Source organism: Nicotiana tabacum, chromosome 15 (genome assembly GCF_000715075.1).
Source record: "Nicotiana tabacum cultivar K326 chromosome 15, ASM71507v2, whole genome shotgun sequence".
Lineage (NCBI taxonomy): Eukaryota > Viridiplantae > Streptophyta > Magnoliopsida > Solanales > Solanaceae > Nicotiana > Nicotiana tabacum.
Genome location: NC_134094.1, coordinates 115,380,160 through 115,451,095, shown reverse-complemented (window position 1 = coordinate 115,451,095; position 70,936 = coordinate 115,380,160). Strand labels below are relative to the sequence as shown.

Here is a 70,936-nt window from a genome sequence, read left to right as displayed (position 1 = left end):
ACTTGCCACATAACATAGTGACTTATGAGTCACAACTCTTGAATTGGTTTGCTGCCACGTGATGATCTTATCCAATAATTAACCACCAATTATCTTAATTTATTGTTAATCTCCCATTAAAATCAATAATTATCTACTTATTCACATAATTAAGAATTATCTCAAATTACTTAAAATACTACTTACTTTTAACACACTTTATACACCTTACTATCACGGCCATGTGGTACCTTGTATGGTACTAGTCCATAAATACCGGGTATTTTAGCTCGGGCCGTATTTTACCTCAAAATGACAAACTTCAACGAAATTCATTTTCTTCAATTCGCTTACCCCCCTCACCTTCACGAATTAACTTATCACTTGTTTGAAATAGCGTAGTACTTATAATCCCAAAATAAATCTCATTCCCGAACTTACGTCGATTAACTTACGATGAAACTTCAACGTACGAAAATGCGGGATGTAACATCTCATTTCCGAGATTTCATTAATTTATTTATGGCGTACTTTCACGTACGAAAATATGGGGTGTAACATCATTTCCCCCGTTGGAACATTCGTCCTCAAATGTTGACTGATGTACTTATCATTCTCATAACGCATAGCTCTTGAGAATACTCTAGTACTCCTCTTGCCATCTAGGAGACTGTTCTGTGAATGAATCCCTAAGCCCAGGGCATTTCCCCTTTAAGCCTCTTTGTCACACCATGACTTGTGGTCGTAATTCTTCCAATCTCGTAACTCTTGCTACCTTCTGCCATGCCGCCTGTACGACTTTTTCCTTGTAAGTACGCCTATGCGACTCTTCTCTCCTTTTTCCTCCGGCTTTTAGCCAATCTCTAGACCTCACTTGTAAATATATACAGAGCTTGATAAGATGTCCCTCTGGGCATCTATGGGTATACTGAAGTCCTTCGCTTGGTACTTTGTTGAACTTACGAATATTTTTATACCTTATTTCATAGATCCGTTTATCCATCCGTATGAATTTACTGCCATAACTCTTACTTTGATTTATCGTTACTAAGGTCTGCTACCAAACTCTAGGTTACTCTCGTTGCTTATCCTATATGCATAAATCTAAGTCCTTTAATGCCTCTTCATTACTTTTCATATTAAGAATGATGGTCTAATCTCATCTCATACTTTGTAACTTTTATCCATCCATTATTGATTCACCTTAATACCGATAACTTGACTTCTTATGTAATACTGCCGCTAGGGCTTACGTCTCATTGGGGAACATCTTAAATTATTAGACTAATCCACCTGGGGGCGATACCATGCTTCCATGACCGTATTTCATAGCATCCCAATGTGATTCACATTACATGGGTATTTTAATCCTGTACAATTCATCAAATCATTACTCAATCGAAGGCCCAATCGTCTTCCTTTATCTATCACAATTATATCCTCATTGTACTATCAGGGCGGTATTCCATCTCTTCTAAATGTCATTAGTCTTAGACTTCTTTGAGTTCAGTCAGGCTATATTGCGCTTTCTATAACTTAGAAAAAAATCATCAACTCTCTTATTTTCATGGGCTTAATCCCGAGGACTTATCCATTCTCGTCACCTTCTCACTCGCCTTTTCTTATCCTTATTCCTGTCTTCCTAAAACCTTGTCGCTTTACCATACTTTAGCTTGCGATCTACATATATCTAGTTATACTACTCGCAACCTTCTTTTAACTTGCTTGCACCATAGATTTCCTTGTGTTATTTTGGAACATCAAGTGAGACATCACAAAGTCTCAAACTCTTCTTTATTCTCTTAACTAGGCCTCTTGGTACTTAGAAACCATAGGCTGGAAGATATATGCAACTGACGATGCCGCTATCATTCTTGGATACTGAATCCCAACGCTTCTAGCCCTCTTTCTGAAGTATAGATTATTCATAACCTTCTGCACCTGACTATCTAGAACGTTGTTCACCTTTACCTTACTTACCTTAAAATCTCGCATTACATCTTCTATCTCTTTCATGACCTCCTTTCCACATAGGTATAATTCACATCCACAACTTGAAGCTCTATTATAATACTTGCACCTCTGGTGCATACACAATCCGGTGGGAGCTTCATACTGACTTCTTATAAGGCTGGCACTTTTTTTTAACTTGCTTTATCGTAGAGCCGTTATAGAATATGGTTATTGTACCATCTCTCTTGTACCTCTGATATTAAGAGTGATTGTGCAATGTTCTCAATCATGATTTTTATAATTTTTCTGGGTCCAATAATCAGATTCCTGATTTACTTAGTTAATGTAACTCTTTAGTTTCCTCTTCCCTCTAAGCAACCTTTATGTAGGCTTAAGCTATCTTCTAATATGCGTCTCATGGTATTAGTTATTACTTTAGCCCTTCATGGACGTTATGGAATATCCACGATACAATCTTCTAACAATTCAATCCTTTGTCTATGATCTGGGCTCAATTCTTTCTTTTAACTTATACCGGGATCTTCTACGGTTGTATGATTGTCAACATATATGCTGCATGGATAATATTCCGAAATCTTGAGTGCATTCATAATGTAACTAACTCTGGATTATTAATCGGATAATTCCTTTTGTTCCTTCTCAACTTTCTTTAAACGTAGGAAATTTCTTTTTCTGGTCTTTCTGCCCCCTTGTTGCGTGCATACTTAGCTTACCTTAGTGCCCACACATATTGGAATTCCATACAACTCATATGATCTTATATATCACTCATGATTTTACTTCCCGTTCATTAGCCACGGTAGGTGCCATTTTCTTATGGAGTGCATACAATGTTGTTTGTGAGACTGTTGTTATAAGGCCATTCCCTCTTTTAGGTCACTGAGCTTAGGTTGAAGCCTTATTCCTTATTTCCTCAGCCAGTCTTTCATTGTAGTACTTTAGGGAGGATCCTCTGACTCTTGTAAAGCTGCAAGCTTATTACATCATATACCCGATAGAATTTTCGATGTTCTTCCTCGCCTATAACTATCCGCAATTACTTACCTCCAAGCCCTTGCGCTCGTAGGGTTGCTCCTGAATTGAAGTTTTGACAGTCTTCCCAATGGCACTCTCTTTTAATTCTGTAACACTCATACGACACCTTTAACTACCCCAACTTCTATCTGAATATTTCTCAAGTATTACAATGTCATATCTGCGAGACTGAATTTCCCATGTTGGGGTTCACTATGTTTATCTTGCACGATCTGTTGATTTGTTTGTATCCTCTTGTCTAGCCATAACTAGGCTCTTCCTGAATCAACTACTAACTATTCATTGGCTCATTCTCATATCAATAACATCTCAGGCAGGAACCCTTACCTCCTCTCCTTGACGTCGTGTTTGCATAATGTTCTGGAATCGTAGCATATCTGTAGGATTTGAATAAGTACAATCTTATCCCTTTCTCTCTTATCACATTCTTCCTTTATTAATCCATAGTTACTAGAACCACTTAATTCTGACTTAATGCCACATCACTCCATATTCTCCCCTTTAAGGGAGTACTAGGAGTTAGAGCCACGAGGATCTACCTATAGATATTTTACCTCTTCATCTTTGGCGTCTTTTCAAATCATCGATGACCCTTAATCGCCTTGCGGCAATCCTTCTGTATCAAGGATAATAAAATTCCTTATCCGCGAGGGTGACACTTAGTATAACTGGCACATACAGTCCCTTAAGCTTAACTTTGCTCACATTGCTTGCTTTAGGGAAGCGTATTCCTGAATGACCATTCTCTGAATTTCTCATGAATCTTCTTATGTTATCCACTCTATTATCGCCGGAACGAAATCTGAAATTCTCATGATGCTGACTATTACCCAATCACTCAGTCCCTTATTCATGTTTAGTTTATCTTGTTCACTAGTCCATACTGATTTCTATTATTCTGGGGTCTAACTTTTCCTTCCAGTAGTTGCGTTGGAGTCACAAACTTATTTCTCGAAATGAGAAAATGACTTTATGGCCTATACTCTTTTGTTGTCTCAAGGTCTGTCATCTCTTGTCTTTTCCTTCACTTGACTATAGACTCTGTAATACTATCATCTTTTGATCTACCGTTGTCATCCATGTATCATATCTTACTCATAATGCTCTATTAACTCTTTTCTTATTTTCCGCTAATATTTATGTCTATCACTTTATTCTGAAAATTCAAACAAGACATTCTTTCGCTTTTAGCTCCCCTTTGCTCCATCTAGTGGCTCTTCGGGTTGCTTAACTTTCTCGCTCTACTAGGGGACGCGAGCCTCACTAAGGTAATATTTATCCCTTCCAGGCTTTCAGTGCCTATCTTCTGAATTGTTTTGATCATGCTAGTATTCACATCTAATTGTAATATTCTAAAGTGCACCATCTGGGTGCCTCACACGGAGATCTATTAGTATATTTGTAATATCTTTCGGAAATGTCAACTAACACAAACAATTCATTCACCATTTTGGGTTACTCTAACCCCAGCCAGATCCTGATATTCCGTCCTTTTCTTAAACTACACTTGTTAGCCCCCAATAGGGTATAACTGAGATGGGTGTGGTCAATTATACATACCTCTGTTATTGTTGAAGGTAACCCAAAAGGCTTATATTCCTCTTCCTGGATTGTAAATACTGATAATCTTCATTAACTGGGCGCCTCCTACCCTTCTTCATCTTGCTTCTTTTACTTGTTGAAACTTGTATCTACCTTCTGAATCTCTCATTGCTTTTCACCATAGGGGTGGATAGATATCCTTGCCTTAAGACTCCTAATCAAGAGGCTTACACGTCTTAGTACACATATGATCTACTGAAGACCTTATATTTACTCATCATAAACATCATGAAAAATCGAGTCCCTCTGACTCAACTATTCCACAACCACATTTAATCTCTTACCAACTGTAGGTATCATCTTATCACGAATGAAATAGAAGCTAGGAGTTTGAATTCTTATAAGCGAGCTCTACCACACGATCTAGAGTAAGAAGAAAGAGTGACAGTCCTAAATGCCCTGTAGCATCCTGCTTATAAGTGTGGTGCACGACACACCCATAAACAAGACTCTACTAGACACGACCTGTAGACTCCCTATGACAGAACTGCTCTGATACCACTTTTGTCACGACCCAAATCGATGGGCCGCGACAGGCACCCGGTGCCTTACTCAACCGAGTACCAACGTAACTTATATTTCTTATTACATCATCATATACACGTGATATACGGGCCTAATAGGCCAACATGATCATTAATAAACTCAAAACATAGGCTGATAAGGCCGTACGATCTTTCATATACATGACACCTGTCTACAAGCCTCTAAGAATATATAATTGTCATAAAGGTCGGGACAGAGTCCCGCCATACCAAACAATACACATCTAAATCATACTGACCAAACAAGCAACTCTGGAGCAAATGGAGTGCACCGACATCTTCCCCTGAGTTGATCGCCTACTTGGAGGACTCTCGACTTGTCTATCGAGACCTGCGGACATGAAATGCAGCATCCCTAGGCAAAAAGGACGTTAGTACAAATAATGTACCGAGTATGTAAGGAATGAAAATAATATGCATGTCGGATAAACTTTATCAAATACGTATTTTTCTGATACCCGTGAACAGAAGATATAATAATAATTCACATGGGGAATCAATAATATAGACACCCTTAATACTTATATGAATAGAGTCATTTATGAAAATTGTGTGTTTACTCGTTTCGTTTGTATTGTATTAATCATGCCAAAAGAAAGAAGAGATAGCCTTAACATACCTGAACCGATTCTCTTGACAATCCTTCCAACACACGTCTTTTGCGATAACTCACGTAACGGCGGATCGAAGTAGGTAAAAATCCATATGATATTTTTGAGAAAGGTTGCACCGTACTCCCTTAGAAACGCGAAATCTCGTTGCTATAACATTACGTAGTCTTGTATGATTTTTGTAGAAAAATCACGTTGCCAATATTTTGAATAAGTTGCTGAATCTTTCCATTGAATTGCAAAACAAATACCACGCTGCCAAGATGAAATTTGTCTTTGAACTATTGTTGAAGATACTATTTTGCATATGTGACTTACTTTCGTGACTTATGTTTGTAACATACAAACACTTACGTTTGAATGAATACAAGAATGAATATTTGACTTCTGTTTCTTAAGGATGGATATGACTTCATGTCATATGTGTCTTTCCTTTATTAAAATGAAAATGACTCATATTGTTAAGACTTGCCACATAACATAGTGACTTATGAGTCACAACTCTTGGATTGGTTTGCTGCCACGTGATGATCTTATCCAATAATTAACCACCAATTATCTTAATTTATTGTTAATCTTCCACTAAAATCAATAATTAACAGATTACCCATATAATTAAGAATTATCTCAAATTACTTAAAATACTACTTACTTTTAATACACTTTATACACCTTACTATCATAGTCATATGGTACCTTGTATGACAATAGTCCATAAATACCGGTATTATAGCTCGGACCGTATTGTATCTCAAATTGACAACCTTTGACGAAACTCATTTTCTTCGATTCGCTTACCCTCTCACCTTCACGAATTAACTTATCACTTGTTTGAAATAGCATAGTACTTTTAATCCCAAAATAAATCTTATTCCCGAACTTACGTCGATTAACTTACGATGAAACTTCAACGTACGAAAATGCGGGATGTAACATCTCATTTCCGAGATTTCATTAATTTATTTATGGCGTACTTTCACGTACGAAAATATGGGGTGTAACAATAAAGAATATGCAGGATGGTATCTTGAGGATCCTTTGTTTCAAGACAAGATAAAAGAAGTTAAGGCAGGAAGAACTTCAGGATTCAACATCCAAGATGGGCTGCTATTCAAGGATGAAAGCTTGTGTGTTCCTAGAGCTGCAGAATGAATAAATTGGATGAGAGAAGCTAATACATCTAAAGTTACCGGACATTTTGGAGAAACAAAGCCGTTGTTGAATCTTAAATGTTATGTATATTGGTCGGGTATGCAGGAAGATGTAAGACGATTTATAAATGGATGTGGATTATGTAGTGTCTCAAAGCCTGCTAACAGAAAGTTGGGATTGTACACTCCACTACCAGTTCCTACTCGACCCTTGGGAAAGCATTTCTATGGACTTTTTGGGAGGTCTTCCAAAGACTCGACGTGGTAACGATTACCTATATGTAGTCTTTGACAGATTCTCTAAGATAGTGGTACTTATTCCATGCAAGAAGACTGTTACTGGAGTGGAGGCAGCAAAGTTGTTCTTTGAAAATGTGTAGAAGATTTTTGGGTTGCCTAATTCAATCATATCAGATTGCGATACTCGGTTCTTGAGCAAATTCTGGAGCACTGTATGGGAGTTAATGGATACTAAGTTAAAACGGAGCACCGCTTTCCATCCACAAACGGATGGTCAGACATAAGTGGTTAACCGGACGTTGGTTCATCTCTTACGCGGATACAACTTACGCCACCCAAAAACTTGGAAAGAGAGCATACCATTTTTATAGTTTGCCATCAACCACATAATTCATGGTTCAACAAACAAGGGCCCAGCAGAAGTTTGCCTTGGATTCTTACCACAAAGTCCATTTGATTTGGAGTTTACGGTTAAAGTATCTTCACAAGATGGCAAAGATGAGGCTGACATACTCAAGGCTCAACGATTCATTGATCATATCCGACGAGTGCATCAGGTAGTGGAATAACAACTTTTCAAGTCACAATAAAAATAAAAGGAGCGATAAGATAAGCATCGAATACAGGGAGATTTCCAGGAAGGTGACTTGGTTTGGCTTCACCTAGGGAAAGAAAGGTTGAAAGGTGAAGGCAAAAATCTCAAGCCTATCAGGTATGGTCCCTTTCGGATTTTAAGAAAAATTGGAGATAATATTGTCCAACTGGAATTGCCTGCTATATGCAAATGTATTCAGTTATGAATGTTGATAAATTAAAGTTGTTTGAACCATCGTTGCTTGATGATGAAACAACTGACATGCTTCCTAAAATTGAAGATTTGGGTATGGGTAAGGAATTTGCTCTTCCAGAGGAACTATATTGGAAAAGAAAATCATCTCTACCAAGCGTGGTATCCGAGAATTGTATCGCATCGGAGTAAAGGGTCAACACCCCAAGGCAGCTAAATTAGGGGTAGGCGTTCGGTACTTCGGTACGGTATTTAATAACTACGATTCAGCAGTTCGGTATTCGGTATATCAATTGTGCATACCAAATACCGTACCAAAGTAGTTCGGTATGGTTTAGTATTTTCTTATTTGGTTCGGTACGATTTTGGTACAGTTTCGGTTCATACCAAAGTCTTTCAAACCTCCCAAGATAATGCCTAACGTCTCTTCTTCTGATAATTCAACCTCTTTGTGCACATAAATATATTTTTTCTTCTGCTTTGACTCAAAGGCAAACTTAAAAAAAGATATACAAAAGGGGAAGAAAAACAAAATTGCCTATTGCCGTAAGTCTCTAAGCCTAAGGGAGGTCGTTGGGCGCTAAGGGGTTAGGTGGCTTGGGGTGTTGGGCTTAGGTTTATTGGGATGAAAAACAGAAATAGAGATAAAGGTAGACTTAGACTTAAAATTTTCGGAATTTCGGTATACCGAAATATCAAAAACTCAATACTGAATACCGTACCGAAATACCGTAATATCTATATCGAAGTATACCGAAATACCGAAAAAATCGATACCAAAATATCAAATTAATTCGGTTCAGATCGAAATTCGGTTCTTCGAATTTTATGCCCACCCCTAAGCTAAATGGTTCCCAAAAGAAACTGGATAAAAACAGTTTCCTCATCTTCAGTTATAAAGAACAAACAGGAGCTGGTTCTTCATAGTGAAAGGGAGTCATGATCAAGGATGATCTAGTGTCCATGTTCTATTTTTTTTAACTATTAGTTGCTGTATTTTTTTACTGTTAGTTGTTCAGATTTTGGTAGAAATAAATCTGGTGGTAGAACAGGTCTTCAGCAACCAAAAATCTAGGTAACATACATTTAAAAAGCTCCTGATTTTTAGGAACGGAATTAGACCCTAAGTAGTATATAAAAAGATCTGTGTAGCTGCTTGAAAAACACAAAGGGAGAGATGTATTTTGGTATGTAACTCCTCTCAATTTCTACTATAAAAGGTCTTTCAGTTTGAGTTTCATTATCTTTTCTCTTCTTCTTTCCCTGATGTTTTGATTAAACTATAGAACTATTGTGTTCATTGAACACTCCTCACATAAGCAGATCAGTAGTTGTACCCAGTGCAGCGTCATTGGAAGATGTCGTTAAGGAATTCCACGGGTGGGTGATCTCCTATGAGCATATTAGCAGTTGCGTGATTCTGATGAAGTTTCTGCGAACAGTTCTACTTACTACCCAGTAGAAGGTCAAATATGCGATTGTGGCGGATAATTCGGAATGTTCAGGAGAAGTTTGACCAAAGACTTCGAGGAATTTTGCGGGTTAACGGTGTGAGATCATGGTAATTTAGAAGGAGAAATCGTTGTGGGATCTACATTATGTGATGGTAGCTTAAAGCTAAGTAGGGGAGCCCATCGTCTACGATTGGATCACATGGTTGTCTGCTTGTGCGGTTTATGGTTATCGATACATTGGTAGGTTATTATGACTAAAACAAATGTGTGTTATACTTTGCCTTATTGATTGAGGTGCAGGTTTTGGGAAGACTCAAGGTTTATGCTTCTTATGTATGTGATGTACAAGGAAAAGAATTCATCTAGTTGCTTCTTTGGGAGTGTTCATGTGCCAGTAGAGTATTGGAGTTTGATTATACTCGGGACCAGGTCAGAGTGGGTGACTCCCAATAGTGGTTCTAATGGGTTCAAGGATGTAAGCGCGGTGTCTAAGGATTTTGGGTCCGTTATGTGGTTAAAGATCAAGTCTTTGTAGTGGGTATTGAGACAATGTGATATCGTGATATGGGTCACTCGGGATTAGTGCGATTTTGGTTCGTTACGTTTTTGAATGGAGCTATTATTATTATTATTTCTAAGGTAAGTCGAGAGTAAATTGAAAAAAGTTGGGTTGGTTAGTAATGGTTGAATCGACATGATTATGGCAATGATCAGTTCCTTCGGTGTGTGAAGTTATACATGTGGTTGTACGTACGGGCTTGGCAGCCACCATAACTTGATTGAATTAGGAGATATTTGATTCAAATGGACTTGTTGTGTAAATGGATTTCGGAAGAGTCATGACGGTTTAGACCACAACTTGAGGTATGTATTTTCTGCGGTTTGGGAATTCAATTGCGTATTGCAATGGTCCTTCCAAAGTAAGTTAAGCGAAAGGAATCTAACCAATAAAGTATTTATTCTACTAGTAGTTCAGGGGTTATGATGAATTCTTGCACTCTCGTGTAGCGGTGCAATAGATGTAGTGAGCGGCATGGGACTTGAAAGTTGAGGATCAAGGTTTCGGTTCAGTGTTGACAAGAATGTCATGAGCTCGGATGAGCAGGGAAGAATTCAGGTGTTTAGAGTAAGCTTGCATTTTCTTTAGTGTCACCTGAGAACGGTGTCCTGTGTAACAAGCTCTGTGTATTGAATTGCGGACTCTTGGTTGGCTTTACAAAACTAATACGGTTGATGGTGTGAAGGTTCATACTTTACTACTTGGTGCGAAAGGTCGTGGGAGCATAACACACGGAGAAATTGGTATAGGTGTGACATGATAGTCACTTGATTGTTAAGGATTGAAACCAATTATGGAGATTTTTGGTAATATCGCTAATGTGAGGGTTTATGCGTGAGAAGCGTTCTATTCCTTGGGTTGTAGACTGTGTGAGTTTGTTTCGAATTTGATAGTTATTCTTGTGTGTCATGGAAAATGTTATTGTGGATCCTTGAAAGGTTATTAGCCTAGTATGGTATCATCAAAATCGGTTTGAGGTCCGTGGATGGGTCTAATATGAATGTGTGCTCTACATCATGTCGGATGTGTTCATTCAGCATAGAGTTGCTTATGGAAGAGTCTTAGGACATTTAATGTTAGTCTCGTCGTCATTTATTCCATGTAATACTCTATTGTGTCATGTGGGTTGTGCAACGGCTTGACTATCTGCACATGTGTTGAGATCACATGTAGCTTGTGGTATTATATGAGCATGATGGCTCTCGAGGTGCAGGTAATTTATCGCACCTTAGTTATGCTTGGGTTTCGTAGCGTATGGCGCTATCCGTCTCCTCAGGATTTGTATTATGCACTTGGCGTGCTTGTGGCCGATAATGGGGTATTTCGTAAGTATAAGCATTACGGCTTGATGTGTGTTTTCTTCTTGATTGTTATGTGTGGATCGGGTGGTACGCCGCCACGGGTATATTATTTGGATCGGGCGGCATGCCGCCAGGGGCATGTTGTGTGAATCGGGTTGCACACCACAACCGTGTCATGTTGGATCGGGTTGCATGCCGCAACAGTGAGATGTCGAGCATAGTTCCTTACACTTATCTTGTGTGCCTTGTTTTTCATCTCTGAGAAAGGTTCATAGCGTCTCTTCGGTCATTTTATTCGTTACGCGGGCTTGGTAGTTCTTTTTTAGAGTTCATTCCTCTTTATGTGTCACATTCGAGTTTGTAGCTTGTTGGCGCGTTGATGGCGTCATATGAGATTTTTGGCAGTGTTTGAGATGGCTTATTACCTGAGCAACTTGTACTGGGTGAGAAGAGATTATTGGACCTGGGATCAGTGTGATCAGAGTTATGAAGGGTATATTAAAGAGCAAATATCGTTATTCGGTTCAGAACAAGGTAATGGTTCCTGTCAGGAGGATAGACTCCATGATTTATTGATTTGGTTAGAAGGTTGTGAGTTTCTACATATCTCTTCCGTCGTGGCGGTATCGCGAGAGTTGGAACATGCTTATATGTGTTACGAGGTATACTACGGGTTTCGGGTCAGTGAAATTTCAGCTGTTGTGCTTGGAGGAGGTTGCCTTGGGCAAATGATTTATGTGGCGCGTTGTGTGATGTCAGCATGGTTGCATGATCATGTGTGGATTCAGCATGTGGAGATTTATACGGTGTTCAAATGTTAGAATCAGGTCTTGTAAAGAAATTCGAAAGTTGGAATTTGGTTCTAAAGCTTGTTAGCTAAGGTTAGAGGGAGGATCTTAAGTCTAGCTCGAGAAAATGTGCTCAACTAGGTTGTGGTGTCACGGGCAGGTGCACGAGGTGTTAAACAGTAATTTTGGACAACTCCGGAGCAATTCGTAGCACGTTCGGGGACGAACGTATGTTTAAGTGGGGGAGAATGTAACGATCCGACCAGTCATTTTGAGCTCTAGCGTATCATTCAGACGTTTGAGGCCTTGAATACCTTCACTTCAGGTATTATGACTTGTACATATGGTCGGAGTTGAATTTTGGGAAGTTCGGAGTCGATTTGGAAAGAAAATTTTAATTTCGGAAGCTTTAAGTTGGAAGAATTGACTAAGGTTTAACTTTTGAGTAAACGACTTCGGAATCGGGATTTAAAGGTTCCTATAGGTTCGTATAATGATTTCGGACTTGAGCGTATATTTGTGTTAAGTATCGGGTGGCCCGAGAGCATTTCGGCACTTATTATGGAAAGTTAACATTTTGAAAGTTAAAGAATTCCTTAAGTTTGATTTGAAGTGGACTTTAGTGTTATCGATGTCTGTTTAAGGTTCCAAGCCTTGGAATAGGTTCGTATCGTGATTTGTGACTTGTAAGTAAAGTTTGGCGTCATTCCAGAATGTTTTGGTATGGTTCGGACGCGTTCGTCGAAGTTTGAAAGTTTGAAAGTTTAAAGAAGGATTTCGATCGTCGATTCATAGTTTCGATATTGTTTGGCGTGATTTGAGGCCTCTATTAAGTCCATGTCGTATTTTGAGATGTGTTGGTATGTTTGGACGGGGTCCCGGGGGCCCCGAGTGCAGATCGGATCGAAAACGGATCGAGTTTGGGCTTGGGAGAAGTGATGAGGCAGCTGGGATCTGGTGCAATCGCACCTGCGTGGAAAGGGTCGCAGGTGCGAGCCCGCAGAAGCAGCGTCATGGTCGCAGAAGCGGCATTTGGACTGAGTTGGGATGGCCGCAAAGGCGAGGATATTTCCACATTTACAGGCTCGCAGATGCGGCGAATGATCCGCAGAAGCGGAATGCGAGCTGGGCAGCTGGGGTCGCAGAAGCGGACGATCTCCGCATGTGCGGGAGCGCAGGAGCGTGAGGTGGACCGCAGAAGCGGTCACGCAGGAGCGTGATTATTTTCCACAGATGCGGATATACCTGGCCTTAGAGGGAACCGCACATGCGATGGATCACAGATGCGACATTTGGGCTGCAGGTGCAAAGGTCAGGCTGGGCAGTGTGATTTTTTTAAAGACGAGGGTTTGGCCCATTTTCACCTCATTTTTTCCATGGGAGCTGACTTTGGGGCGATTTTTGGAGTGCCATTTCCATCATCAATCCTGAGGTAAGTGATTTATACACATTGTGAGCTAAATACATGGATTATGTATGGATTGAAGCAAGAAAACTAATAGAAATTGTGGGGGTTTAGTAGAAAACCTAGAAATTTATATTTTTGGATTTTGACCACGAAATTGGACATGAAATTTAGAATAAAATTATATATTTGAGTTCGTGGTGTTATGGTAAAGTTTATCTTCAAAAATTTTCGAAATCCGGGCACATGGGCCCGAGGGTTGCCTTTATTGACTTTTAGAGTGAAATTGGGGATTGTTGTGAATTGATTAATTATAAGCATTAGAGTATATTTTGATTCAGTTGCACATTGTTTGACTAATTACGGATCGTTTGGCTTAGAATTGAGGTGTTAGAGAGGCGTTGGAGCCGGTTATGGAACTTCGGAGCGAGGTAAGTCTCTTGTCTAACTTTGTGAGGAAAAAACTACCCCTAGGTGATATTTAGCGTTATGTGCAACTAGTTGTGGGTGCGACGTATGCGCGAGGTGACGAGAGTTCGTACATAGCTAAAGCATATTTATGTCTGGGTAGATTTAGGACTTTATCATGTAATATTTGATATGGGTAGTGGCCAACCCATTTTCCTCTCACTTTTCCTTTTTCTCCACTTCCTAAAATAATTCTTAAAAAGGAGACAATCTCCGAACCAGGAGCGGCGACTGGCCATAGGGTTTGACCAGAATACTTCACTAGAAATACCCCTGGTGATGATCTTGCTCCTCTGCTTTCTCTTTTATTTTCTCTCACCTTCCCCGCTCCTTATCTCATCTTCCCCCACCTAAAATAACAAAGGAAACTCCAACAAAGACTACCAGGAATCACATAAAAATCCCTCATTTTCAAACATCATTGTTAAACACTATCTTGTTAGTTTAAACATGTGATTCAAAATGGAAGAAAGAGAGAAATTGCTGGAAGAGAAAATGGAAGAAAAAGAGAAATTGATGGAGGAGACGGGTGGATCCAGTTAATGGGTCGGATATGGGTAATGGTTCAAAATTAAACCTAGTTTGGTTTCTGGGACAAGAGTGCCACGTGGCCTAGTAAAAAGATGCCAACGTATTAATTTGAAGACTCACTTGGTCTGCCGTTAAACGTATAGGTATTTTTATTAATAAAAATAATATAGTATTAATTTTTGTACCGATAGATGGATGAAAGATAAATATAAACTATTTAGCAAATAATAGGGGTAGTTTAGGCCATTTTTTCGCTAAAAATATATATATTTTTTCAAATAAAGACCAAAATTTGACTATTACCACGCTTTATCAATAACTCCTGAAATTTTGTAAAAACTAAAAATATATAGATAAGGAAAGCCACAATAATACAATTTTTATTTGTAGCACATCCAAAAGACTCAAAAGTTATTGGCAATACAAAATTAAGGTAACAAGTTGAACTCATAAAACTAGTTATGACTGAGATTTTATTCTTCAATCCTCTCCCACAATTTTATCGTAATTCAAACTGATTTCACTCTACAATCACGTAGTAGTATCTCCACTCTTTAAAATACTACAAACTAGTTTATGGCAAAATGAGAATTAAGATAGAAAATAAGCAACATCTCTACTCTCCAACACAAGGCGAGATATGTAGAAGCTCAAGCTGCCAATGCTCTGATCTTGAGTTGTCTTCTTTTCGTCATCTGTCAAATAGCCATAAAGTAAGCTCACATGTGGCATAAACATTGTATTTCATTATATACATAACGGTAAAAATATAAATATAATAATTCTTAACTGGTAACAGTTTAGCCGATAAAAAAATTGACTAATCCGCCTCCGAATGATAAACCGTTAATTATAAATTTTTAATCCGTTTACCAACCGTTAATCCGATAATCTGATATCAATAAATCAATAACTCCATTTTGAACGCCACTAATTACTCGCCTACTTAAAAGCGGATTGAATTATTGTATGGGTCAATCCATATCAGTGTTCTAAAAAGCAAAGGCGTAAGGCGAGGCGTAAGCCTCGAGACATGGGACGCAAGCCCCACATATCTTTATCTTTTAAAATTTATATATTAATAATATAGCATATAACACAAAAATATAAAAAATACATTAAAAGATCAAGAAAACTAAAAAGAATTAAAGAAACTCATAGAAAATAAAATATCTAGTATGTTTATAAGTATAGCCAATGCCATACTATTAAAGCTACCCTGAAATATAAATCAACTATAACATCTTAACTTTCAAATAGTTAAAAATTATAATTTAATTTCTTAAAAAATATTATCAAACTGCATATTATACCTCCCTAAAAATAAATACTCAATAAATTTTATCAATACTATAATTTAAAATATCACTCCTTCATGAATAAATACAAAATTATTTTTAAATAGTAAAATAATAAATGTATGATAATTTTGAGACATATAACTAAGACATGAAGATCTAGCAAATAAAGATATAAATTTTTTCGGAGAAATATTCAAATGATATTCATTCTCATAATGTGCTCAATTAATAAATATGCAATACAATGGTTCGTTATTTGAGTTATTCAGAATTTTCATATTCCTATATATAAAAAGAACTTTAATTATTTATTTATTAAATAATTTTGGGAATCAACCGTGCTAATTAGTGAATCACATGATTTGCATAGTAATTATTGGGCGAGCTCGAGTGATAGATGCCTTGGGCGAGTTCAAGGCACATAGTCGAACGCTTTGACAGCGTAATCATTACACAACTAAGCCCCACACGCAGTAGGCGTTTGGACATAAGAATTGTAAAATTTAAAAAAATGATAAAATTTTTTTTGTGAAAATGGTATTTGAAATTTAGAGTTGTGTTTAGACATAAATTTTAGTTTGGGTTATTTTTAAAATTTTGTGAGTGATTTGAATGAAAATTTTGAAAAATACCTTTTTGTAATTTTTCAAATTTTCGAATGCAGCTTGAATTGAAAAAATTCGAAAATGTATTTGGAAAAATCTTCAAATTGTATGTCCAAAACGGGCCCATAGTCTCCGGACGAGCCGTACGGCGAGTACCAAAAAAGCGAAAAAAGCACGATAGTTCTTCAAAGCTCAACAACCCGTGACCCATCTCTTAGAAAGAAAGGACGACAGGACGAGCAAATCTCAAATTCCCAATCCTTCCTGAAACCCTCGGCTCAGACTGGTCGCCGCTATTCCGTCATCCAACACCGTCGGCAAATTCTCCGGTGAGTCCCTTTCTGCCGTCTCTTTTTCTCTCTCTCTTTTAACCTGTCTCTATGTGGGGTTTCGACTGTTGTAGTTTCTGGTGGTGTCATGGTGTTGTACGACTGTGTGGTACTGAGTTGCTTTAGTGGAGGTCAGGGAAGTCTTGAGAAGGTGGTTCGGGGTAGGATTAGAGTGTATATCTGTCGTGGTCCGTTTGTGTATATACTACTTAATCTTTATAACCGTAGTTGCATATTTCATCTCGATTTGCAGACTAACTTTCCTATTTCTGAGTGAGACTGATGATTTTTGCAACTGCTGCCATTAGTTTCTTGCCTTTTTTTTTTAATAATTATTTGGTTACTAGCGGATATATTTGTCCATCTTATACTGTGTTTCCAGTAGAATGTGTTGATTTGCAGAAACTTTGTATATGTGTCTGCATAAAAGTTATAATCTTTACCAGGTTATTTTTCTCAGCAGTAGTATTTTACATTGACATTGCTATCAAACTCGTTAAATCTAGTTTACCTTATAAAAAAAATTGTCACATCTAATTAACAAGAAGCACATGATGTTTACAGAGATTGCGAGATCAGGTCCTGATTCAGTAACTCCATAATATTCTCTAGAGAAACTACTTAAAATGATTACTTACAACCTGCAAAATAATTGACTTGTAGCAGATAGCATTTACATAGCTCTTTTCCATATAACTAGTGTCAAATACCAGTAGTGAATGCTCCTAGAAATTTTAATGGCCAAGATTGATCTCTTCTCCTCCACCCATGTAACATTCTTTTTCTTTCCCCAAACAAAGAATAGCCGCACAGAACCCCAACATAATGAAAAGCTTTCCCTGCTAAATTTTGCACTCCAAATTCGAAACAGATTCACTAGAAAATTCCAAATCTGTTATTCTTTCTTTGAACCCAACAGGTTTTTGGAATGGGTAGACCAAGCTTGTGGAAAATAAAATTGGATGAAAACTTTAAATATGAGTAGTGTAGCAGAGAAGAAAAGATCTTGTGTCCATCTTCCTGTAACTCTTTTCCTCTACAACATTTGCTTCATACTGTCATGAAATTGTTTTAAAGGAAATAAGGTGTAGGGAACTTGGAAACGAAAAGAAGCAAAAGGATTGGGTATGTTTCAACTAAATTGCTCTCTGGAAAAAGCATAATGAATTCTTATTTCAAGCTAGAGACCGAAATGGAACAACATACAGTTTGTTGTGAACAAGTGAGCATATGTTTGGTTTTCTGAGAAAGAGTGTTACATGGTTGGAGGAGAAGAGATGCAATCAGGCCATTAAAATTTTGTAGGGACACGTGGCTTCTATGAAGATGGGTATTGAGCATTACTGGAGCAGTCACTACCGGAGGGGATCCAGAACCGTCAAATACCACTTGGGTCGCTTTCTTAGTGAATGTTTACTCTGAAGGATTTGATTTACTGGACTTTGAATCCAAATTAGTTGAATAGCTTTTTCTTTTTCCCAGATATCATTAAATCCTTAGGATGGAAAAGAAGAAAGTCATGTAATCCCTTCTATCTACGCATGTACCCGTTCCAATCTTATTGTTTTGAAATCTCAACTTTTAGGGCCTGTTTGGTTACAGGGTTAGGGGGTTATCCTAGTATACAATTTGGAAATAAGTTTGTTTAGTATTTTTTGATACTGGTACCAATATATTAAGAAAAGAAAAGCACTAAGGCAGTGCAAAGCCATATGTACAAGGGGGAAAATCAAATCTGATCCACCAAACTTACAAAAAACCTAACATGTCAACCAGGGACTCTGTATTCTCCACATGCCTTTCTTTACACCAAAAACCTAAGTTTGTTTAGTATTTGGTTGTGGGAAATGGGAATTAGCTAAATCAGGATAAAAAATATATCAAAATCATGGGATTATCATATAAAAGGTGAGATTATCCATCCTGGTTACAATCCCACGAGTATAATCTTGGGATAACCTAATTTGAGCCAAATGACTCCTTAAATTTCTTCTCCTCTCCCCTTTCTCCCTTCATGTTATTTTCTTTGGTTTCATAGGATATTGCTTACTGAATTGAGAAAGTATATAGTGTTTGCACAATCATATTGTTGCTCACGGCAAACGTGCGAAGCTGGAGTAGATTGAGTACGTAACCGGTGTCCGATGCTAGAACAAGACAGAGTCATATCACGAGGAGTTAATAAAAGAATAAATAACTAACTGCAACTTATCCCGGTTGATCTCTTGTTTCAGAAATCCATTCATGACCGCTCTTATTCTTTGGACTAACATTATGGAGGTACATAATAAGTTTATCATAGCTTAGAAATAACTATTAAAGAAAATAATATATATTGAACTTAAAAACAATTGGTTTTCATGGCCTTAAACCCACCACCATTTATGAGCAAAAATTAATTGTCCCTTCTATAAAAGTTGTTCAGACCTTTTTATGGCAAACTTGGCCTTCTCATCTAAAGATATTTTGGGGCAAAAAGATGCCAATTGTTTATTTTATTTTGTTATTTTCATTCTTCTTTCTCGTAAGGTTCATTGTATTATTAGTTAGTACCTAGAGAGTATTGGTATACAAAATCGCAACAGTTAGTTACAAGCTTGCTCCCGTCCTGCTGCTTTCTGTCCGTACTTCCCTTGTTATTAAACCCATCTTCTCTTGTCCTGTTGTTGCTCATATAACTGTAAAAAGGTAATAAATGGAACAATACCTCTTAATGTGAAATGAGACATTTCTTTCAAACAAGTTTAAGTACTTTCCAACAAGTTTAAGCGGAGCATCAAAACTTTGGAGAAAATGACACTGCCTAGGAGTAGATTTACAAATTGTCCAATGATGTTAAAAGTGCCTTATATTTTTTACTCATTCTCTGGACATCAAGGGGTTCTTTTTTTACCCTAACTTCTCTGATGATATCGTTGCATTTTCAGTATGACTACTGAGCATTTGGTTCAAATTATAAATAAAGCTTGCTGGAGTCTAGCTAAAAGGAATTGCCTTGGTCTATGAAAGTGAAGAATGAAAGCGAGTCTTAAATGATCTTTGAGTTGTAAATCCAGTACTTGACTTGAAGCTATCTCATAAAAATGTGGCTTTTGTACTCTCTTTAGCTATCTGTTACAATTAGTAATAATTACCTTTAGAATAAGATACAAAATTTCATTTCTTGAAAAAGAGAAATACTCCCTGAATGTTGAGCTCTATCTGAGACCTTTTGATATTTCTGTTGACCTCCTTGTTGATACTCCGTTGATGTCTTTGTTTCCTTAAAAGCAGAAATGGTGATACCTCCGCCAATTAGACCAGACAGAGTGACGAAGTATCTCAAACCGTATGTGCTGAGGATGCACTTCACAAACAAGTATGTAAACGCTCAAGTAGTTCACACGCCAACTGCAACAGTAGCTACTTCTGCAAGCACACAAGAGAAAGGCTTAAGGGTTGCCATGGTAGAAGCAAAAGAAAATACTAGAGATGTTGCTGCAGCTGCAAAAATAGGCAAGTTATTGGGAGAGCGATTGCAGGCTAAAGGTATTCCTGCCATATCTATTTTCTTTAAGAGAGAGCAAAGATACCATGGAAAGGTCAAAGCAGTTATTGATTCGGTGAAAGAAGCAGGCATAGAATTGGTTTGATTTGGAAACACATAACAATTTTCTCTTTTCATGGCCTGCTGGATTTCCTCCCCAAGGCAAAGAATTTATTTGTCTATTGGCTTTGCAAATCCATTTTTTCCTAGTTAAGCGTTTTTTGGACAATTTCTCGTCTCGCTTCTTGCAACTGGAGCAATGTGTGGTTTGCTATGTATAAGATGTCACATTTGGCATTCCCTGTGTTCTGAATCTTATTCCAAGAGCAAGGTCAGCCTCTTTGCGCCCCCCCCCCCCCGGGCCAGTCACATGACTATTCACCAGTAACTATTTTCCTTGTCGAACCTGATAATTATAAATCATATTCATCATTTGCGTAAAGTTTAAGTTAAACTAGGAAGGAAAAGTTGTGGTTTCTGCTTCGGGTTGATAACCTGAACTTGAAAATCAAATTAAGAAACAAAGGGGAATTATGCAACATTATCACATGATACTTCAATTAACGTATAATAACTTATTAGGCTTTCAAATTTAAGGATAGTGATTGCCTGATTGGAAGATGTTTTAATTAAGCAATAGCATGAATGTTATCCCCCAAAATAAAAGAAAAAAAAGGTGCACTAATCAATCGCAGGGAATAGATGAGTCACTATAACTTTAAAATTTGTTGGTGAGTCGTGGAAGATTCGCCATTTACGATATTCTAGATAACTTTTTTCCCAATATTTTTTTAGTTTTGTGAATGGAGTCGCCTTGAGAGTGTTTTTCCCAACAGTAGGTTTGAGTTCTGTAAATGGAGTTGCTTTAAGAGCGTTTTACTCACAAAATGAGACTCCACTCCAGATAAGTCTGGTCCCAAAGCCAGTATCCACGAGACCAAAACAATGGCCTTTCTTTGATGATGAGAATCTAGTCAAATTGCAAGAAAAGATGAAAAAGAAAAATAAGAAGATCCATAAAGCTGGTGCCAGAGAGAGACATTGGGGTGACTCATTGCCGTTCTTAACGGTCTATTGGCTGTACAGTCAATTATTAAAGGATCAGTTGGTCACCCAAATAAAAGCAGGGAACGCACAAGCGAGAGCGCTTTTGTTTAACTTTTTTACTTTTTGAAATATAAATTTTTTAGCCTGAACATATATTATGTATGTTATATACAAAAATTATATAAGTTACACTTTTTCGGCTACCAAATATAAATAGTTTCTAACGTATGCTAAAAGTGATAATACCCCCGAGGAAAATACTCTTATTAAAAGCCTTTACTGCTCTTAATTTTTGAATGAACCTTGCCAGACGGGCAATGACTTTCATTTTTAGAGTTAAAAAAGATACAAAGTCAAATTTCTCTATAACAATCTCATTTGTTTCGATATTTATTTGGCTGCTATAGTGAAGTGTTGTTATAGAGGACATATATTATAATATAATACAAAAATTGGTTCGGAGAAAAACTTGACTTTTATAGTGAATGACTGTTATACAGTCAAACCTCTCTATAACAGCCTCATTTGTTCCGAATATTTTTGATGTTATAGCGAAGTGCTGTTATAGAGAACATATATTATAACATACCAAGAAAATTATTCCATAAATAACTTGGCTATAGTGAATGGTTATTATATAGCGATGTTGTTATAGAAAAGTCTGACGGTAAATTAAATCCACAACGACAGAAAGATTGAAGATTAATATTGGTACTTGTTACACAAAAAAGAAGAGAGAACAGACAAAAGAAATTGCAATTAAGAGAAAATAAGATTAAGTCCATTGCACATATTGTCCGCTTTGACCCAATAGACTTTACAGATTTGTCCCTTGGGCTACGCCATCATTGACCCGAAAAGCACGCGTACTATTCCGCTATGGGATTTGACTTGTGTCATGTCTTATAAAGCTTTTCACTCTCCTCTCTCATTCCGATGTGAGATTTGCCAAACGTGACATGTAAACTTCTTTTTAAAAAACTTGCCAACCTAGAAACTTACAGGTCCTAGGCGTCCTACCCGCCCTCCGTCATGGGGCGTCACAAGAAAACTACTTTTGGCACCATCAAATCGTTAGTATTCGAAAAGTTATAAAAAGCAATTAGTAAATAATTCCTTTAAGATATGTGATGATGTGTTACGCTACTGAATTATTTGAATGTAGGATCCACTGGAGTGGGGAAACATTAGAAAGTATCATACATATATTTATCAACTTTCACTTTCTAATATTTTAACTGCTCCCGCAGACTCCTTTTATCTCTTTTCCCCCAAATGACATATAATTTCAGTCGTTTTCGTTTTCCATCTTCAGAATATGGAGACACAGCTTACTTTATTCTATTACTCCTATTTCAAATGCTTTATTTTTGTGGTTTAGTGAAACAAATACTTTTGAGTTAATTTTTTTTTTTTTTTTTTTTTTTGGAACTTATTCGGACCAGATATGTATACCAAACCATACTAATATATATATATATATATATATATATATATATATATATATATATATATATATATATATATGGTTAGTGATAAATTGAGGTAAGAATATGTATTAATTAACTATGATTTAACTATAGACTTATATCATGTATCCTTTTCGGGTTGATGCAAAACACTAGGTGCAAATAAAGTTTTATGGGAGGGCAGTAGAGACATTAAGCTTTCTGAGCTAGATTGAGCTACAAGGTTTACTGTATGGATTCACTTCATCTTCTTACTTTTAGGTTACAATGCTGACTCAAAGATTGCAAAAGGAAAGTAGATTAAAGCTCGTGGATACATCATTTCATCATCTCTAAAGGGCAGTCACGTGTCACTGACGGGTCTAAGATTTTAAAATCATGGATGCTCGATAATAATTTCGAAAGAAGAGGAAAAAAAAGTTTAGTCATGGATGCTCACTCAATGGATGCCCCGGCCCACCCTCTAGGCAAGTTAGACGACGGCTTTAGGCCTCATATATTTGGGGGGCCATCTTATAAGTAATAGGATAGCGGATTTTTTCTTTAAATCAAAATTGATTATTTGGTCTCACATTAAACTTCACAAATAAGAGATATTTTATTTAAAATTAGTAGAAATTCATCAAAAACTAAAAGTGTTACTTCTATATTTGATGGCACAATGCCGTAATAAACGTGAACATATATAAAAAAAATAATTTGACCAGTATATTGACAATAAAATGACAAAATCTCAAAAAAAAAATTAAGTTGATTATGCCTACTTCTTATACATAATTATTTTTTCACTTCAAAATATATAACAAATTTAGAGAGTATGCAAAAAAAATATTTAATAATGAAAATTTAAGATCTAGATGATTAAAATCTAAAAAAAAAAAATAATGCCCCGTGAAAGTTTCTTAAAAGAAAATAGTCATTATGACGGTATTGGCTTAGACTTATTCAAATTAAAAGTATTAAGGAAAATAATTAAAGTAGATGATAATACTTTAATAGATATACTGAATCAAATAAAATGATTTGATTCTTTTTCAAATGCCTATATTATTTAGAATAATGTTAGTAGCTCCTGTGTCAACTATCTTTGCAATTTTTAAAAAAAAATAAAATTGATAAATCTTCAATAATGTGTCAAGTGAGATAAAATGGATTGATTATATTATAAATTTAAAAGGGAATTATTATTAAATTTGCATTTCAAATAATAAGAAAATAGAAACTATTAAAAAATATATAATAAAAAAATTAAAAGCTTCTCATTTAAATTTGGCTTTAGGCCACAAATAGTGTTAAGCGTAGGGCAGCCTGGTACACTAAGCTCTCGCTATGAACGGGGTCTGAAGAAGGGTCGGACACAAAGGATATATTGTATGCAGTCTTACCCTGTATTTCTACAAAAGGTTGTTTCCACAACTCGAACTCGTAACCTGGTGATAACATGAAAACAACTTCATTTCATCATCTTTCCTTTTCTAAAAGCATGCTTTTCCGGTATTTGTTAAATTTGTAAAAAAAAGATGTTTTAAGCTCTAGTCGTAAATTTGTGCATGTGGGGACAAGTATATACATGTACTAATGCATAAATGTGAAGATTAACCTTCTATTTTATATGTTTTTATAAAATTTAAACCAATAATGACTTGAGTGGTAAAAGGGTAAAAGTACTACAGCATTGCCTTCCGCAAAGTTAAATCTCACAGCAGTAAGACCGTTAGTATCGTTAGTGACAAAGTTTTACCTCATTTTTCAGAAATGGAGTCAGAACCAAACTGCTAAGCCAACGGCTATGCTGCCGCCCACTCCACTCTCTCGACATCTTTTAATTGAAACTTTTGAAAAATAAAATATTAATAAAAGCGGACGAAGAAACCGGGAACCATTTTTGAACCATTTCAGAAAAAAAATTATAGCCGATTTCGGATATAACAACAAAAAAATAAATAAAAAATGGATAACTAATTTTCCAAATCATCATCTTCTCAGCAGTGGTAATATATAAAATCATCTTTATCAACTCATTTCCCTTTGATTCTTTCCCACCGGTAAAGAATCCACGTACCCTCCTTTGCCAAAAACAAGAAAAACAAATTCCTATTTCTCAGTAAAGCAACCCCCCCACTCCCAAACCCAACATTCTCATTCACTCTTCACATTCTTCTCCCACTCTCCTCATACATTTTCCTTGTCAAATTTTTAAGGGGTGGTCTTGAATTTGAAGCATATCTTAATTAGTACTTGAATTTTCCTGAAGGAAAAAAAAGGAAAAAAAGAGAGGAAAAAGTATATATTTTTAGAAGAATTAATCGGAAGCTCTTGCCTTTTGAGCTTCTTGATCATCATGTTCTTGATCTTCACCTTTTTTTCATAGTTTTTTTTGGGTGTGTGTGTTTGCGTAGCTAGAGGTGTTTGATAATTAGAGCAATAGCATGTTCTGCTGCATTTTGCACAGATATTAATGCCCTGTTTGATATATTGAAGAAAAGGGGGTCCTAACATTCAAAAAATGTCAGCTGTTGATGTGGCTTTTAGTCCTATTCAGGCTAATAGACATATCAACAATGGCCCATTGGACCATTGCAGTAATGAATCAATTGTAATATACATTACTATCGCGGGTTCAGTGACTCCAATGCGTGTATTGGAATCCGATTCAATCGCGTCAGTGAAGCTTAGGATCCAAACAAATAAAGGGTTTGTAATGAAGAGACAGAAGCTAGTATTTGGAGGAAGACAGTTGTCAAGAAATGATTCTCTTGTTAAAGACTATGGTGTCACTGATGGGAATGTTTTGCATTTGGTTCTTAAGCTATCTGATTTGCTTGTTATCAATGTTAGGACCACTAGTGGGAAGGAATTTGAATTTCATGTTGGTAGGCATCAGAATGTTGGGTACTTAAAGCTTAGTATTTTGAAAAGAGGGAAAGATTTTGTTGGCGAGGAGCTTGAGGTTCAGGAGTTTTTCTGTGATGGAGAAAAGCTTGAGGATCAGAGGCTCATTCATGATATTACTAGTACTACTGATGCTGTGATTCATTTGGTGGTTCAGAAAAAAACTGCTAAAGTTCGGGCTAAGCATCTCGAGAGGGATGTTGAACTCTCCGTCGTTGCTGCTAATTGGAATGAAGGACGTGGAGGTGGAGGAGGGGGTGTTGTACATTGTGATGGAAATAGAAATAGTGCATCATCACCTGATAAAAGTAATTCTTTTGTCGAACCAATCATTCTCAATCCGAATAATATTGAACTGCCTTCATCCATTAGGGATATGATTACCTGTGCATTTAATGGTTTGGCAAATGGAAAAACTCCCATTAGATCGTCCGAAGGTTCAGGAGGGACTTACTTCATGCAAGATGTCTCGGGCGACAAGTATGTTGCTGTATTTAAGCCTATAGATGAGGAACCATTAGCTGTGAATAATCCTCAAGGATTACCATTATCATCCAATGGTGAAGGATTAAAGAGGGGAACTAAAGTGGGAGAAGGTGCACTCAGAGAGGTTGCAGCCTTCTTACTGGATCATCCAAAGGCCCCGGGGAGGAGTCGCTCGTTGTACAAAGGGGAGATCGGCTTTTCAGGTGTGGCCCCCACAGTTATGGTTCAGTGCTTGCACGAAGGGTTTCACCATCCGGATGGATTTGAGTGGTTGGCTAAGTACATTAAGGTTGGCTCACTGCAGTTATTTATGAAGAATGAAGGGAATTGTGAGGATATTGGTCCTAGGGATTTTCCTGTGGAAGAGGTCCATAAGATCACTGTCTTCGACATAAGAACCGCTAATGCAGATAGACATGCTGGGAACATACTAATCAGCAGGCATGGAGAAGAAGGGCGAATCGTGCTTACTCCAATAGACCACGGCTACTGCTTGCCTGAACATGTAAGGGCTTATTTTGTTTTTTTTAAAGGCTGTTTGAACGGCCTTTTGAGTGCTATCTTTCAACTTTCATGAAATTGATGATTGGTGATTTAGAAAGTGGTTAGAACTCAAAGAGAAAAATTTCAGAGTTCCAATTCTTTATCTGGTGAATTGATTGTTTAGGTATATATGGAAGTACTTAAAAGTTTCAAGTAGTTTGTTCTCTGCAGGAATGTTACATGCGATGAATTTGGAGGCTTACAAAAGTATGCTTACGCTGTATAAGAGCTAAATATTTACTCCGTATGATGTGCCTGAAATAGAAAATGGTTCAATTGGATGTTTCCTCACTTGTTATTAGATCTAAGTTTCACCACTCGAGTTACTTAGAGGTCTCTAAAGATAAGAATTGATGTTAATTTCTGAAGTATTAACTTGCACTTCATACCATCTATAATAGTGCTCTAGAGTGAAATTTCTTCTCTTAAGAGTCTTGACTTTTTCCTAGATTTCTATTATTACCTGGATGCTTGTTCTAGTTATTCTGTTATCTTGTTGGTATTACTGCATTTTTGACTTTTTCACTACTGCATTTCTCTCTCTATTCTGTTGTGATTGATTGTGCATGCTTCTGTTGAGCCGAGGGTCTATCATACACACTCCCGTCCCGAGACCCCACTTATGGGATTATACTGAGTGTGTTGTTGTTGTAAGAATCTTGACTTTGTACGAATAAATGTGTCTTGCAGTTTGAAGATTGCACATTGGATTGGCTTTATTGGCCACAAGCCCGGGTTCCTTACTCATTGGAAACTATTGATTACATAAAATCATTGGATGCTGAAGAAGACATTGCACTTCTTAAGTTATGTGGATGGGATTTGTCTGTTGAATGTGCTCGTACTCTTCGTATCTCGACCATGCTTCTGAAGAAAGGAGTAGAGAGAGTACTTACTCCTTTTACCATAGGAAGCATTATGTGCAGAGAAACATTGAACAAGGAATCTGTTATTGAGGAGATTGTTAATGAAGCTCAAGATTCCATACTTCCTGGCACGAGTGAAGCTGCATTTCTTGAAAGAGTCTCCAAACTTATCGATATCAGGCTTGAGAAGATAGAGAATTAACTCTTCTCTAGAATTGTAAGTATGTATTTGTTGTATATATACAGTGACCAGTCCATAATATGTAGATGGAACTGAAGGCAGTACCAAAAGGTGGATGACTGACTATGTCGTCTATCGGCAAGAAAACTTGTTTCCTTAAACTTCTGCTCGTTATCAGTTTGATGGTTTCTCTAATATGGGAGAGAAGTTATAATAACTAGTTAAATAAATGGAGTTACTTGATTTAAATGCTAGTTCTTTACTGTATGTTCTTTCTTCCGCTCTGATCCTTTCCTTCAAAGTAACAAGGACTTTTTGATGCAACTGCAGACACTATCTCTCTGCTTTAGTTTAAGAACCTAATAAGTCAAAACATGAATGAATATTCCACAAGGAATTATAGCAGTTTAGTGGTTTGACTCGTGGTAGCGACACTGTTCTGGTTCAGAATACTTAATGGATCAAAGAGATACAAAACTCCACAATAAATAAATGGTAATGTAGTGGTAGCAACTCCAGTTTGGGATACCGAATGGATTAAAATGCAGAATAGTTTACCACAAATTGTTGTGGTTAATGGATAACTTCACTCAACGAAGGTAACTTTATTCTAGAGATGGAGTCCGCACAAACAGGGATCAGGCTGAGCCTGGACTAGAGAAGGGCAAGAGGCTTGATCTGCTTCCAACAGCCCATCCCGGTGGGGCTATTATTTTGGGATTGTTTCACAAATAACCGGTGTTTAATTTTTCTATCAGGTATACATAGATTATACGTAGTTATACATATATTATACATGAATGATACATATATTACACATCCGCCGGCTATTTCTAATTTAAGATGTGAGTCTATTTGAGAGCCTTCTGAATCAACAAAGTGATTGAAATCATCCTTAAAACTCTTCATTTGTTCCTCGTATAAACAATGTGACCCATGGAATCTTAAGCCATGCAAGTGATACATTCAGCCAACAAATGACAGATATTCAAAGGAACTGGACTCCTTTTTTGTTTAGGGCCCCCTTTCAACATTCAATTATTTATTGGTCTAACGAGCTTTCCTAGCCGCATGATGAAAGCAAAATTCAGGTCAAATCCTCCCACATGTTCAATCTTTTTTTAGCGATTTCTCCAAAAGATTTTTAATCATGAATGCAACCTTTAGTTCGCCCATTCATGGACTTGTATTTAATAACTCCAAGAAAAATAATTATTAATCATTGGTCTAATGTGAATTGACTCGAATTACTTAGTGTTGCATAAAAAAGGAATAAAACAAAACTTAGTGTTGCACGCCTAAGAGGGCAGCACAACTCCTTTTCCTTTAGTTAAGTTGAATAAAACCAAACATTGGCATTGACATGATTATGAAATAGGTGGTCGAATGTGGTACTTACTGGTGACAAATAAACCACAACTGCACATGGGGTTACAAGATATTATAATGGATACTCTAAACCAGTCAGCTGCACAATCAACTGTGAGTTGTAGGCATGTTCATCCTTGAGCATAATAAACTTTCCAACTACTAAATAGAAGATATACTGCCAGCAAATTGCTTAACTTAACAGGCTTACACAGTGGACCAGTATAATAATTGAAGCAATAAATATAAATAGTTTCTTTAAACAAATATGATTGTAATGCTGCTAGTTACAAAAGAATAAAAGAACGAATAAATGCCACTATAGGTTTCAGCTAAACGAGCTACTCCATTATTCATCAACTATCCCTGTTTCTTCAGGGCGGAAAAAGTTCCACCACTAGCTTCGGAACTCCAGTTAGAAAAAATATAAATGTTCCGACCATTCTGTAATCCTAGTAATATACGTGGAATCCTTACCCCGAAAAAAGATTGATGGTCTACATGTTGGTGATTAGCAGTAAGGATAAACGAACCAACAGCTGGAATGATGCGATCATGAAAATAAATTGCAGTTAAAGGAGTATACTGCACTGTTAGTTTGATTCTTCAGATCCTTCATAGCCATAAGGGTTTTTACTGGCCCAGTTCCACTGATCGCGGCACATCTCATCAATGCCATACTTTGCCCTGAAAAATAAGCCGGACGTTTAGTACAAAACATATCAAAAGCGGATTAGTATATGTCACAGAGAAAGGGGAGGCAGGAAAGTTCTAGCTGAGGGGCATTATCAGGCTTTACCGCCTCAACAAGCAGTTAAGTAATTAGACGATTAAAGACCAGACATTTGGTGTATGTAGACAGGTAAACAGATTGTTCTCTAGCCGAGGGTCTTATCGGAAACAACCTCTCTGCTCTTCCAGGGGTAGGGGTAAGGTTGCGTACATCTTACCCTCCCCAGACCCTACTTGAAGGAAACTACTGGGTTTGTTGTTGTTGTTGTTGTAGTAGACAGGTAAACAGATTGATATATTAGTTATTATCACTTACCTCCAATTCAATTCTCGTTCTGCTTTCTCTGTTGCTGCATATACAATTTCAGCATCCCCAGGCCGTCGACCAGACATCACCAGTGGAATTTTCTAGAAAAGCAGAATAAGGAGGTATTTAGTGCACCAAGAACACTAATTACTGCTACAGTTACTACTAGAATGTTCCACAATGAGCAAAGCATTTCCGCACAACGTGGACGGTCAGTAACATAACTATCGGTCAGTGAGGATATAAAAAGAGCTAGAATTATGTGTGAACCAAATAAAGCTGTTCAATTATAAGAGAAGTGTGTCCAATTTCTTCCCAGATGAGAAGAACTAGAAGCAACTCTAGCACTCATCCAAATTTGCAGGCATACATCAGATCAGAAAAATTAAACAGGCACCCTACTAAAGAGGCTTAACTTTAATAACTTATCAATATGCATCCAGCCAATCTATTTCATTCTAATTCGATCTAAGAAGAAAAAAATCACGCTCACCATTATTATAATTAGCAATGAAATTTATAACGCCCTCTATTTACGTAAGTGAATAAGGCAAAGTCTCTTCCTCGAATGCGTGACTTATGTCTCTTTTTTCATTTATAAAAGTTTAACTCACTGAACTGGGTGTTCCTATAGAGATGATGCCCAAGGATTAACCGAACTGATTCCAAAAGTACACTACCTTTCCTGATGCCTTCTCAAATGCTGACACCACTTCCAAGACTGACGATCCTTTTCCAGTTCCCAGGTTGTAAACTTCACAGCCTGAAATGATTTAGCAAATCTTAGGTAGAATCCACACCAAGCAGAGAGAAATTTTCCACCTTGGCCTATTAGATAGGTTTACTACTGCTTCATCATACAACAAGAATAATGTCTCTGGAGATATCCAAATAACATTGCCCTAGAAAATGCAAAGACAAGCCAAACTAGAACATGATTTAGTTAAATAGAAGCAGCATGGCAGAATAATATGATCACACCGGATCAAAACTTGATGTTTCTCACATAATACTATCTGTCTAGGATATTAGTGACACTCTCATGTTTAACCATGCCACGGGGAACAAGAATCCAACAGAAGAATTGAAAAATATCTTTCAGGGCAAACAGTCTTCAGAAAAGAAAAGCAAGAGAGCTTTGTGGTCATGGACTCAGAAGCTGCTGGGAAAATTAGCACCAGATAACTTAGACAGAGAAGTAAAATAAGAGTCAAGAAATGGCAAGTACTCACCTGTCAAAGGATCAAACAGCTTCTGCAAAGCAGCAATATGGCCATCTGCTAAATCAACAACATGAATGTAATCACGCACCTGAAAATATTGCCACATGATCAGTCATATGTTCAGGCAAACGACAGCCACATTTTTTCCCATTATCATAACTACAAAACTCTCGGCGCACCTCAATTTTTTCCTACAAGCTAACTAACGATTGAATAAGAAAGAGAAGTGGCCATGCGTCCTTTTTCTAATTTTGTTCCGAGGTACATGGTAGAGAAAGAGCAAGAAAATAGTAAGATGCAAGAGAGTCCACATTCATTTGGACTCATAGTTTCATGCAGCTAGTCAAAGACTCCAATTTGTGCGAGCTAATTTCTCATAATCTAGAACACTTATTAAAAAAACTGATAATCTAGAAAAAAAATCGTTACATAATAGTAGTATCAGAAGTTAACACATTAATAATAATAACTAAGGATTGGCTAATGAAAATTGGGAAGTGGCCATGCGTCCTTTTTCTAATTTTGTTCCGAGGTACATGGTAGAGAAAGAGCAAGAAAATAGTAAGATGCAAGAGAGTCCACATTCATTTGGACTCATAGTTTCATGCAGCTAGTCAAAGACTCCAATTTGTGCGAGCTAATTTCTCATAATCTAGAACACTTATTAAAAAAAACTGATAATCTAGAAAAAATATCGTTACATAATAGTAGTATCAGAAGTTAACACATTAATAATAATAACTAAGGATTGGCTAATGAAAATTGGGACATACCGCTGTACCATCCTTTGTTGGATAATCAGTTCCATAAACTGTCAGTGCTGGTCTCCTGCCAACAGCAACTTGTTGAACAAAGGGCATAAGGTTGTTTGGAATTCCACGCGGATCATCACCAATATAGCCACTTGGATGTGCACCGATAGGATTGAAGTACCGCAACAATATGACTTTCCATTCATGGTCAGAATGGTAGACATCCCGGCAAATTTCTTCGGTGAAGAGCTGAAAATTAAGTCTACTTAGCTTTGAGTATAAACGCATGGCATACGCATAACCAGAATTCTGATATTCAGGAAAAGAAAGAGCACAGACTCCTCTCACACCCCTCTCTCCCTTAAAAGAAAAGGACAAGTGGTATAAAATTTGGCTGCTCAGAACCTCAATGGAGAGGCAGCCAATGAAATACGTTTGAATTTTAGAATCACAGATATTCACTCATAAAATAAGCTGAGCACTGAAATGACCAGATGAGACAACTCAAAAGATACCTTTGTCCTTCCATAAGGATTTGCAGCACTTATGGGAGATTCCTCAGTACACGGAACCTCTTTTGGCCAGCCATAGACAGTAGATGATGATGAGAACACAAGCTGAAGAGTTGACGACAGAAACCAGTAAATACAATAATTTGCAAGGGAGAAAAGATGCATAATTAATATAATCAAAAGAGTATAGAGAAATACATTTTTGCATCCACGCGTTGCCATGACTTCCAGCAGGGTAATTGTACCTGTAATATTATTGTTATAGTACATCAAAGGTTTCTGGCAACTTTCACCCACTGCTTTTAGTCCAGCAAAATGGATAACAGCATCGAACCTGCATTACATATGAAACTGATGTTGAACTAAAGAAATAACGTAAAGCAAGGGAAGCAATAGACAAATACAAACACTTCAGCCATCATGTTGGAAAGTGCTAGACAAGAGCATATTTTCCGGTCAACAGTATATAATTCATGAAAATGTTTATCAAGTTTTCGGCCTATTGTGCCGTAGATAAAAACAACATTGGCTAGAATAACAACGGAATGGTGATCAACAAAGAGGAAGATTGTACAAGAAAAATTCAGAATTAAAGTATCATTATCCTTGCAATTAACATGGTATAACTTACTTGTTAGACTCGAAAAGCTTTTCAACTGCAGGCTTGTCACGCAGATCTATCTGTAGTTTAAGACAAAGCTATAGAAATCAGGAACTTAAATGCAAGAAATGAAGAAACTATCAAGTGCCTGAGGCTTGAAAACATCCTATATTACTGTGTAACAGCTTTTGAAACAGAAAATGACACAAAGATTACAAACTTTTTTTTTTTTTTTATGACAGTGACGTTCGGGCCAGTTTGCACGCACATTGACTATTCCACCGGGTATCTGCTTTCCCACCAACACAGGTTATCGGGTAACTCTAATCACCAAGGCTTAGGAGATAAGAAGAACTCAACTAGTGCTTTTTTGCCTCTGCTGAGGGTTTGAGCCTGACACTTCATGGTTCTCTCCCCCCCCCCCCCACTTCATTGACCACAAAGACTACAAACTCAATACTTCCGAGCAGAGAATTTCCCCAAGTTCAATAGATTTCTGAATTTAATTTCCACTTTAAGCTTTTGCATTGTTAGCTATTTGTCTAATCCAAGTACACAAATGTACACATCTAACATTGGAAGAAGCAAAAAACATGATAAACCATAAATCATCACAGTTGATTAAGACACAGATGCAACATTAAATCAATTCAAAAAATTCAACCCAAACCAAATAAAAATCCAATCTTTTATAATAAGAATCCAATCTTTACACCCAGATATATGTGACTCGACATTTTCAAGAAAACCCACGATTATGGATGAGGAAAAGGGAACGTACATTGTAAAAGGAGAGGTTAGGACCAAATTGACCCGCAAGTTCCTGGACCCTTTTGATAGCAATTGCAGAAGAATTATCCAAATTATCAACCACCACTGTCTTGTAACCACCCAACAGTAATTGTAACACCGTGTGACTCCCAATGTACCCAGCTCCACCTGTCACTAATATATTCTTCGACATTGATCCAAATCAGAATTTCAAAAACAAAGCGAAATATATGGTTTCGATTTGGGTTTGGAGAAGAGAATCTGATGTTATGGTTTTTGAAAAAAGAATGAGACTTGGGAAGAGAGTCCAAAGTCCAATTTTTATAATGGTGATTTGTGAGAATGAAGAGGGAATTTGGTCACCTCTGGAGTGTCATTGGGTGGCAGAATATATGAAAAAGGAATAGCTTTAAGGAAAATAGAGCAAGGGTAGGGCCATGTGGAGAGGAGGTTTCATCACGTCGGTAGTATTCTGAGGAAAAAGATTTGTATCGGCGGCTGCTTTCACTCCACTTACTGTTGTAATTTCACATACGAATCACCAATATTACAGTGAGGTGTCTTCTTTCATTAATTGGGGGATCTGAAAAGTGGAGGGGTAAAGGAGTAATGGAAATGAATGCACATTTATTGTGTCACACAGAGCCCGTTTGCCCAAGCTGCTGCAACAAAACTATGCTTCAACAAAACTAATAGCTCAGGTTCACAATAAGTAAAAAAAGCAAATTGGTCAATTATTGTTGACAAGAGTGAGTACTTATTTTAAAAAGTACTTTTTGTTCATAAGTATTTTTCGTAAAAATACTTTTGAAAATTAGTCGTTTGTGTTTGACCAATTTATTTGAGAAGTACGTTTTGCAAAATTTAATAAGTAAATTATGTTTGGCCAATCTTTTCAAAATGTACTTTTGAGTGTTAAATTACTATAAAGGATGATAAAAGTTTGTTTACAATTAGCATTATTTAAAAAGAGAAATTTTTAATTTTTATTATAAAAGAATTTAACATTTTTTTTATTTTTATGTAATTAGAGTATAAAATATAAAGTAACATGTATTAAAGATTTTAATCAATATAAATATAAGTATATAAAAGCAATAATATTGGTAGTAACATATGTGCTTATAAGTGCATGTATGAAAAATACTACTAATTCTTAAGAAAATAACAAACTGAGTAGTATTGCATTATAATAATTATATTATATGCATGCACGCAAAAAAAAAAAAAAATCTACAATCTGGAGATCACACAATATTGGTATACTATAAAAGAAAAGAAATCATACCTTATGAAGAAAGTGTTTAAATCTAGTGATTAGCCTTGTTAATTCAAAAAGTAAAAGGAGATAAAGAAAAAGAAGAAATAGCGAAAGAGAAAAGAAGAGATCTATTTATATTAGAGAAATTATTCCAAATAGGAATAAGAGAAGAAGAATAAAATAAGGTAAAAATAAAAAAGAGAAGAAAAGATGGTAGAGATAAAAAAGAAGAAGTAAAGGTTAAATTAATAAGGGATAATTTAGGAAATATAATTTTTTGGCACAGATATTTTCGTCTTGAAAACATTATTTTTCAGCTTATGCTTCTTTTTTTTTGGAACAAGGTAGAATTTATAGTTCTTCCCAAAATCAGTAAAATTGTTGCTACTCAAAAGCACTTTTCGTTTTTGGCCAAACACCTCTTATTTTCAAATAAGTACTTTTTTTGGGGCAAAAAAACGCTTTTGGCCTCTCAAAAGCTTGGCCAAACATGCTCTAAGTTTGGACCCCCTTCTGATCGTGCTGATAAAAATTACTTATTTTAAAAAATATTTTTATTTAAAAGTACTTTTTGAAAAAATTCTTTTGAAGAATAATAGTTTGTGTTTTGTCAAATCATTTAAAAAATATTTTTTGCAATACTTGATAAGCAAATTATGTTCAATTAATTTTTCCAAAATGTATTTTGAGAGTCAAATCACCGAAAAAGAACAATACAATATATATTAAATATATTAAACAATGTAAAAATTACAGATATCCAAAGCAAAATGATAGGTATGTGATATTACTTATTATTTATATGATAATATAAATATATCAAAATACATCATTTAGTATAAATTAAAAATATATTAAATAAATTGCATATATATATATATATATATATATATATATATATATATATATATATATATATATATATATATATATATATATATATATAAGGATTTAGGTCTCTTATAGTGGAAAAACTATCCCAAAGAGAAATGGAATAAGGCTTAAATAAAAAATTAATTTGAGAGTATTTGTCGGGGTACTAAATGGAAAACATATTGGTAAAATTTATATCTCAATTTAGGTATGTTATTTTATATTTATTTTATTTACTTAATTGAGAGCATTTGTCCGGATACTGAATTTAAAAAAGAAAAAAATACTTTTTAGCGCATACCAAAAGTATCATTAGAATTTATGGCACTTAATTTTTTATTTTATCCTTTATCACATACTCTTATAGGCCACAAGACTTTTGGGCAGAAAATCCTTTCTTTTCATTGCTTTTAAATTATTAAAATTTAAACAGTGAATCAAACTATATTGTTTTTCGTATATGAATTGGTGTCTTGTTTGGTGTAACTTTTTAATTTGTGTCGGACATCTCTAAGAGAAAGAAAAAAAAAAAAAAAGAGGCCAGAGAGGATGTTTTGTCAAGTTCTGCGGCATTCGGGAAATGATTAGTATCGGCCAGCTGTCTTTTTGGACGGAAATCATTTTTTATGTAGAAACGTAATACTTTATATGAAGTTGTTTGGATTTTAAGAGCTAACAAATTATATTTTGATTATAATTTCTTATATATTTTTTTAAATATTTTAAATTACTAATTCTTGTGACTTATATTACTTTTTATTTAGTTTCTAAATATGTAAATTTTATTTCGAAAAATTAACAAAAATTTATATCCAAATGTATGGTCAAAATTAAAATATTTAAATCTCAAAAAACAAGAAGATGAAGTATTGTATTGTATTACTTCATATTTTATTGCACCTGTGCCTTGTATTCATTTTCGAGAATATTCTTTTTTACAACATGATCAATAGCCAAAGAATATGCTAAAAAGGAACTTACATCTTTTTTTATCAGTAAGATTATTCCCTTATGCTACAATACCTTTTTCACTGTTCGAGGACAGCATAAAATTAAATAGAGATAATTTTAGAGGAAAAAATAAGAATCAAAACATAGATTGATAAAATAGAAGATAACACTTTCAGCGGGGAAAAAAAATCAAGAGATTGACCGCTCTTGAAATTCCTGAAATATTTTCAATAATATAAAAAGACTTTCGATCATCGAAATATCTTTGCTTGTTTCTTTTTGTTTCTTTTCCAATAATTATGGATCTCCAAATAATTTAATCTGAATTAGGAAAAGACGTAGGTGTCAATCATTCTTTGAAATGAAATGAAATGGGTTAAGCCTTTTGTCGTTGTTGTTAACTGTCCGATTGTCACGTAGCATTAGTAATAATTAGCTAAATGTTGTTTCCTCCTTTTTGCCTGTCACGAAGAATTGGCCACGTGAAACCCTATCATCACCACCGACGCAGAAAGAAAAGTATTACATCTGTTCTTTTTTTATTTTATTGGGATTCTTACACTTTCTTCTTTATTTTATTAAATAGGATTTTTACGCAAATAACTAATCGGATTCACTGATTACTTTTTTTTAACAGGTAGGTATATATATATATATGTGTGTGTGTGTGACGAGCGCAAAATCAATATATAAAACTTAAGTTTGCTAGTCAAAGATAGTATAATATTAAATCGTCTCCACAGGATTTGATTTAAATAATGTTCAAATAAATCTTCACGTTAACACTATTCAGGAAAATAAACCTTTGTACTTGAGTTATCAACAAACTAAGAGTGAAAACTAAGATTATCAGTTAAGAATGAATAATGGAAATTGGATAGTTAAGTAACAACGATTGAATATCAATGAGAGAAATAAAGGCTTTGACAAAAAATGTGCTCAACTATTATTCGAGATAATTCTGTGCTAAGCACTCTTAAGTTCTGTTGACTCTTTCGATTTCAATAAATGATTTTAAGGATTCAAATTCTTCTTCCGAATGAATGAAAGTTCCGTTAAACAACCTAATGACAAGTGCTATGAAGCGTTGAATGAATGATCTTACGAAGAACGTTTCTCGACTATTTCTCTAAATTGGGTCAATTGATAACTCTACAAGTTTTTTCTATTACCTATATGAGTCGTGAAATTAACCCAAACAAGATAACAAAATGATAATTGCAGCAACACTTCTATTTCGATTAAAGTAAAACCATAAATAACTTTGTAATTCAATTTAAAACTCTTTCAACGAATTCAAGCAACTGACAAAAATCAAATCCTCAAATAATAATCAAGTCGCATTATTTGTCAATAACCCTAAGAAGGACTACTCCATAGTGGAGAATTTGTTCATCATAAGAGTATTAAGAGAACAAAAAAATATTACAACCCACAAATTTAAACAAACTTTCGTATTGAATGATTTAGATGAAATATTCAAAGTCTATATTGTTTCCTTGACTTCTTCTCTCCAAAAGTTGCTCCAAAATCCAAGATACCTCCTCTATGACACTAAACTTTCTCGGAGGCAGACATGCGTTGCCGTGCATATGGGTGCGCATAACCTCCAGACCGCCTGTGACTTGTGCGCGCTCAGGTGCGTGTTCACATCTTCAGTTGCGCGGCCTCACTTCTCTTTTCTTCATTCCTCATCTAGTTTTTCTCCCACTTCATGCATTATCTGTCCATTGATCATCTCTTCAATACCTAGATCGAAAAGTAACATATTAAGCCACAATTCAGGCTAAATCCCTATCAAATCAATCCAATCCAAGAAACAAAGAAGGTCTAAATATCGAGTAATTTTAAGCTCATCAGTGTGTGTACGGATTATACTATGAATTATATATATTATATAATCTTCGGCTAGTTTTAATTTTAGTCATTAGATGAGCGACTATTTACGTTAATTTCTTATTGTTTTATTTATTTGAGCATAAAGTTTAAGAAAAAAAAATTGGTACAACTAAAAATATTCTCAAAATATATGATATTAATAGCATGTTAGGCCAAGCTGGAAAAATCAGCTTATTTTGAGAAGTGTTTTTTTTCAAAAGCACTTTTCGTGAGAAGCTGTTTGTGTTTGGCTAATTAATTTGAAAAGCACTTCTAAGCAACAATTAGTGGCCTTGGCTAAGCTTTTAAAAAATACTTCTAATAGCCTGTTTGACCAAGTTTTTTGGGGGGCCAAAAGTGCTTTTTTTTTTTTTAGCCAAAAGTGCTTCTTTCCAAAAAGTGAGATGTTTGGCCAAGCTTTTAGTAGGAAAAAAAAATGCTTTTGAGGAGAAGCAGAAGCAGTTTTTGAAAAGCAGAAAAAAGTAGCTTCTCTCCAAAAGCACTTTTCTCAGAAGCACTTATGAGAAAATACACTTAGAAACAGTTTTTAAAAGCTTGGCCAAACCCTAATTACTGCTTAAAAGTACTTTTCAAATTAATTAGCCAAACACAAATTTCTTATCACCAAAAGTACAAACACTTTTCAAAATAAGCTGATTTTAGAAGCTTGGCCAAACAGGCTATAAGTGTATTTTTCTGCTTTTTAAAAAAGTGGTTCTGGGAAGAAACTACTTTTTTCTGCTTCTACTCAATAGCATTTTTTTCCTTCTAAAAGCTTGGCCAAACACTTCAACTTTGAAAAAAAAGTGCTTTTTAAAATAAAAAAAAAGTACTTTTCAGCTTGGAGAATCTTGGCAAAACAGGCTATAAATATGTCATGACTTTACTGTGAATACAAAATATCTTATTAAAGATAAAATGCAAAGGCCAAAGTTTAAAAAAATCAATATTAACAAATGTCAATCGTTTTGAAACAAATTTAAAATATAAAGAGTGTTATGTAAAATGAAATAAGAAAAGTAAATACTAAGGGGTCGTTTGGTTTGAATACGGCTTATGCCGGGATAAGTTATGCTTGGATAAGTTATGATGTGATTAGTTATGTTGGGATTAGTTATGCTGTGATAAGTTATGCTGTGATTAGTTATGCTGTGATTAGTTATCGTGATATTATTTTTTATCCACTGTTTTAGTATGTTGTATTAAAATGATAATTGCATAATTTTTAAGAAGAAGGTATAAGTTATTCCGACACTAATTACCCCACACTCTACAAGGTATAAGTTATCCCCTGGTTTGCTAACCAAACAAAGTATTAAGGTGATATTAATTTTTTATACGAACACTATACCTTCTTATATCTCATACCAAACGACCCCGTAAGAGAAGAAATGGTGGAGCGTCGGAATTTTATTTCAACAACATTCTCTTCCTTTTGGATAGTTATTTTCTGGAAAAAGAAAGAGAGAGAAAGATCGGTAAAAGCTGAAGGTTTGTAAGTAAAAGTCGAGGATTTGAACTTCACTTGAAACATACATACAAACCACAACTTCAGAATGTTTAAACTTGTAAACATTTTTCTACAAATTTTGCTTTAAACTAAAAAAGTACGAACTTCAAAAGAGTTGCAATTTCAAGAATTACACAAATAATCGCCAAAGAGTTTACATGATGTATCTTCTGTTGTTCTTCTTTTTCTGTTTTTTTTTCCCAATAAACAATATCTTTACAGATCAACAAAAGAAAGATAAATGAGCCGTAAAGTATGGATCACTTGTGAGTTCTGAGAATCCCTTGTGATACAAGTTCTCTTCCCTTTACGACCATTCCTAATTGAAAACTTCAGAATCTCTGGCTATTAAACTTATGAAAGCCTCTGGTAATGATAACGTATGAAACCCAGAAATGAACATCTGTTTGATCCAGCATACGTCGATAACAAATTGCCAAATACAATGAAATGAACCAGTAAGGTTGGATATTTACTCTTGGTACAATTATGCACAGTAGTTATCATCTTTCTAAAATCGTTTCTGTAGTTATGGGTTCAGAACTAAGAAGCCTTTCGGCCTCATCGTTTGCCTCTGCTTGGATTATCCATTTCTGCAATAATGGACGAATTACAGTATCAATGCCAAGACTAAATGGTGTTTAAACTGGTTATTATAATAAACACAGTACTTAGTAAACGACACATACTTCCTCAAGATTTTCAAGCTCCATTATTTGTTGTATTTGTTCAGCAATATTTTCCTGCATAAAGTAAAGAAGAAAGAAATACCTCCACTATAGTTTACACGTGTTTAAAGAAAAGGGAATGTCTAAATTCGAGCAAAATGATCCTTACCGCATTCCCTGCTGCTTCAGCAGCAAGAACATCTGAATCCATCTCTACTTCAATTTCTATGATGGAAGAAATCTGCAATAGACAAGGCATATTATTCATAAATTCCAGAATTCATGTTACATGGTAGTATTTGACTTTAAAATGATCCAACCGGGCATTTCTGGAAAGATAACTCACTCTTGCATAGCTTTCAATCAGCTCGATCCTTCTCCTAAGGGATCTTTCCAAGCTTTCGCGCACCCTTTTCACCCTACTTCTCCGGGCCCTTAAATCATAGAGAAAGCCTTGTAATGAGTGACAAAACAAGCATGCACATTTTAGTCTAAACATAAGTTAATAATAATAAAAAACAAAGGTATAAGAGATTTAAGAGGCTTTACCGATAAGAAGGTTCTCCAACAGCAAAGATTTTGTTTTCCAGTTGGCACATGCGAGCCAACATCCAGACCTGCAAAATGAGTAAACAGACTTTACTTCAAAACACACGGTCAAGACAATAAATCATACAAGGGGTTGATTCCGGAGTGCTTCTAGAAATCAACTAATGATGCAAATCTATGTCATTGAACTTGTTTAAAGATGAACTCATAAAAAAGATATTGCCTTTTTATGCAGACCATGTTTTAACACTCAATGGAAGGTGATAGCAAACTCAATAATAATTAATGAGCGAGACAAATAATATTTAAGGACAATGCATATGTTCCACAAGCATGAATTCTGGTGCATGGGAATTTTGACAGCAAAATGAGAGGACTTTACGAATAAAAATATCAATGGTATTCGCACGACTTTATGGTAACATTATGCTGCTTCCTACTTTTTCTAAAACAGATAAGAATTCCTTTTTAAGTACAAAACTAACTGCCAACTAAAATTTTCTACAAAAGAAATAGAACCATATATGTATAACCAGAGGCAGATGCAGGTCACAAAGTTCACTCGACAATCGTTAACAGGGCAATGGAGCAATAGCAGAGAACAAGGTAATTCATTGATGAGACTCAAGAGTGAATGACTAGGTTTTTTATGTATGAGAGAGAGAGAGAGAGAGAGAGAGAGAGAGAGAGAGAGAGAGAGAGAGAGAGAGAGAGAGAGAGAGAGAGAGAGAGAGAGAGAGAGAGAGGTACAAAGGAATGAGGTTGTGACAATGGAATATCCAACTAACGAGTCAATATCTTTAAGCAATTGCTTTTGCCTAGAAAAAGCATTGATAAAGATCCCCTTAAGGCAATCACTATAGAACCTGTTTGCCTACTTTTGAACTAACATATAAAATGAACGAAGTATAAAATCAAAAGGCATTAAACAATTTTTAAAAAGAACACAGGAGCATCAATAATAGAAATGCTTTCGTCCCATCAAAACAGCTAGCTGTTGAACTCAAACATGTAAGTGTTATTTATAACTATCTTCGTTTAAGTGTCTCATCTATGCCAAGGGCCAGAGGCGGAGAATTGACTTTCAGAAAAACAAATCTTTAAAAAAATGGAAATGTTGTTGGAATGATTTGAACTGACAAAATTTCCTTATGAATCGACACTAAGAATCTTCTATACTGCACCACCTATTCCTTTGTGGCAGTGGGTGCATAATTTTTTCTTTGTAGATTTAGCCAAAATGACTTTTTAAGAAGATATCAACCCTAGCCCCTACTTACTATTTGGAAAGTTCTAGTCATCAATGGACAAAGGAAGTGCGAAAGCATGTGGCTGTCAACCCAAGTATGCAGGTGTGAAACAAGGCGACTTAGCAAACCTATCACAGTTCTTATTCTTTCTTTTTTATTTCAGTTGCCTTTTATCTTTTCAGGGACCTGGCAGGAAATTCATTGAGAGCTTGTTGGATGTAAATGCTACCAGAGAACAAGTGACTTAACACAGTTGCACAGGAGAAGTATACCTCATTCTCGGCAGATACTTTCAACTCCTTTATCCGTGATTGGAGCACATCATACTGAGATAAGAGTTGCTGCCTGATGGCAATGGTATCAACTAATCTCTGAGGAAGCTATCACCAAAAAGTAGAGAAAAATAAGTTTCTGCTGTCTCCTTTTTCCTTTGTGTGGGGGTCGGGGAACCCCAGAAGGAGTATGTTTGTCAAAATCTTAAATAAGCTTGTGAATACAGAACAAACTCCAGCAAAGCAAATATGACCATTCTATAAAAAGAAACTCAACCTATAATTTTTACTTCTCTGACTTAATGCAATAGGGAAAAAGAAAGGCAGGTGCAAAATGTGAATGTAGGAAGATAGTTTCTGTGTTCTCCTTTCCTTTGTAGTTTCTGCTCTCCTTTTTCTTTGCGTGTGGGTTGGGGAACCCCAGAAGGAGTGTTTGTCGAAATCTTAAATAAACTTGTGAATACAGATTTCAGATATCATCCTTCAACCATGAAATTAAAAAGAAAAAAAAAAATAGCATACCTTGCTGAGTTGGGGGAAAACCAGATTATTTAAAGTGGCCCCAAGAGTGATTGAGGAAACTGCAGCAACTGTTATTATCTGAGGCAAGTTGGGATCTATCATTCCAGAGGCAGCATCTCCAGTGGCAAATACAGCAAGGAGAGGAACGAGGATAGAAGGGTTTAATAAAGATGGGCCTTTATCTTTTTTGGGCGCTCTGAGTAAGGGTGATGCACGGCCATCTCTATGGTTAGTCAAGCACAAAGGCTCTCCTGGGTAGACGTTTGGAGCTTTAGGATTAAACTTTAGCGGACCCACCTCTCGGTAAACATTTGGTGGTGCTGCTACAGCAATGGTCACTCTCTCACCTTCTTGTGCAGGAAGATCAACTGTTTCAGTAGCAAATCTGTGTGTCCGTGCCATCCCAGATGGGGTCTCCACCTACAGAAAGTGGTAGAATTGATTTCAAGAAGCCTCTTCTAAGAAATATGAAAAGTTTGGTCGATAAGAATTGTCTCAAAATAATAGGAGTAAGAACTCCATTACAGGAAAAAAGTAGAAAAGATCCAGGTGAAGGTGGAGAAACTAGAAAATACTACTGACATACAATCTTCCAAAAGAAATGTACCACAATAGAATGAACAGCAGCTGGAATGTTTTGTTTCATTGGCAGGAATCTTAGTCCCCTTCTCCATGCAGGAATTTCCATGCTGCGTTCGGCAGGAGGAGAACCTTAGAAAAAGTGAATGTCCCAGGATCAACACCATACACTAACATACTTCTCATGACAAACATCAGAACAAGAGTAAATTAGTAATAATATGTTTGACCTAAGCACTGAAATAAAAAGAATAGCATCTGACCTTGATGAAAAATCGAAAAATAAATAGTGTAAAAACAATCATGCAGTTGTCTGAGTGTTGCTTGACTTTTTATTTTTTGGTGATATGTTTATAATTTGAAATAATTGGTACAGAGTCTCCTTTCGATGTTTTAATGAAGTACAACCGCTTCAATCAAAAGACAATGGATCACACAGTAGCTAAAGAAAACCAACCTAATTTCTTCTGACTCTATACTAATAATGTTGCCTGAAACGAGCTCATACTGGTAGCGGCATTTTGAACAGGAAACAACCTGCAGAAGTGGGTTTCTTACGTCATGTACTAGAAATAAACTACAAGAGGCAAACTGAAGTTAAAAGTGGAGAAACTACTGTAATGATTATGTTAAAATGGTTTAGTATTCCATAAGACTGATGGAATGTTTTTGTTTATACATAATCCACACAATAACTGACCAGGTTGATCAGCAATGCCTAGTATAAATTGCATGCAGAGGAGCATCTGTTCTCAATAGCAACAACAAACTATTCATCATAACAAGAAACAGACTACTAAAATTGCCTTTTCTTAAACCACCTCAAAACATCATATCTTTTTATTGTGGCCAGAAACTGGTAAATAAGTATAGCCAGCAAGCCAACTCTATCCTCTGTGGAACTCGTTGGTTGATCCTAAGCAGCTCAAATTACCACTAACAACATTTTATTGTAAAGAACCCATACAATCTTGAGTACTTTTTCGCCTACCTGGATACCATCTTGTGGCTGAGCAACAGAAACAGCAATCATGCAACTTGGACATCGCACGACTTTGCCGAAGAGAACCTGCTAGACACCAAAGTTGCATGTTACTTTATGAGTAATCAAACGACAATAAAAGCTGAGTAAAAAGAACCCATACTCTAATTAATTCGAAAAAGATTTTTTCATGAGTCTTCTTATACCTTCCCACATTTCGATATGTGATTGATAAGGATAAAATTACCAATAGCAGATTCTTGAGTAATATCAGTGAGATGCCAGCAAGTTTATTTTCCCTATTGAGAGAAGAGTGTCCAAATTTCAGAGGAAAATTGATCATAAAAGTTCTTTGAGTATAGCCTACCTTTGAAATCTTACGCGTTAGGATTTCTAGCGGAAACGTTATTAATCTAAGTGGGCTTAAATTTGCTCTGACAGCATTGGTATCATACCACAGGACATAAAAGGACAACTCATTTATACCCAGGACAGTATATGGGATTGTCTAGCATGGAAGACATTTGAATGTAGGACAATTCCATTTAAATTAAGAACTGAAATTGAAACTTATTTCATTAGAAAATTGAGACAAAGAAAGAGAAACGGGGAATGTGTTTTTCCTTCAGCCAACTGCAAATACAAGAATTTATGGTAGAAAAGTACTATATCGCACTTTAAAAGACAAGTGGTTGAAAATATAAGAATAAACTAAACATATAAGACTTCAGATCAACAAGCTAAGCATGTAAGACTTCAGATCAACTCTTTTAATTGACTATTATTGTACAACCAGTTGTCCCATCATTTTTTCAAGGAAGATGTGCGCTAGTGTGCTGTTAATATACGACAACTACAAATATAAGTAAAACATTTATAGATTCAAACTCATATCTTGACTAAGTAAACAAAGTTAACAAGATAGAATGATGATTCATATAGTTATACTGTCTAGGGTAGAACTGAAAGTTAAGTGATCCATACAATTCTTGTATAGCATGTTTTACCTATGAATAAACTTATAAATACATAGTTCATTCCTTGCATTTTTCTCATCCAAAATTCCAAAGTGGTTTATCAGGTACGAAAGTAATGACATTACTGATTCAAAATGAACTACTTATCTGGATGGAATAGTCGTAATACATTTAATCTACCACAGAAAATTCTTCATACTGGCTTGGTGCTCATACAGAGAGATGATCAACTGTGTATCATATCCAAAGTGCACAACTCTAACACATTAAGATACTTAGAGCAGACTAAAACAAAAGCAAGTTGGTGTGGGTGAAGAAATTACTAACCTCTTCACTAGGATAAATGCCCACTCGACAAACAGTGGCGATGATTCTAAGGGCGTCTGAAACCCTCAGCACTGTTGCAAGTCCTCGAACTAACAAGGTATATGTAGTAACATCTGGCCTTGACCACCTCCATCTATCATAGGACAGGCCTCTGTCTAAACCAGTTGTCCCTTAAATATGGGCAAGTCAAGTGAATCAATAATTTGGGATATCAATGAAAAACGATCAGAAAGATACAAGAGAATCATAGTGAGAGACAGTACTGCATATCATAACAACTTGCGATGAGCCGATGACAGTTCCATATCTTTTATTCATCTCATCCTCATATCTGAAAGCTTAACTTTATTATCTAAGGAGCTTGCTCACAGCAGTGATTCCGCTCCTATCGGGGAGGGGGGACGGATGCATAGTTCATACTCTCACCATTCCATTTAATATGAAGGTTAAGGGACATGAATTTTAAGATGTTTTGATGAAGATGAAGTTTAAGATCTTCATTTGACTTATTTATAGTATTAGTGATATTGGAACAAAATATTAAAATAATAGATTGAAATGTTAGTTTGCTCAAGAAAATTCACATTATCATTTAAAATTAAGATTATTTAATGAACTTAAAGTCTTGAAAGTTGAGAAAGTTATATATAAACTGAATGGTGTCAAACAACTTGAAACGGATAAGAGTAACTTCTAATGATCTTGAAAAAGTTTTTATCAAATTCACAAGTCATCGAGTAACACAAAAGTTGTGTTTTTTCCTTTGATACCAAAAAGCAATGATCATAGCAGGTGCTTCATTGCCAAGATATATTGTGAAAGGCCATGGAATCACTTCCTTAAGAATAATATTTGCCTTCAACATGCGAGTTAAATAGTCATTTAGTCACGTCGCATTAAATACATCTAAGTTCCAACTTCAGATGGAAACAATGAACAAAGTTCACCCCACGAAAGCAACCCCCACTTACTTAGATGTCACAAACAGCACACAAAACTTTGCATTATTCGAAATATATTTTGCGATCAGTTACATCTCCTCACAGTGGCGGAGGGAGAGTGTTACCTACGGGGACGAACCCAGTAGCTTTTTGCTTAGACATTTGTATTTGTGTTAGAAAATCTATTAAATATATATAAATACTTAATTGTGAACCCAGTAACTAACGAGTTATGGGTTCGATTGCAAATTCAGAACCCATAAATTTTAAATCCTAGCTCCACCTCTGTCTCCTCAAGTCTTTTGGAAGAACCATCAAGCATTCGCCTTTCTTTAAAACAACTAAACCTCTCACTTCCTACAACCCGCAGAATAGGATAACGAAAACCATAAAATATTACCCCCTCATTTCAACTTATACATGACATAGTTTGACTAACACAGAGTTCAAGAAAGAAATGAAATTTTGACATTTGTGATCATGTCATAATATTTTGTATGGTTATAAAAGTTTGTCATTAAGATAAAATGGAAAGTTCAAGTTAAATTATTAATGTGTAATTGTTTTCAGAATGGGCTAATAATGAAATGTACCAGGATCAAAGGTGGAACGCATAGCATCAAAGACAGAGAGTGCCAAGTCAGCATTACTACGATCAAGTGCGGCGGAGATAATCAAACAGCAATCAGAAGCGCTAACTACACCACCGTTTTCCCCAATCTTTTGGGATATTATTTCCAATACTTCACTTGCATCTTTGGCAGCAGAAATCCGACTAATCAATTCATCATCTAACAACTCCGACTGCACCTTGTTTTCACCCTCGGCCTCACTCAACGAAGCTTTCGGCTTCAAGCTGAAGGTTTTTGAGGAACAAGAGTAAGAAAAAGGGAGATTTTTCGAGAAATAAGTTTGATAGACGGCAGAAGGGAGGAGAAAATAGTAATTTTGGGAACGGTGGGAAGGGAAAGAGAAGCAGGGAAAGGAAGGAGAAAACAAGCAGAGAGTCATGTGGGATTTTTCTGTTTGGATAATGCTGAGATTGTGTAACGAGGCGAACTATATCTGCTGAAGCTGGAGATTAGGAACGAGAGGTTGTTATTGGGAGGGAACATTGGAAATGGAAAGGGCGGGGCCCAAAACTAAAAATGGAAAAAGGGAAAATGGAGGTGCGGGGAATCGAACCCCGTGCCTCTCGCATGCGAAGCGAGCGCTCTACCATATGAGCTACACCCCCGATGGTTGATTATTCATGGCCTTAAGCATAATGATTGTGCATAGCTTATCTAATATGGGGATTTCATTTTTCAGTTCACATGATTTCCACCGTTGCAAGTGTAGTTGCTGGAAGAAGCTTTGTGTACTAGGGGTGGGCATAATATCCGAAAAACCGAATTACGAACCGGACGAATTAATTCGATATTTTGGTTTCGGGTTTTTCGGTATAATTCGGTATTACATTTTCGGTATTTCGATACAACGGTACGGTCCTCGGTATTAGGATCTTGAAATTTCGGTATACCGAAATACCGAATTTTTAAAGAATTTTATGTTGGACCTATACTACCCAGCCCAACCCAATATGTTGTATATCTAATTCTCTACACTGCCCTAGTGCCCAACGCCCCAGCCCAACCCAACCCAATAAGGCCCAACAGAAACCTCTTTAGTCTTTCATTATAGGGGATTAGGGAATTAGAAAGGGAGAAACAGAAACGGAGAAACCTAACCTAAGAGAATAGAGATCAGCTGTTGTGACTGTGAGAGAGAACTCAGAGAAGTGAGAACCTCGACGCGATAGAGACGAGTCAGATGACGTCACGACGACTTCACGACCTCGGCGCCGACAACTCTACTGCTGGTTTCCTCATTTTTTTACCTTCATTCTTCAATTTTTAACTCTTCAATAGGTTGATAACTTTTCATTCTTTAATTGAGGGATGCCCTCTATGTTTTTGTTGCATTGTATTTAATTCTGTTGCTACTGTTAGAGTTTGTTGCTACTGTTGCACTGTTAAGACTAAGTTAATTCTGCTGCTACTGTTGCACTGTTAGAGTCTCTATTTTTTGTTCAATTCTGTTGCACTGTATGAGTTAAGTAGAATTGTGAATTGTACAATGTGCACTGTGAAGATGTTGCACTCCTTAGTCCTTAATCGTTGTGCAATGTGTGAGTTAGGCAGAATTATGAATTGTGCAATGTGCACTTTGAATTCTGCTGCACTGTGTGAGTTAAGCTTTGAATTGTGCAATGTGCACTCTGAATTGGAAACTTTGAAGTTTGAATTGTACGCTGTGAAGATGTTGCACTCCTTAGTCCTTAATCGTTGTGCACAGTGCACTGTTGCACAGAATTGTGCATTGTTGTCACTCGTTAGTGTTTCTTATTTAGCGATTATTAAACTGAAACCGTACCGAACCAAAATAATAAATACCGAACCATACCGAAATAATTTGGTACGGTATTTGGTATACACAATTGATAAACCGAATACCGAAATACCAAATCGAAATTCTTAAATACCGAACCGAAATATCGAATGCCCAACCCTATTGTGTAACCCCTTTTGGTCCAATAAAAAAATTCTTCGAGCTTAGATAACTGTTATACTTGACTTTTATTTATTATCTAATTTTTAGGTGTTTGAGCCTGATGTGCTAAATGTCGCTTTTTACCGCTTTGATATTGTTTGAACTGTATATAAAACTGTTGCGAAACCCTTTTTCTCTCTAAGTCTTCTAAATCTTCTGGGAAGTGCACGTTATCGTGACTTCTTTTTTGTTAGTATCATACCCTAATTTAGAACGAGGATCGGATCAGTTACAAAGCCGGATGGCCTTTCGGTTACCGGTACGTTGGCCCCCCTCGTCTCTTAAGCGCTCAAGAAGCATGCCATCACTTGCATGGATGTAAGAGCCAAGCAATGACATGCTTACATTGAGGTTACTGTTTGAATTTTACCGAAATTATACGTTTATTATTATAAAAATATAAACTGAACAACTCCAAGTAAAAGATAATTGAGCACCACGACTTAAAGATCTTGGGTCAGTCGCGGGAGCTAAGTCAAAGACAGAGATAGAGGCATATTCACTTGACAAAAAAATGATATCACCAGCTTTGCAACATACATCTGTCAAGTTTCAATATACCGATTATCTACCAGAGTGGATCTATCAAGAACATTAGATAGAGTTGGTTGTTAGTCCGTGAAGAAACTAATTGAGCGACTTAAGTGTAGACAAAAGAACTTTGAGAGTCATATTGATAGAGAGGGTGAAGAGCACGTGATTCTGTTGAAGAGAACAGTGCTCTCCAGAATTGTAATTTTGTATTCATTTTTCTTCTTCTACTAAAGCAAAAATGCTCATTTTTCTCTTCGTCTCTTCTCTTCATTTCTTCTTATAGATTTCGTCATATTCGCCTCTAGATTCAACTACATGCTATGAAACTTGATTCATAGAGTATTGATTCAACAAATTGACATGGTATCAGAGCCTCGATTGTTGTAATTGCGCAGATCGGAGTACTGTAGTTGCAGAACTTTAAGCTCAGTCACGGCAACAGATGAGATTGCACAACTATCTCACAATCACCCATTGTTTCTTCGAGATTCAGATGCACCTGGAACATCATTGATCTCGTTAAAGCTCACAGGGCCAGAAAACTATGCCCTATGAAGCAGAGCAGTGAGGGTTGCACTGTTAGTGAAGAACAAGTTAGGGTTTGTGGACGGTACATGTGTAAAAGGATTATACAAAGGAGAATTAGAGATACAGTGGGAAAGATGCAATGCTGTTGTAGTTTCGTGGTTGAGTAGCACTGTAGCTAGTGAATTGGTGCCTAGCATCATGTATGCTTCTAGTGCAAAGAAGGTATGGGATGAGTTTAAAGAGAGATTTGATAAGGATAATTTGACTAGGATCTATCAACTTTGGGCTGAGATTGCAAGTCTAAAGCAAGGAACTGAGTCGGTTACCTCATATTTCTCAAAAATGAAGGATTTATGGGATGAATTGGACATTTTAGCACCATTGTCCTCTTGTGACTGTGTAGAATCGAGGCCGTATATGGAACATCTAGTAAGGCAAAGATTGATGCAGTTCCTTATGGGACTCAATGAGAGCTACAATCAAGTGAGAAGAAATATACTGCAGAGAAGGCCAATTCTATCAGTTAATCAAGCTTATGCAGTAGCTGTACAAGAGGAGAGTCAAAGAACACTAGGTGTTGTGGAATCAAACAAGGAACCACTCACAATGCTTGCAGGAAGGGTCAGATGTACAAAGGCAAGAAACTAGGGCTAATTTGTGAGCATTGTGGTTATAAAGGCCACTTGAAGGAGAACTGCTACAAAATAATAGGTTATCCTCTAGATTTCAAAAGCAAGAAGAAAAGTCAACTAGGTACATATAAACCTTTTGCTAATAATGCTAATACAAGTGCAGGTATTGAAACCAGAAATCAACCACAAGGAAACTATCTCACAGTAGAACAGTACAAATAACTGGTAAACCTATTAGAGAAAACTTCACTAGAAGAAAGGAGTGCATGACCATCAGAGTTGACAGGATCTTCAAACAAGACAGGTATTATGTCATTGATGTCTGATGTATCCAATGTATGTGTATATGATTGGATAATAGATTCAGGATCATCACACCACATAATATTTTGCAAAAATGTATTGGATTTCATTAGACCTATAGAGGGACAAAGTAGTTATGGAGTGCAAACACCTATAAGAGATAGATCTAAAATCACACATGCTGGAGATACTTCAATCCTAGAGAATCAGAAAATTAAGAATGTTTTATATGTGCCAAACTTTAAGTTCAGCTTGCTCTCAGTGTCCAGCTGACTAAGGACCTATGTTGCTCTGCATGTTTTTCCCTGATTTCTATGTATTTCAGGGATTATACAGTGGCAGGGTGCTGGGGATTGGTAAAGAAGGTAATGGACTTTATATATTTAGTAGAGGAGATGTTGTTACTGCTGGTTCATTTCACAAAGAAGGAGTAACAACCACACTGTGGCATCAAAGGCTAGGATATGCCTCTACACAAGCCATGCAACACTTGCCGGATTTGAAGAATAAAGTGAAGCTAGAGATGCAAAAGGATTGCCAGATTTGCCCCTTAGCTAAACAAAGTAGACTGAACTTTCCTATAAGTAATAATAGTTCAAATTGTGTGTTTCAATTAGTACATGCTGATGTATGGGGTCCTTACAAGGTAGCAACCTATGATAGAAAATAATATTTTGTCACTTTGGTTGATGACTGTAGTAGATATACCTGGACTTGTTTGCTGAAATCAAAATGTGAAGTTTTTGTTGTATTGAAAGATTTCCTCTCTTTGGTAAAAAAATTAGTTTGGTGTAATGGTTAAGAAATTGAGAACAGACAATGGCACAAAGTTTTTCAACAATCAGTGTAGTGAGTTGTTCAATTCACTTGGGATTGTGCATCAAAGCAGTTGTCCATATACTCCACAGAATGGAGTAGTGGAAAGGAAACAGAGGCACATCCTGGATGTGGCTAGAGCACTCAAGATTCAAAGTAATATGCCAGTCAGATTCTGGGGAGAATGTGTTAGAACAGCAGTATATCTAATCAACAAGATACCCACACAGGTCTTAAATAAAAGATCTCCCTATGAATTGCTATATGGTAAACAACCAAGTATAGACCATTTAAGAGTATTTGGTTGTTTATGTTATGCCAGTACCCTACCTAGAGGAGATAAGTTTGCTCCTAGAGCAAGAAGGGCAGTAATGATAGGGTATTCAGAGACACAAAAGGGTTACAAACTATTTGATTTAGAATCTAACATTTTCTTTGTCAGCAATGATGTAACCTTTAGAGAAGATGTTTTTCCTTTTCAAGGTGAAGAAGCTTGTCAAGAAGATTTGTTCATTCTTGCACCAGTAGACATGAACACTAATGTACCAAGAACATATGGTGATGACGTTCCTGCTGCAAATCAGGAAGACTTAAGCAATAGAATTATGGAGGAAGAGGCAATCCCTGCAGAATCATCAGATGCAGATTTGGATGATTCAGCAGGAGTAAATGCAGATATTCCAAATGCATCAGAAGATGTTGTAGCTGAACCTCTAGCCATTATAGAGGAAACTGAAGCAGATTTGCCAGAACAACAAGCATCAACTCAACAATTGCAGTCATTTGAACCTGCTAACAATGCAGAAGCTCCTATCCTTAGAAAATCCACCAAAGGCACAAAACCAACAATTTGGCTCAAAGACTATGTTACTAGCCGGAAGACATCAGGACACATTGCCTATCCAATCTCCAATTATGTTACCTACACACATTTTCCAGAACACTACCAAGCATACCTGACCAGTTTCTCTGCCCTCACAGAACCAAAGACTTTCTATGAAGCCTCTACAGATGAAAGATGGATTAAAGCTATGCAAGAAGAAATTTAGGCACTTGAAGCTAACAAAACTTGGGAGATTGTAGAGTTGCCACCAGAAAAGAAAGCAATTGGCTCAAAGTGGGTGTACAAAATCAAATACAAGGTAAATGATGAGGTTGACAGGTTCAAGACACGCTTAGTGGCTAAGGGATATACACAACATGAAGGTCTTGATTACCATGAGACCTTTTTCCCTGTTGCAAAAATGGTCACAGTGAGGACTGTGATTAGCCTTGCAGCCTCTAAAGGTTGGAAATTATTCCAAATAGATGTAAACAATGCATTTCTGCAGGGTGATCTTTATGAGGAGGTATACATGACTTTGTCACAAGGATTTCATAGACAGGGGGAGTCTCAGGTTTGCAAGTTACTTAAGTCTCTTTATGGACTCAAGCAGGCATCAAGGCAGTAGAATATAAAGATGACTAATGCTCTTACTGAGGCAGGATACATTTAAGTGCCTATGATCATTTCTTGTTCACAAAGAAGTCAGGAGCAGACTTGGTGATCGTTTTAGTATATGTGAATGACTTGATGATTACTGGGAGCAGCAGTGATATGATAGATGAAGTTAAAAGGACCTTACATAAGTCTTTCAAACTCAAAGACTTAGGGAGAACTAAGGTATTTTTTGGGAATTGAAATCATGAGATCACATAAAGTCATACTACTGAATCAAAGAAAGTATGCACTTGAGCTTATATCTGAATTGGGACTCAGTGGTGCAAAGCCTGCAAGTTCACCTCTTGAGCAAAATCAAAAGCTTACTACTATTGACTATGATAAGCATATAGGACTCAAAGGAGAAGAGAGCTGACATATATTGGAGGCTATCAGAAGTTGATTGGGAAGTTGATCTATTTGACCATAACCAGGCCTGATATCTACTTTGCAGTACAGGTCCTAAGTCAATTTATGCAACATCCAAAGCAATCATACTTAGAGGCATCTATAAGAGTGGTGAAGTATATAAAAGGGTCACCAGGAAAATGAATATTATTGAAGAAGGGATCATTAGAAGAGATTTCAGCCTATTGTGATTTTGACTGGGCATCCTGCCCAAACACCAGAAGATCAGTGACAGGCTATGTCATCAAGCTTGGATCACTGATTTCTTGAAAGTCCAAGAAGCTACAGACAATAAGTAGAAGTTCTGCAGAAGCAGAGTATAAAAGCATGGCAACTGCTAGTGCATAATTAGTATGGCTAGTTGGATTGGTGAAGGAATTTGATGTGTCCTTACAGATGCCAGTAAAGGTTTTTTGTGATAGCAAAATAGCTCTACAAATAACTGCAAATTCAATCTATCATGAGCGGACAAAATATATAGAGATTGATTGCCATTTTGTGAGGGAGAAGATCAAAAATGGAATGATATCCACTCATTACATCTCTACAAGAGAACATGTAGCAGACATGATGACCAAGGGCCTTGGTGTAGCTCAACATCAAATGTTAATGTCCGAACTGGGAATGTTCGATGCTTTTCATTCTCCAGTTTGAGGGGGAGTATCAAGAACATTCGATATAGTTGGTTCTTAGTTAGTGAAGAAACTAATTGAGGGACCTAAGTGTAGACAAAAGAACTTTGAGGGTCATATTGTTAGAGAGGGTGAAGAGCACGTGATTCTGTTAAAGAGAACAGTGCTCTCCAGAATTGTAATTTTGTATTCATTCTTCTTCTTCCGCTGAAGCAAAAATGCTCATTTTCTCTTTGTCTCTTCTCTTCATTTCTTCTTCTAGATTTCGTCATATTCGTCTCTAGATTCAACTGCATGCTATGAAACTTGATTCATAGAGTATTGATTCAACAAATTGATAGGATCAATGATTTAGAGCTATTATCGAAGGAATTACTACGTCGGAAGTTGTCCAAAAGGGTCACTGCTGTTTGCTCTTACAATATTCTAAATGGACACGCACTAGAATGTCAAGCTAGGTCTTGGCCTTTGAAATTTTTGTTAACATATACCAATTTCGTATAACCCATTGAGAAATAATGGACGAAGTATAAATGGCTTATTTTTGGTGGAGTTAACAGATTGTGATTCTTGAAATCAATATTGTTTTGGTCCAAAGTTGACAAAGGAATAGTTTGGATTAATCATATTTGACTGGTTTTTGTTTACTGTTAATAATGGGATATCTTGATTCTCGACCTCATCATAATTCACCCTACTTTTTATCCTCTCACCGGATACACCTGCTTGTAGTTTTAGATAGCACTGAATGGGTCATATTACATTATTACAGTCAAATCTCTCTATAACAGCCTCGTCTGTCCGAATATTTTTGAATGTTATAGCGAAGTGTTGTTATAGAGAACATATATTATAACATAACATAAAAATTGGTTGCAAAAAAGCTTGGCTTTTATAGAAAAGTATTGTTATATATGGATGTTATTATAGAGAAGTCTGACTGTATTACTCTATACACCTACTTAATTAGGAGACACCAACTTGCAACAAGAACATCAACCAATATGCTCATCAACATGCATTTTAGAAGTCGCTTGGAACCTCCTACTTCTGATCAAATACCAACTCAAAAGAATGAAGAACGGAAGCTAATATCGTACCTCGTTAAGATATGTTCCAGAAATTGGTTATGAAAAAGGTTTACCTCATTCACAACCATATTAATATTTGCATTTGGACATGCTTCTTTCATCTTTTCTCCATAGTTAAACAAGTATTAAACTTATATGATTTGAGAATGCCTTGCCTACAGAGAGCCAGGAAGCTCTCTCTTTTTGTAGATACCAAGCTTAAAGTTGTGCATGACAAGATCAGTCTGCAGCTAATCCTTCTTAGGCATATGTTGATATGTATTTATTGAAATGTAACTTCAATACTGTACAACGGCTGTATGCTAGACTATGTACAGAATGCACTAGGTAAGCACTAAAAAGTTGCAGCCCAACTTTGAAAACATGATAGTATATGTTTTTGCTTCCAAATCTGGCTTGTTTAGAGTTTGTTGCTGCCAATGGCAGATCATGATGTCAATTCCTAGTCAACTGATGAAATGTTGTACAACCAGATCACAGCTTGCAATCAGTCTGTAATGCTTCCAACCAGGAATCAACCTGAAAAGGAAAAAAAAACATACAGAGCATGCAAATGGAAGATGAAAAAGGATTGGTTATGTTTGTAATATATACATCAGATGATAGTTACCTTATTTGAGATGGGACAAATGATGGATTACTATTGTGATATTTTACAAATCTATGTCAAGAAAAGTGAACAAGTTATACTCTCAAGATTATCCGATAGACACTTTTTTCTAATAAAATAATTATTATGCCTAGGGGAGAGGGAAAGGGGAAATGGAGGAGGGATTACAAGGCTGGGAATCGAACCCTCACCAACAAGGTGAAAGTTCATGTGGACTACTAAGATTCCCCAATCTGAGAGGCACTTGGTGGGTAGAAACAAAGTAAACATCCAAAGCGGGTCCATTAAAAAATGCTCTCAAATTCCAAATGTCACCAAGTCGGGGACTTAATCTTACTCATCAAGCCCAACAATTCAAGATAGAGATCAGAATGGTTACTAACAATAAAGGATCCAGAAAAAACCATTACCTTTATCTTAGATATACTAGAGCATTCATATCTCAGTCCATAACGAGTTGAGATATAAAAGCAATATCGTTTGTCCTCATTGTCTCGTATCAGGCAAGGTAAGGTTCCAACTTCAATGATATCTGATAGAAGGGTTGAATCTTGGGGGCCTAGATCTGCGACATGCTTATTCAAATTTAATCAGGAACTAACATCTTCGTAGCATTGGGAAACATCAGACAAATTCATCAAAATAGAATAGGAGTTAGGACAGTATCAGAATTAATTTAGGAAGATAAACCCCAAGGATATAAAATACATACTGCAGCTGAACATTGGAAGCATTTTGAATGAAATTAATATAAACAAAGCTACGCCATTAAATCAAGAAAAGATAACAGGAACACATAACAGATCGTCAAGAAACAAGAGATATGCCACTGTAAGGTGAGGTATTTCAAGATTGAGCTATTCCATATAGATAATGTAATTACTACTCCAACTACAGGTGTTTGCCCCTGCTCTATCTGCAGTAGCAGAGGTGGAGGGTTAGAAACGGAAATTAAGGCCATGCTTCGCCCAAAGGTTCTTTAAAAAAAAAAAAGCTTTCTAAAACAACATTTCTTTTTATTTTTTTATTTTAAGTTCTTGTGAAAACACTTTTGTTCTCAGCGAAATAGAAGAAAACACCTCTACAAAGCAAAAGCACTTTCTTTTGTTCTGAATCAAACTAAAACCAAACTAAGCTCACTTCCACAACAGCCACAAACTTTAATATTTTGATCCCCCTTATTTGTATAATTTTGTATCATTTTCATCTCCCTATTATTAGGTACATAAACTCTTTTTATCATCAAGTAAAGGAAATTTTTAATGACATATAGCACTAAGATGGTGCTGTAATTTGTACATCTAAAAGGCAAAAGTATATCCCCTTCGAGTTGTATATGGAATCTATGTAATCCACCAAGGTTTCAGCATCATGTAGATATTCCACTTTACATCTCTCTTCCTTAACTGACATAGGAAATAGTGACATACATTTGTTAGTAGTGAGTCTAGCACCCTGTTTATAAGGACTAGCCATCTAGCCCCGCTCCAAAAGATAGGTTTGTCGAGTCTGCCATTCTTCTTTCAGATTTTTTCACCATCCCCAGCCATATACTGCCTTCTACCATTTTTTGCTGTTCTGTTACACTCCCCATTTATTGGTCTATTTGGCAAAATGTTTAATTGAGCTTGAAACATTGTTGACCTAATATATGAATATTTCACCCACCTGCTTGCGAGGTGTGGGTGAGCTGGAGGATTTTTGAGGTTGTGAATGGTAAGGATAGTAACATACTAAAAAAATGACATCTCTAGTCCCTAATATCTCAAACCAGTTAAACTTGACTTAAAAATAACATCTAGGAGATACCAAAAAATTCAAGGTGGTCCATTAGATTGTAATAAATACCAATAAATCGGCAAAAACTTCTAAGACGTCATCTAAGGATTATCTGGCCATCTAAATAAATGGTTGAAAAATTCTTCATATGATGCAAAATTCAAAAGCTGTCTAATAGAGGGGCTGGTAAAAAAATACAGTGTGATAGTACACCATTAAAAGCTTGGAATAACATGTTTACACAGTAGTTGGAGAGTATCAAGAAATGCATGCCAGCAGACACTTAAACTGTTGAAAAAATTACCAGTGCTTGACGAATACCAGAAGATACACGATCCCTGAAGGACAAAAAATCTCGGAAGCCAATCATCAACATCAGTGTCATCAACAGGAAGAGGTTCTCCAGGTAAAGTTGCCCATCTCTATCAAAAAAAGGCAGAATAAAATTGCGGAACAAAAAATGTAAATTCGATGAAGTATTGTCTGAAATCCAAACAGTGTTAAGATGACGATAGCTGCTGGCTCTTTAATACCATTCTCATGTCCAAATAGCCCGAAAGTCGTGCAGCCCGTACTACTTCATCAATGTGTTCTAATCTGTGAAGAGAAAAATAATGAAAATCAAAAAGACAATACTCTTTTGACGGAGTAGTCATTACTTTTACTGAAGTCTCTTTTCCTCTCTGTAACATTAGTTAGTTGTGATGTTCTGTAGGACTAATTGGTTATCCTTGAACAGTACTTCACATTTTTCACGAAAGAAGATCCCTCATTTTTCTTCAACTGGGACTTGGACTCCATTCTCAACTGTTTATATAAAGTTTCATTCGTTATTAGGTGATAGTAGCATAACAATAAGGGATTTTGGAGGCTGTTTAGAGAAGGTATTACATAGATAAATCAGGTCTTCTCATTTTCTGGGAAAGCCAGTCATGCTATATAAAATTTCTACAAGTGAAATTTGATATGGATTTCCCTATGCCTATAAATGACAAAAACGCTTAAAGTAAAACAGTCATGTTTTCAATTGCAATTTGTGTTTCCTTGTTTTAGAATCAGGGACCCATCACAGTGAGGAGACCTTTATTCTAAAGTACATTCAATTCACATCTCTGGCTCCAATTTCTGTATTGGATTTTGATCTGTCCACTCAATTGCTCTTGCTAGGTCTTTGTACCCATGTTTGATGGAGCACCTTCTACTGATTCCTCTTATAAAAGTGTTTCATAATAGGACATTCGGAACCCATGTAGGAGTTGGAGTCTTGGAGATACATTAAGCAGCTTTGCCATCAGATACTCATCATTGCTCTACCTTTAACAAATTCTTTGTTTGAAAGGAAAGTGAAAACTGCAACAAATTTTCATGTTTTTAACCCAATTCTATTGCTTTCATTAACCGAGATATCCCTTGTTTCTCGCTTTGAAACTCAGTGGATAATGGGGTCATCCCTCTACCCCTCTGCACTTAAACACCAGACTTGGTTCAGCAGCAGAATGCGAACTCGTGACCTGAACCTATTATACATCCTTGCCATACTACTTTTGCCGTTGAACCAAAGCCAGGGGCGGTTTGACTCAAATCCTTGGGTTCACTTCTGTTAGAAGTTGAAAAGATTTAAATTTGTGAACATGTTAATATTACACTGATGATACACTTAAAAATGAGATGACCTTTTATGCTTTTGAATTCTCAAAATGATATTCATAGTGATCGTCAATGATGATTGAAGAGGAGCCTCGCAAGCATTAGGGATTGAACATGGTGAATGATGAACTATTGTAACCATATAATATATAAATAGCTATTTTTTTTTAAGGTAAAGTACTATTATCTAGAAATAATTGTAACCACACCAACTTGCTAAATGCCTGGGAAACAATAAGAAAACAAAAGCACAATACCATCAAAGGGAAAACAACCCTACACACGGTTATGTTTAAGGAAAAACAGCATGGGTTGCATAAGGCATGAGAGAGCCCAAAATGGAGGTATCAAATCTTACTGAGCTTTTAAATGTGCTTCTCTTTCTTCCAAAGCAGTGATTTCTGACCGAAGAGATTCTACTTCTGCAGCAGTTAATACTACCTGCAAGGCATGATAATATCTGTAATCTTTCTCTTCACCACCCCAAAGATAATGATGACCTTCAGAACAATTAAGTAGGAAAATGCAAGCTAGACAGTTAGAGGATAACTTTAAATAATATGTACCTTTTCTTGACCATCTGCGCCAGACATCCAAGTTAGCTTGCTGAGGCTAAACAAATTCAACACTGAAGCAGCACCTTTCAATTTTCTTCTAGTCCACGATCTACTAATGGATCTATTCTAATACAGGAGAAGCCGAATAAAACAAATAAAAATAAGTGAATTCCTTTACAAATATGTAACTCTTATTCACCTCTGATGCCTTTTAGAAGATATACCTCAAAGAATCATTACTCTCTATATATTTAGATAAGGATGGGCTTTGTACAGAGTCTTCACCAGATGTTGAAGCTTGAAAATGATCTTCAAACACCTCTATTCCTCGAGGACCATCACCCATGCTGTTTATGTTTGCCAGCAAACCTGAAACTGGAATTAAGTGAAACCAGAATTAGCAAGTATAATCAGCATTCCCAACTCACAGATCCCAACTTCACAGTGGAAAATATACTATTTATGATTGTTGCCAATTACCTTTAAAGATGTAGAAGAATGACAGTTGTTGTATCATAATGAAATCACTTTCTACAAAGGTCTGGTGGCAAGTCTTTCGCGATTTGCAGATCATATCTTACGACAGAAAACTTTCGCGATTTGCAGATCATATCTCCGATATAAAGCTTTTAAGCTCTTCTGGGTGTTATCATGCAAGCTTTGACTAGAGAAGATTGATGTTATCTTTAACAGGGTATGAAGAGGGGCCAGAAGATTCTCTTTCCCCAACAAGGTCTGACACAATAGTAGGAAGTTGATGTTTTTGATATCGGTACGCACAATATATCTTGGATATTATGTCACACAATCACTTAGTTGACTCCAAAAAGTGGAAGCTCAAGTATATGTTGGTAGTCAAGCCATTAATAAAGAAATAGTCAAACAATTATTTCCAACCTCAATTACGGAGGAAAATTCTGGAAATTAGGATGACAGGTTTCTTAAAATTTTAAAGATGATTCAGCAAATGAACATCCACTTAAAACCAGACTTGAGATGGATAGAATATTAAGTTTAAAAGGTGTACTCATGGCTAGTGACGCCATTTGGTCTCAATATTGCCCCTAGCACTTTTTTGCACTTTATGGCTTAGGTACTTCTGCTTTTTACTATAAAATGCACTTTGTACTAATATGATGAGTTTTATTCATATCAGTCTCAAAGGACCTCATCTGTGAAAATTTATGGCCCAAAGCTAGTATTCCTGGATTCATGTCATCGGCAGTGTATTGAGATCATGACTCAAATAACTGCAGGTTTGCCTCATTTTCCTATCTTACCTCTTTCTTCCTTTTCCAAACCCTTTTACATAAGGTTTCAAGTTTATTATCTATTACCATTGTCCATCCGACCAGGCTACCATGACGAGATTCAGGTAACATCAAGACTTTCAACACCATTTGAAGGAAGTGAAAATACCCATTTTGAAATCACATTCCGCATTAATTAAGACTGCTATCCAGATAGAAAAAGGGTATGTTAGCATCTTGAAAACACTTAAACCAAGATCACTTATTTCCCTTGTGGAGAAAGCCACTTCTAGGAGTGAATACATGCATGGCTCAACTTCTTTATTCAAATCAAAAACTCCAAGAGTACACGGAGTAGCACCTAAAATCAAGAGTCCTATAAGGGTAATCAAAAGAAGCCCGAATCATTGACTGATATCTCATTATGAATACAGTATGATAATATGCAAAAGGAGACAAGGGTGAGATACACAACATGTTCTATCCTCGACCTCCATCAGTCATCAGCAATCTCAATTCACTTGTCCTATTCACTAGTACACTGCCCGCTAGAAGTAGCAGCTCCTTACTACTAAGGTGAGTAAAAGTGCCACTAAGTTCCAGTAACACAAACATGAGTTTAAATTACATACATGGACAGTGTAAAGAACTTTTATGTTATGGTCCATTGCAAGTTATGGGACTTGAGTCCCACATCAGTATTGCAATGTGCTGATGTGAGGTTTATATAGCCTTGGGCTCTCCCACCTCAATAGCTAGCTTTTGGGGTGTGGTTCTACCTGGGTTGTCTCAATGGTCTCAAAGGCACCCACCACCCTCTGTGCCCATGTGTAGTGGATGGTGACGCCGATATTGCAGTGTTTGCTTGGGGCAAGAAATGTCTAGCGCACAGCTAGCCGACGGTGCCTAGGCACCTGACTCGAAAACGGCTACCTGCGTAAGGCTACCTACTTGTGTTAGAGTGAAAGCTACCCAATGTGGATCCATCGAGGACGACGAATGCGGAGCGTGGTGGTTTGTTATGGTCCATTGCAAGGTATGTGACTTGAATGCTACATCGGTATTGCAATATGCTTATGTGGGGTTTATATTGCCTTGGACTCTCCCACCTCAAGAGCTAGCTTTTGGGGTGTGGTTCTCCGTGGGTTGTACCATTTTACACTGTAAGACTAAATTGACTTATTGTAGCAGGTAACTTGTCTTATTCTCAAGATTACAAATCCTAGGTGACCTGACAGTGTATATAAGTTAAGCTCCACAAACGTTATCCAATAAATTCATTCCAGATTAACCAGGAAAAGGAAAAAAAGTCATATTCTGAAGGGAAATAAAAACTTAAAACGCAGAACATAAACTTGAAGTAATTCCGGATAAGATGCACAAGCTCAAATACCTATCAGATCAACAGAGAGTAGAAGATCAACTTCCAGCAAAGCTTAATAATAACGCCTTTACTTAATAGTGTTAATTATCTGCATAAATGAAAGGCCTAAAGAACTTCAAAACTCAAAATTTTAATCTTACCTGTACAAAAAAACGCCCTAATTCACTTCAAAACAACTGTATTCTCGAAGGAAGAGAAAGTACCTGAACTTATTCGGTATTGATATTTGATCAGACGAAATTATGCAGAGAGAACGGAGATGGAGGAGGAGAAAAGTTCCCCGTGTTCTTGAAAAGTGGTTTGACATAATACAGACAGCCATCTTCGAGAAGGAATATTATGATGAGAAATTATAATTGGACAAGTTGTTGAGTTATATGATGTCTGGTCCCACAGTTTTAAAAAACATAAGGTATATCCAGAATTAAGTATATTAAAATATTTTAATTAATTAAATGACAAATTAATATTACAAGTAGAAGGATCTTAAGAATTTGAATTTTATGAAATTTAAGAAAGAGAATAAACATTTTTATTGAAAATTTTTGTTTGCAGTTTAGATTAAAAAAAAAGATAAAAGAAACTTGTTTGAAACATGTATATCTTCCAAACTTTTAAATGTGAAATGAACACAAAATATTTGATACAATATATTAATGACTAGTAATAATCTTTTATTGCATTTTGAAATTATAAGCTATTTTGCATTTTTTTTAAAAATCATATACATAATCACTTTTAATTTTTATTATTCCACTTCAATTTATTTTAATTTACTTAGTGTATCAAGTGAAAGGTATAGAAGTAAGGTTGTACAAAGGGAACCGATAAACCGCACCAAATCGATAATACGAGTCAAACCGAGAAAAAAAAATCCGACTATGGTTTGGTGTTAGAAAAAAAGACCTGACCATAATTGGTTTGGTTTGGTTTTAACTAAAAAAAAGTCAAACCGAAATCAAACCAACCTGATATTACATGTATACAAATTTTAAAAATATTTTATACATAAAAATAATTATTGTAATGTAATTTATAAATATTTTTAAAAAGAAATCATAGTTCTTCTTTAAATATATTATTTCAAGGTTGGAATTAGAATTTTTGAATGATCAAATATGTTTTATAGCCCATAAAAGTTATTAACTCAAAAAAAGCCCAAAGCAAAATCAAATCACTATTAGTGCTAACAATAAAGAGGGAGACTTTTGAAACTTGTGGTCTTAAAAGGTTAAGGAGTAAAAACTTTGTGGGGCCATGACATTTGTGTAATTATAAAAACTTTTCATTAAGGGTAAAATGAGTAAAATTAAAAAATTTAAAATTAAATTATTTCCAATTATAGAAATGTGTCATTCTTTTTGGAACGGACTAATAAGGGATATCCTCTAAAAGAGTCTGTTCAATTTGGTAAGTGTTTTATAAAATGTTAGTATTACTTTTTGTATTTTATTTTTTCTAATTCTTTTTGGTATAAATGGATGATCATGTTATGAGATTGGACGACATAATTTTAAGAACACATGGGAGTGTACCTTTGAGATATCTAGGATCAAGTAATACAGTTTTGGCCAGTGTTCAGCGCTCAAAATTCTGAATCCGCTAGTCTATTGATAATAATTCCAGTTTGACATGTCTTGAGCAAGGGCAGAGCTAGTAGTCCGGCTACGGGATTCGGGCGAACTCAATAATATTTGCTTAAACCATGTATTTGTGTCAATAAATTTACTAAATATATATAAATATTAAACTTAGAATTCAATTATTAACATTTGAAATTACCGTTATCGCGGCTCTGCCTCTAGTCGTGAGGGTCGAGTTAAGAGGGTAATTGTATACTCTACCTAGAATATAGGAGTACTAGCGCTGCTTTATTGCAAGCTGTTAAAAAGGCAATAATCCTAATGTAACTATCCATTGAAGGCATATTTGAGAAAATATAAACATATGAAAACCTTGAAATTGCATAAATTACAAAATGAAGATCAACTTCACATTTCTGTTGAGAAGCAACCTTCTTAATTTCTCAGCCCCTCACTCTTTTCTCAATACTATGCTATAATGTGACAAAATGAAGTGGAGAAGAAAGAGGATGAGCACTTGTTCTAATTCGTCTCTTCGCTCCTTTCTTCCTCCAGATATCCGCCTTTATTTAACCTACACTTCAATAGCTAAACACCTAATAACTCAAACTACAAACCAAGAAGTTGAAAAGTTACAAACAACTGCACAATTCTTACATTAAGACCCCAGAGTTGATGATTCATTCTTTGTAGATTCACGTCGTCTTTTGGGTTTTAGACAAGAGTGTAGCTTGATATGGAGACCGTTGCAGGAGAAGCAGAGTGAACGTACACAAACTCGAGGGTTTTTCCAGCTGGTAAAGAGTTGAGCCAGGCCGGGAATACGTAGGAGTCACCATATTTTGAAAGACCCCAGAGAGAACCATAGAGTTGGTATATTGAGAGTTTCAAATTCTTCATTGTCATAGCAGATTTGTTAGTTACTATTACTGAGTATCTGTAGTAAGTTTTCCCCTTGTGAACCCATGAAGCTGTTTCCTTTTGTTCAATAGTAATGTCAGCAGTTGATGAAGCTGCAGATATATTCCATTTTAGATTTCTCTCCATATATTGTTATGGCTACAATTATTTGCACAAGTAATTTTAACTAAACACTGTCAAAAGAAGAACTAGCTAGTTAAAGTACCTGGGGCTGGAGTTACTTTTTGCTCTGGATCTGGCTTTGGCTGAGGGATAGCAACTGTAAGTAGCAAAGGAACACTCTTTGTTAGCAACAGCTTCAAAAGCTTACTTATAAACAAAAGTAGCAAATGGGAGAGTTGGGGTCAAATTTGAGCAGGTTAAAGCAGGTCAAATCAATAAACGGGTCACGACCCAACTCGCCCAACGTTTGCTTGGCCTAAAAAAAGGGCGTACACTAAGCTCCCGCTATGCACGGGGTCCGAGGAAAAGTCGGACCACAAGAGTCTATCGTACACAGTCTTACCCTATATTTCTGCAAGAGGTTGTTTCCACGGTTCGAAAACCGTGACCTTCTGGTCACATGGAGGCAACTTTATCAGCAACCTCATTGCTTGCTTGGGCTAAAATGAGGGGTTAATTTGCATTGTGAGGAAGAATGTCAATTAACCAAGAATACCTGGAAGGAGCTGACTATATTTACTTTGACCACCATGAAGTCTTGCTAACACACCAATCAAAGGAGCATTGTTGTAGGTGGCTGGTTCAGTTTGCTCATAGTTGTCTCTCTGATCAGCAAAGTTGTCATAGGCATCAGGTCCACCAACAATGGCTCCAGCTAGAAGATTGGGATCACTCGCCTTTCTACTAAACCAAGTGGCATAACCTCCACGGCAGCTAACAAAAGAAGGATCCTTCTTTACAGAAACAATGGAAGAACCTCTGTGGTGAACTTGTCTTGGGTAGTTGTTTCCATATCCCACCATGTAACTTGTGGCTCTTGGGTTATCTCCAAGAATGTAGTCAACCTAAAAAGAAAATACGTGCATAAGAATTTAAACAGCGCATATCTAGTAGATGAGTACTTCAGTATTTGGAAATAATGAGATATATTTGTGGCCCAAGAGTCCGGGCTAGTAATCCTCTATCGATATTAGCATGCATCTTTACCTGTGACTTGGCAAATGAGAGGAGCTCAGATGGTAATACAGTGCCAGATGAACACTTGAGGGATTTTCTAGCAGAGGCTAAATAGTCAGAGTAGACAGTGGCAAGGAAAGAAGCACTTGTGACAAATTGCATATTGTTCCATCTCTGGCGGAAAATGAGACCTCCTGGACTCTTGTGGATGTTTTGGTTACCCTTCCCAAGACATGCACACATAAAATTCTCAGCCTTTTCTTGGTACTTCTCAAACACAGGTGCATGGTTACCAGCATTCCCTTGCATTAGGAACTGCAATTATAATACACATATAGGTTAATCATTTGCCTAATAAAACAATATTCTGTCATCTGCTGAAGAAACTTAGGTTGCAAATCATCTTCTGCTTACAAGCCTTAAAGGAACAGAGTGTGCTTTCTAAAAATCTTTCGATTCTTGTATTAAGATTTTACCATAGTCATGTTCGTCATGAGTACGACTTGTGACCAATTTATAGTTTACTAAATCGGATAAAAGTAGGAAATAAAGTAGGATTAATTTAGGGAGTTGACCTTAGCAGCAAGAGTCTGGACACCAGCATACTTGACATCCCAGCCAAATTCAGTCATGGACCAACCAGTTCCACCAAGTGCATCCCCATTCTCCCCTAGGTAGTTCAAGTAATATTCTTTGTTGGATGCCTTGTACAGCCATGCCGCGGCCCACAGTAATTCATCCTGTTAAAATCAAATTTGTAAAAGAACCGAAAATTATTTTTGCGATAATGACAAAATGTACAACAATTCAAAACAAAGAGAGCTTAAATTTCTTGATGCAATGCAAAAGGAGAAGAGTTGGAATCAAGCACGTACTGCGTATCCACTGACAGATCGGTAGTACTTCTGGGCCACAGTAATGCTGCTATCATATTTGCCCCTGTATTTGTCCGCAAACTCGAATAGCTGAAAACAGTAACCACTTGTTAAGGAAACACAGGTAAATAAAATTTCCAGGTACAGTTTTTACTGGGACGTTAGAATTATGAATGCAAGAACAGGACATCTCACAACAAACCTACACTGACAACATCTAGTCTGACAAAAAGCAGAGCTAATCCTAACTGCCTAATAACTCCGCCCATATAAAAAAGATTACCACTAATATTTATATCAAATAAATAGATTAATGACCATCTATATTTTTAATGATTTCTTTCAAGTAAAAGTGATTATATAATATCATTTTTACTTTATGTTACTCTTAAAATTAAATTGTTTAGTTACCTGGTAGGCATGAGTGAGGAGCTCTTTGGCATAAGCAGGGTTGCTGTTCCGAAAGACGATGGAAGCAGCTGCCATTGCGGCAGCTGTCTCGCCAGCGAGATCGGATCCAGGGCGACTTGGATCGATCCTGTAAGCAGCTCTTGAAGTAGTCATGTCCTCTGGTCTTTGCCAACAGTAATGGTCTGTCGTACCATCTCCAACCTATATATTATCCAGAACATATCACATCAACTGAACTTACTATTATAGTCAAAATTATGCCTATAATATTTATTTTAAAGTACCTTTATTATTATTCCATTGAAAACGACATTTGGAACACACCAAATTTAATTTGGTAAAAATGGAATAGTAGTGGCAAGGTGCACTAATTTACCGCTATGCGCGAGGTCGAGGTCCAGGGAAGAGCCGAACCACAAGGTCTATTGTACACAACTTTAGATTTATGCAAGAGGCTGTTTTCACTACTCGAAACTTGACCACATAGTTACACGACAATAACTTTACCAGTTACGTCAAAACTACCTTAATAAGACTCCCTTAATAAATAGAATAGGGATATGAGTAGGAATTAATTACCTCTCCATAAAGGACATTTGGTTCAGGGTGAGCTTTAAGAAGGTAATCAGTACCCCATTTAACAGCATCTATGGCATTGCTAAGCTCTCCACTTTCACCCATTTGCTTCCCATATTCTATGATGCTCCACGACATCATTGTAACGGTGAATGCCATTGGCAGTCCAAATTTCACATTATCCCCTGCATCATAGTACCCTCCTACTAGATCCACCTGCAACAATTAATCCGATATTTACGCTAAAAGTAGGAAATGTGAGCATCTTTACAAAAAATTTAAGTTATATATACTGATAATATAAATATTTTTTACATCATAAAGATTTATTAGTAGTTACAAATAAAATTATTATAGATAAGTTTGACCGTACAAATGTAGACGAGAAACTTACCCCACTAGCCTTGCCGTCAAGAAGACCAGAATTACCCCTCCATTGAACTCTCTGGTCATGAGGAAGATAACCAGATCTCTGAGCCTCGTAAAACAGAAAGCTTTTGCTAAGTGCTTCACCATAATTATGGCTACTAGCAAATGCCAAATTAGGAAGTAGCCCAATTATAAGAAGCAGAGGAGTCATGGAACAAAACATCATGACAAAACTTTTCATCATATGCTTAGAAATCTCAACTGTGTAGATCTGTACTTCTTTTGGCTATACGTGTGAATGTTACAAAAATGGCCAATGTAGGTCCTTTTACAAGCTTAAAACATAGAAAGACCTCTAAAGAATGAAATTAAGCAAGAAGAGAATAGAGATGGTAGAGAAGAAAGAGTAAGGATTGGGAGAATGGGAAGAGATTGAACCAGTATATATGGTGGAAGGAACAGAAACTGCCAAGATTTTAGAAAATGGGCAGTGTCCAATTAATGCAATTAAAAATAAAGAAACAAAAATAATGTCATTGATACTTCATAGTTCAAGTTTGGGAAGGGGAAAGGGGAAAGGAAAATGGTTGGGATTAAGAGACAGTGTCATGTGCTTTTGTTCGTCGTTTTTGCTAGGAAGGGTCGGCGCTGAAATTTATTCGTACGAAATTAGTGCATACAATTATACATTAGTTAAATTAATCAATGAATATTTTTTTATAAGTATTATTATAGGTCTAGACAGACAATGTGTGCGAAGATAAATGGAGGGGAGTTCCCAAAAGGAAAAAAGAAAAAGAAAAAGAAAAAGAAAAAGAGTTTGTTGGGAGAATGCAGTCAAAAAGAGTTACAGAAAAGTGTCTGTTGGGTGTTCCCATTTGTCTAAACTCAACGTTACTGACTCCTTTGGACTTTGTTAATTCGCCTACGAGGCCATGTGTCAAAACTGTGGTTAAAATTCTAATACGGCCAAAACTTAAAAAGGCTAAAGCATCATTGTATCTGTACGTGGACATAGTTTATTTGGCTTTGCCTCTCCGTCAATTCTAATTTTAACTCCAATGCCTGATACTTATCGTAAATCTACTCAGGGAGTATACCAGTTCTACACTTGTCACTTCACTCGAATAAAATAGTTTTCTTTTTTTTTCTTCTTTTCAGCCATGCCCCATGGTCCCTTGGACGCGTCCAAGGCGTCCAACGCTTAGCTTCATGGTCGGCCCCGTCTTGGCCGCGCCAAGTGACAAGCGCGCCTGTGCTTATGTCGCTCCACCGATAGCCCTCGTCAGCGCCCAGTTGCAGGTAGATGCCAACAGTGCCGCGCGCAGGCTCTGATACCAGCTGTTACGCAGCGCAGA

The 70,936-nt window shown here is 36.3% G+C and overlaps 6 protein-coding genes, 1 long non-coding RNA gene and 1 other non-coding gene across 22 annotated transcripts in view; 2 read left to right on the top strand and 6 right to left on the bottom strand.

The window, feature by feature from the left end:
• The window catches only part of LOC142169491 (uncharacterized), a 7,489-nt gene extending 1,387 nt beyond the window's left edge, over positions 1-6,102 (bottom strand). The window contains exons 1-2 of the long non-coding RNA XR_012699410.1: positions 5,755-6,102; positions 5,375-5,490 (exon numbers count right to left, since the gene is read on the bottom strand). This is a non-coding gene — a long non-coding RNA (uncharacterized LOC142169491). The remainder of the gene's footprint in view (positions 1-5,374; positions 5,491-5,754) is intronic.
• Positions 6,103-16,526: 10,424 nt separating this feature from the next.
• LOC107769777 (uncharacterized) lies at positions 16,527-20,521 on the top strand. The gene is made up of 2 exons (XM_016589030.2): positions 16,527-16,665; positions 19,939-20,521. Exon 2 carries the CDS (start codon positions 19,941-19,943, stop codon positions 20,295-20,297), a length of 357 nt encoding a protein of 118 aa, XP_016444516.1. The 5' UTR covers positions 16,527-16,665; positions 19,939-19,940; the 3' UTR covers positions 20,298-20,521.
• A 4,126-nt stretch (positions 20,522-24,647) lies between these two features.
• LOC107807144 (phosphatidylinositol 4-kinase gamma 4) lies at positions 24,648-27,924 on the top strand. The gene is made up of 2 exons (XM_016631473.2): positions 24,648-26,590; positions 27,319-27,924. The coding sequence occupies exons 1-2, from the start codon at positions 25,214-25,216 to the stop codon at positions 27,694-27,696; spliced, it is 1,755 nt and encodes a 584-aa protein (XP_016486959.1). The 5' UTR covers positions 24,648-25,213; the 3' UTR covers positions 27,697-27,924.
• A 1,350-nt stretch (positions 27,925-29,274) lies between these two features.
• Positions 29,275-34,607, bottom strand: LOC107807145 (UDP-glucose 4-epimerase GEPI48). The gene is made up of 9 exons (XM_016631474.2): positions 33,952-34,607; positions 33,201-33,250; positions 32,768-32,903; positions 32,573-32,674; positions 32,079-32,306; positions 31,315-31,393; positions 30,763-30,845; positions 30,092-30,183; positions 29,275-29,730 (listed from the first exon to the last, which is right to left on the bottom strand). Exons 1-9 carry the CDS (start codon positions 34,132-34,134, stop codon positions 29,637-29,639), a joined length of 1,047 nt encoding a protein of 348 aa, XP_016486960.1. The 5' UTR covers positions 34,135-34,607; the 3' UTR covers positions 29,275-29,636.
• Positions 34,608-40,479: 5,872 nt separating this feature from the next.
• On the bottom strand, positions 40,480-48,555 carry LOC107807139 (uncharacterized). 4 transcript variants are annotated; one of them, XR_012699414.1, is made up of 12 exons: positions 48,075-48,555; positions 46,541-46,710; positions 45,246-45,323; positions 44,712-44,791; positions 44,262-44,364; positions 43,676-44,095; positions 43,154-43,261; positions 41,632-41,699; positions 41,429-41,535; positions 41,252-41,323; positions 41,104-41,157; positions 40,480-41,007 (listed from the first exon to the last, which is right to left on the bottom strand). XR_012699414.1 is itself a non-coding variant. In XM_016631458.2 (12 exons), exons 1-12 carry the CDS (start codon positions 48,490-48,492, stop codon positions 40,918-40,920), a joined length of 1,749 nt encoding a protein of 582 aa, XP_016486944.1. In that variant the 5' UTR covers positions 48,493-48,553; the 3' UTR covers positions 40,480-40,917. The 4 variants fall into 4 exon arrangements, 2 of the variants coding, with proteins under 2 accessions (XP_016486944.1, XP_016486945.1); XR_012699415.1 differs by having other exon boundaries at positions 44,283-44,364; positions 48,075-48,554; XM_016631458.2 differs by having other exon boundaries at positions 41,429-41,516; positions 48,075-48,553.
• A 90-nt stretch (positions 48,556-48,645) lies between these two features.
• On the bottom strand, positions 48,646-48,718 carry TRNAA-CGC (transfer RNA alanine (anticodon CGC)). Its single transcript has one exon. It is a non-coding gene; the product is annotated as a tRNA-Ala (tRNA).
• An 8,007-nt stretch (positions 48,719-56,725) lies between these two features.
• Positions 56,726-64,082, bottom strand: LOC107807140 (uncharacterized). Of its 12 annotated transcripts, XM_016631467.2 has the most exons (11): positions 63,928-64,074; positions 63,734-63,812; positions 61,571-61,825; positions 61,315-61,465; positions 61,100-61,211; positions 60,892-60,974; positions 59,420-59,483; positions 59,191-59,308; positions 57,518-57,672; positions 57,108-57,158; positions 56,726-57,016 (listed from the first exon to the last, which is right to left on the bottom strand). In XM_016631467.2, exons 3-10 carry the CDS (start codon positions 61,662-61,664, stop codon positions 57,138-57,140), a joined length of 798 nt encoding a protein of 265 aa, XP_016486953.1. In that variant the 5' UTR covers positions 61,665-61,825; positions 63,734-63,812; positions 63,928-64,074; the 3' UTR covers positions 56,726-57,016; positions 57,108-57,137. The 12 variants fall into 12 exon arrangements, 11 of the variants coding, with proteins under 11 accessions (XP_016486953.1, XP_016486952.1, XP_016486951.1 ...); XR_012699408.1 differs by having other exon boundaries at positions 57,108-57,672; XM_016631466.2 differs by having other exon boundaries at positions 56,726-57,158.
• A 1,584-nt stretch (positions 64,083-65,666) lies between these two features.
• Positions 65,667-69,850, bottom strand: LOC107807143 (endoglucanase 6-like). The gene is given in 9 exon segments (NM_001325800.1): positions 65,667-66,320; positions 66,434-66,487; positions 66,887-67,235; positions 67,378-67,662; positions 67,923-68,087; positions 68,223-68,312; positions 68,634-68,834; positions 69,213-69,425; positions 69,604-69,850. Coding segments are annotated over 9 exon segments (1,875 nt in total). The 5' UTR covers positions 69,823-69,850; the 3' UTR covers positions 65,667-66,021.
• Positions 69,851-70,936: the final 1,086 nt, after the last annotated feature.

What these genes read in the sequence shown, in the direction of transcription:
- LOC107769777 (XM_016589030.2), top strand. Translation starts at nt 19,941, where the DNA reads ATGGTGATACCTCCGCCAATTAGACCAGACAGAGTGACGAAGTATCTC.
- LOC107807144 (XM_016631473.2), top strand. Translation starts at nt 25,214, where the DNA reads ATGTCAGCTGTTGATGTGGCTTTTAGTCCTATTCAGGCTAATAGACAT. An exon ending in GCTACTGCTTGCCTGAACAT is followed by an intron (nt 26,591 to 27,318) that starts GTAAGGGCTTAT and finishes TGTGTCTTGCAG; the next exon opens with TTTGAAGATTGCACATTGGA.
- LOC107807145 (XM_016631474.2), bottom strand. Translation starts at nt 34,134, where the DNA reads ATGTCGAAGAATATATTAGTGACAGGTGGAGCTGGGTACATTGGGAGT. An exon ending in AAGCTTTTCGAGTCTAACAA is followed by an intron (nt 32,904 to 33,200) that starts GTAAGTTATACC and finishes TATGTAATGCAG; the next exon opens with GTTCGATGCTGTTATCCATT. An exon ending in CAACAAAGGATGGTACAGCG is followed by an intron (nt 31,394 to 32,078) that starts GTATGTCCCAAT and finishes CAATATTTTCAG; the next exon opens with GTGCGTGATTACATTCATGT.
- LOC107807139 (XM_016631458.2), bottom strand. Translation starts at nt 48,492, where the DNA reads ATGACTCTCTGCTTGTTTTCTCCTTCCTTTCCCTGCTTCTCTTTCCCT. An exon ending in AGCCACAAGATGGTATCCAG is followed by an intron (nt 44,792 to 45,245) that starts GTAGGCGAAAAA and finishes CCACTTCTGCAG; the next exon opens with GTTGTTTCCTGTTCAAAATG. An exon ending in AGCTTGAAAATCTTGAGGAA is followed by an intron (nt 41,008 to 41,103) that starts GTATGTGTCGTT and finishes CCATTATTGCAG; the next exon opens with AAATGGATAATCCAAGCAGA.
- LOC107807140 (XM_016631461.2), bottom strand. Translation starts at nt 61,664, where the DNA reads ATGATCTGCAAATCGCGAAAGACTTGCCACCAGACCTTTGTAGAAAGT. An exon ending in GAGAGTAATGATTCTTTGAG is followed by an intron (nt 61,212 to 61,314) that starts GTATATCTTCTA and finishes GTATTAGAATAG; the next exon opens with ATCCATTAGTAGATCGTGGA. An exon ending in GCGCAGATGGTCAAGAAAAG is followed by an intron (nt 60,975 to 61,099) that starts GTACATATTATT and finishes CATGCCTTGCAG; the next exon opens with GTAGTATTAACTGCTGCAGA.